The following is a 72,089-nucleotide window of genomic DNA, read 5'->3' on the forward strand; positions in this document are numbered from 1 at the left end:
AAAACAAAAAGAAAAAAAAGGGTAAAGGTTGGGGATTGCTTCTTCTACTTTTCACGTCCAAACGATACAAGTTTTCCGTCGCATCGACCACCTCGTCGAGCAGCAGTTGCTGCAGCTGCTTCATGTCGTAACCATCATCTTCCCCACCTCCAAAACCTCTCCGGAACCACCACCAAACAACCCCATAACTGGCCGGAAAAACCAGTAGCTCACCTCCCCGTCGTCCAGCAGCCATGGACAGCCCGTGAATCCACCATTGCTGCGGCTGCTGCCCAGTTCCTCCATATCCATAACCAGTCCAAATAACCACATAACTTCCACGACCAAAAAGACCCGTCAGCAGCCCCCTCTCGTCGGAACTGCTGCCCAGCTCGTCGCGCCACACCCTAGCCCGGCGAGCAGCGCTGCCGCTGCTACTCCTCGACCCCACGACACCCTCGTCCCTCTAAGCTAATCTGCCATAGTCCAAACGTCCAGCTGCTGCTTCGTCCTTTTTCAACATCCACAAAACAGTCCGTTCGACCTCCAATAGTTCAACTCCGAGCTCGACTTGGGTTCGTTCAAGTTTTAGGATTTTCTTTCAAGATTATTTAGTTCATTTTTATTTATTTTCTGTTATGGCTTTGGTTTTAAATGTTGTTCCTAATCTTGTTTTTTTATTATTCTATTTTTCGGATTATTGATTCTTTGTTTAAAGTGTTATTTTGTAATCTTGTTTTGTTCATTAGTTCTCCTTCTTCTTCAAGACCTTTTTATTTGGTCAAGATTTTTCTTCTGTTTGTTTGAGTGTGCGTTATAAGCTACATTCGATTTGAACAACTTCGTCGAATAGTTAGTTTATGACTGCTTTGTTTGGACGAATACAGCATGAATCACTTCGTTGGTATGTTTTGATGCTTGAATCATTTTGTGTGAATTTGACTTAAGGATTGGTTGTAGCTGTGTAGTGATTTGGTGTAGTTGTAAATCAGAGAGGTTTAAATACATATTGCTAAGAGTGAGGGCAATGCAATAATAATAGGGGATTTTCAGGGGTATTTTTGGTGTTAAAAGATTTAAAATGATTAGTGTTAGTAGTTTGCCAGTTAATATTCAGTGTATAATTAATGAATTATTTAATGAAAAGGGAATTAGTAGTGCAGAATACACCCTGTCTGGTATCTTTAAGGGTGGAAAATCAGAAAATAAGCATGAGATTAATGATAAAAGTGTATAGATGCACATGGGAGGGAATATACAGGCTGAAAGTGAAAAGCTTTGAATAAATAATGTTTAGTTCTAGCCTATAAATAAGGGGAGTTGATATAGAGAAGGGGACTGGAAAAAATTCAGAGAGGAAAAATTTTCAGAACTTAAAAGGGAGAAATAGGCTAATTTTTCAGAACTAAAAATCAGTCTTTGAGAGCTAAAAACTGAAAGTGAGGTCCTTTTCTTTACTACTGAAATCAGAACTTTGTTACTGCGTCTGTGGATTGCGTTTAGTGTTACTGATTTTCAGTTAGGCTTTCCGTTTTTTTTTCCAGTTTGGTTCTGACCATTGTTACACTGGTTATTGTTGGTTTTGTTGCTGTTATTTGCTGTGGGATTCTGTTGTTGTGTTATTGCTTCTGCTGACTCCTCCTTCTTTTGTTCTTGTACTGCCATTTCCAGGTACACAGTTGTACACTCTCGGCTTGAAGCGAAATGAAATATTAATCAGGATTTGTTCCTGTTGAATTCCTCCTGTTTAGATTTGTGTTTGAATATAATTTTTCTTTCTTTGTATAAAAATGTAGTTGACTGATTAATGAGTAATGAGTTTGCATAACTTCTTCATCTAATAATGTTAGTTTAAATTAATCAAAGAACAAGTAATCTGTTTTGATATTATTGTGCGTAAATATCATGTTCCAGTGTTATTAAATAATAGAATATAGAACAGAAGCAATCTCTCTTTGTACAAACTCGATTGCAATTTTCCATTTGTATTAGTCGTAAACTAATAACTAATAAGTTTGACTTTTTTAGCATGTAATTAATTGAGGGATTTCCTTTTATTTTTAGAGACGAACTTAATAGAAGAAATGTAGTCACTATAGGTTTATCCTTTTAAATAAAACGAGACGAGCCTCGCCAAATAAAACACACAGATTGCGGGGCCCTCACAAAAATATATGTGTTAATTACTTAGAGTTCGGGAGGGCCGTTTAGCGAATTTCACGGCCTTCCCAAAATAATAGCGCGATAGTCTCTTTAGGCGCGTGTTTAATAGTTTACTTTCGTAAGCTTGGGTGTGCATTTCATGCGACCCAAATCCAAATCCCAAAACATCAAATAAAATGTGTTCCGGATTGTGGGTGCATTTCATGTGACGCAGTCCAAAGACGTATTTTAAGCGATGTTCACATTCTTTTAAAAATAATAATAATAAAGTGGTAAAAAGTTAAAATTGGCACATCGGTTCATAATTGTATTAAAATCAGATAAATAAGCCGAATATGACAGTTGAGCGACCGTGCTAGAACCACGGAACTCGGGAATGCCTAACACCTTCTCCCGGGTTAACAGAATTCCTTATCCGGATTTCTGGTACGCAGACTGTAATATGGAGTCATTATTTTCCTCGATTCGGGATTAAAATTGGTGACTTGGGACACCCTAAATCTCCCAAGTGGCGACTCTGAAATAAATAAATAAATCCCGTTTCGATTGTCCTTTAATTGGAAAAACTCCTTGTACCCTCGCGGGGGCGGAAAAAGGAGGTGTGACAATATGTATCATGCATTTCATGTCAGTAGCCCTTAGAGGTACTCAGATGTTTCAGGTTGTATATTCTCTATCCCTGCTTACATTACTGTTCATATTTATGGTTCCCTGCCTTACATACTCAGTACTTTATTCGTACTGACGTCCTTTTGTTTGTGGACGCTGCATGTCGTGCTGCAGGTCCTGATAGACAGGCAGGTGCAGCTCCCCCACCACAGTAGGCTGTCCAGTTCAGCGGTGATTGGCGAGATCCCTTCTCCGGACTTGCCTTGGTCTTGGTATGCATTTTTGTTATAGACATTATGGGTATGTCGGGGCCCTGTTCCGGCTATGTTGCAGCACTTATGTTCATTTAGAGGCTCATAGACAAGTGTCGACTCATGTATAGTTTGGTATGCCTTGTCGGCTGGTTTTTGTTGTATAGTCTTTCATGGTAGCGTGGTAGCTCATACCTTATATGTAGTTTCTTGATTGTCTGGTCATCCCCTGCTATGTATGTTATTGTTGGTTGTCCATGATCCATGTCTACCATTTATATTGATCTCGTCAACCCTAAAAGATAATAAAAAAAGGTTAGATAAAATGTACGTTGGTGCTCGGCAAGTATGGTCGGGTGCTAGTCATGGCCCTCCAGTTTGGGTCATGACAACTTGTTTTTGCACTTTCATCCTTATTAGTGCAGCTTCCCTCCTTCTTCAAGTAAATATAGGTTTATTCGCATTTCTTCTTCATTTGAATCCTCAGTTGCTTGTGTATATCTCGTACTTGGTTCCCCTATCTCGACTGGGATCAAGGCTTCAGCTCCGTATACAAGTGAGAATGGTGTTTCACCCGTACTTGTTTTTGTTGTTGTGCGGTAAGACCACAAAACACCAGGTAACACCTCTGGCCAATTGCCTTTGGATTCCTCCAATATTTTCTTCAAATTGTTGATAATGACTTTATTCGTTGATTCAGTTTGTCCATTACCCACCGGATGGTAAGGCGTCGAAGTAATCCTTTTAATTTGCCAACTTTGAAAAAATTCTGTGATTTGTACGCCTATAAATTGCGGGCCGTTATCACATACGATTTCCTTTGGTACGCCGAATCGGCATATGATGTTTCGCCAAATGAAATCTTTGACCTCTTTTTCTCGTACTTGTTTAAAAGCACCTACTTCTACCCACTTAGTAAAGTAATCAGTGAGTACTAGCAAAAATATTACCTTGCCTTTGGCTAGCGGTAGTGGTCCCACGATGTCCATCCCCCACTTCATAAAAGGCCACGGTGCAATGACCTGATGTAATAATTCTGCAGGTCTATGCATATTGTTACCATATCTTTGGCACTTGTCACATTTAGCCACAAAATTTTCCGTTTCTTTTTCCATTTTGGGCCAATAATAGCCGACTCTAATCATGGTTTTTACTAAGGATATTTCTCCTGCGTGATTTCCACAATGCACCTCGTATATTTCTATCATCACATACTCTGTTTGAGAAGGTCCGAGGCATCTTGCTAGGGAACCACCGAACATTTTACGATAAAGATTGTCTTGCTTTAAACAGTACCGAGCAGCTTTTTTGCGAAGTGATTGATCCTTTTTCTTATCCTCAGGGACAATTCTATACTGCAAAAAAGTGACAATATCGTTCCTCCAATCCCAAGTTAAATTATTGAAATTTACCTCGTTTTTGTCTTGATCAAGTACTGAATGAAATAGATGAATTACAGAAGCATTTTCATCATTGGTCACTTCTGCTGCGGATGCAAGATTAGCTAGGGTGTCTGCCTCGACATTTTATTCTATTGGTATCTGCACAACTTTCCAGGTTTGGAATTGTCTAACTAGATCACGTGCCTTTTCCAGGTATTACTGCATTCTTGCCTCTCTAGCTGTATAAGTTCCCAGCATTTGGTTAACTATGAGCTGCGAATCGCTTTTGATTATGACCTGTTCTATGCCAAGCTTGCGTGCTAGTTCTAAACCTGCAATCACAGCTTCGTACTTTGCCTCATTGTTAGTAACAGGGTGACATTTTATGGCTTTGTCATATTGTTTCACCCGTAGGTGGTACCAAAACAATTTCTAGACCTGCCCCTTTTACATTCGATGAACCATTACTTAATAAAATCCAAGTTCCTGAATTAGACCCGTTGAATACTTGTAGTTCTTTTTCTGCTTCTAGTTGCATCCCTTGGCTAAAATCGGCCAAAAAATCTGCCAATACCTGTGACTTTATTGCAGTTCTAGGTTGATATGTAATGTCATATTCACTCAATTCTATGGCCCACTTGGCTAACCTACCTGATAACTCGTGTTTATGTAATATATTATGCAGGGGATAGGTAGTTACTACAGAGATGTAGTGGCACTGAAAATAAGGCCTTAATTTTCTGGATGTCATAATTAATGCAAATGCAAGTTTTTCTAGATGAGGATACCGAGTCTCAGCATCTAATAATGACTTGCTAACATAGTAAATTGAAGACTGTTTACCTTGATCTTCACGAACCAAAATCGCACTCACTGCTACTTCTGAAACAGCAAGGCAGATAAGTAACTTTTCCCCATCTTTTGGTTTCGCGAGCAACGGTGGATTTGACAAGTATACTTTCAAATTTTTGAGCGCTTGCTGACATTCCTCAGACTATTCGAACTTATCCTACTTTTTTAAGCTGAAAAGAACCTAAAGCATTTTTCTGATGATTTGGAAATAAATCTTCCCAAGGCTGCAATTCTTCCCGTCAGTCTTTGTACCTCTTTTTTACTTGTAAGTATATCAGGAATTTCCTTAATAGCTTTAATCTGTGCGGGATTTACTTCAATGTCATGGTTAGAAACAAGAAAACCCAAAAACTTACCTGATGAAATGCCAAATGCACATTTTTCGGGATTTAGCTTCATGTTAAATTTACGGAGAATATGAAATGTATCATACAGGTGCTGAATATGATCCCCTGCTTGTTGTGACTTGACCGGCATATCATCTATGTAGACTTCCATAGTTTTACCTAAATGTTCTTGGAACATTTTCGTCACAACCTTTGATACGTGGCTCCAGCGTTTTTGAGGCCAAATGGCATTACTTTGTAACAGTAAGTCCCCCTGTCTATTATAAATGAAGTTTTTTCCTCATCTAAGGGATCCATTTTAATTTGGTTATACCCTGAATGTGCATCTAAAAAACTTAACAATTCATGTCCTGCAGTAGAATCAATTAGTTGATCTATATGCGGTAATGGAAAAGAATCTTTAGAACAAGCTTTGCTTAGATCAGTATAATCTACACAAACTCGCCACTTACCATTCTTCTTTGGTACTACTATAGTATTAGCTAACCAATTTGGATATTTTACCTCGCGAATAGACCCAATTTTTAAAAGTTTTTGCACTTCATCTTGAATCACCTGATTTTTGAAAGATCCTTGCTTTCTTTTCTTTTGTTTGACAGGTGGATATGATGGATCTTCATTTAACTTGTGAGTCATTACTTTCGTATTCCTGTTATATCAAAATGGGACCAAGCAAAACAATCCACGTTAGTTTTCAAGAATTCAGTCAATTTACCTTTCACTTCGTGGCTTAGGTTGGCTTTAATATAGACTTTCCTTTCAGGCCAAGGTGTGAATAATTCTACAGCTTCCAACTCTTCAATCGTCATTTTGATGTTTTCATTTTCTTCCGGTTCTTGGATGGAATCGGGCCTCGAGTCTACATCTGTCTGCCCGTGTTCAGTTGAGGCTTGTGTTGCAGCATTCTCAACTAGATTCTGTAATTGCTATTTTCTTCATTTTTTGTGCTTGAATCTGCTACAGAGTTGATGTTCCTAGATGTTTGTTTATCACCACGGATTTGACGTATTCCCCATTGTGAAGGGAATTTAATAAGTTGATGTAGGGTAGATGGCACAACATCCATTTTGTGAATCCATGGTCTACCGAGAATCATATTATAAGCCATATCCATCTCTACCACCTGCAATTTCGTATTTTTGACGACTCATTCTACGAATGTCGTAAGTATTACCTCCCCTTTTGTTACAACGCTTGAATTGTCAAAACCAGATAAAGTATGCACCTTGGGTACCAGCTTATCTTCGGCTTGCATTTCGTTTAACACTCTTAGCAAAATGTTGTTCACGAAGCTACCTGGATCAATCAAAACTCGTTTCACATTAGTGTCATGTATAAGTATAGATATTACTAGTGCATCATTGTGTGGAGTTAGTACGCCATCTGCATCTGCATCTGCATCATCGAATGTAATACTTTCTTCTTCTAAAACATGTCGAACCCGCTCCCCGTGTGTAACTGTAACCTTTGAAACTTTCTTGGCTGCCGTATATGTCACGCCATTAATTTCTTTTCCTTCGCTTATAACATTAACGATCCTTTTTGGTGAAGGAGGTTTAGGAGGCTCCTGCCTGTTCTTCATATATGCTTGCTTACCTTTTTCACTAAACAATTCGGTTAGATATCCTTGCTTTAACAAATGATCAACTTTACCTTGCAACAATCTATAATCTGCCGTTTTGTGACCATGATCGTTGTGAAACTCGCACCAGAATCAGGATTTCGTTTATTCGAGTTTGATCTCATTTCCTTTGGCCACCGCACCTTATCACCCATGCTTCTTAATACTGCTACTAACACTGATGTGATAACATTGAAATTGTAATCGCCATATTTTGCCTTCGAGCCTCTATCATCATCTCGCGTCTCTCGTGTATTTCGCTCTTTTCCAAACCTTGATGATGAGCCTGACTCTCTATCTCTCGATCTATGATCGTACCTTGAGTTATCCTACTTTGAACGCGAGTCTCTTCCTGATGGTCCCATATAGGGCTCGTATTTGTTTTTACCGGACCTTTTTTCAGTTTCAGCACGTCTCGAACTTACCCTCTCCTCTTTTTGAGACTGAGAGATGGTATCTTCTTCTATCCTCAACTTTGTGTTGTATCTATTGTAAACATCATTCCAAGTTGTTGCTGGAAATTCACGTAGATTTTCCTTGAGTCATCTCGTGGCTTCTGAACTTTTCTCATTTAAATTACTGGCAAAAGCCATAACTGCCCAATTATCAGGTACACGCGCGCGACAACATTATCCTTTCACGCTGGAATCTGTCTACGAATTCTCTAAGCAGTTCCGAATCTCCTTGCTTTATTTTTAAAATATCCTCCATTCTTTTTTCGACTTTTGAGTTCCCGAGTGTGCTTTGATAAATGAATCTGCAAGCTCAGCAAAAGAATTTATAGAATTTTTAGGTAAAAGAGAATACCATGTTAATGCTCCCTTAGTGAGTGTTTCACAGAATGTTTTGACCAATACTGATTCGATTTCTTGTTTGGTGAAGTCGTTGCCCTTTACGCCAGTTGTGAATGCAGTCACGTGGTCTCGTGGATCAGTTGTTCCATCGTATTTTGGAATATCAGGCATCTTGAATTTCTTCAAAATCGGTAGAGGAGCAGCACTGGGCTTCCAATGTTGTTGCGAATATGTATCCATATCTATTCCCTTAATTACAGGCGGTACTCCAGGTATTTGCTCTATGCGGTCGCTTTGCTCCTTGAGCTGTTTCTGCAAAGTTAATACTAAATTTTGTAAATCAGAATTGACTATGTTACCTGGTTCTCCATCACGAGACTCTTTGGGAGTTCCACCACTGCCTGAATTAACGAGTCCAGAACGTGGGTTTTCCAAAGTATTATTTTTTGGAGTTGGTGTTGGCGGTGCAACTGGCAACTGACTGGTAAAAGCCTGGAGAGCGTTATTGACCTGTTGAGCAATTAATTTCTAAAGAGCTTCATCGAGGGCTTGTTCATTCGCAACTCTGTCATTTTGATTTGATTCAGATCCGTTTGGAGTCCCTCTCATGACTGTCACTGAGAATGTTGTGGCGAAGGAGGCGGGGTTCTGTCATCTGTGTCGTTCACTTGATGTTGTGGATCTTGAGGTGGTAAATTGTGTTGGTTATTGTCGTTGATATTTGACATGATCGTTTTTGATAAAAGAATCGATTTGGAAAGCAGACGATTATCAGATTCCCGGTAATGAAACCAATTTGTTTAACCAAAATAGGGATTTCGGTCAAAGCTAATTCTTAGAAGAACTCGGGTTACTGATAATCAAGTAAAAATAAAAATAATTGATGTAAACAATAACTGAATAAAAAGCAAAGTAAATCAATATATTCCAATAGAATTTCGTCCCCTTACAAATGTTTAGTCCTCGCCTTTTATAGCTATTTCTAAGTAATACGTTTTTCTCCTTTCATAATTGAGTCATTATGGACAATTAATGGCATTTAATGTAATGTTATAATTGGAAATCATAACTGATTCAATACAGATTCCATAACGTTTTCCGTAATTAATGCCTATTAATTACCAATAATACGTATCTATACCCCTTTTGCTATTTAGGTTCATTCCAAGAGGTCCGAGCACCTATACCTTCTTGTTTTCTTGTATCTCTGCCCGTGCCTGCTGGAGCTCGTGCCTCTTCAACTACCCTTCGCCAACTGTCATTCATTTACCAGTCCACGTGTCATGACATGTCACCTCATAATTAATTCTATACATGAACTTAATTTTTCCCAATACAGTAATCTCACCTAGAGGTGGATTCAGGATTTATATTTTATGAGTTCAGCAATTTAAATTTTTTAGCATTGAACTCATTATATTTTTAAAGTTATGGGTTTATATCTGCTATTTTTGCAATTTTGATAAATTTTTACATATAAATATTTTATACCGCATCAAAAGTTATGGGTTCAATTGAACCCATTACTAACATACTACATCCGCCTCTAATCTCACCCAAACATAGTTACATGAACTCAAATTATTTTCATCCAATAAATGAGTAGTGGGGTTGTCAGGAGAGAAATGTAAAACAAGAAAAAGGAAGGTCGCGTAATAATTCTTGAAAGCAACCGGAAGAAGAGACCATTGTTTGTCACTTTTTTATTCAAATGACAGGTTTAATAAAGGTTCTCTCATAGCAAACTTGCGTCTCTCATATTTAAGTCCATCTTGGTGAGTTCCATATTAGTGCTGCATTGGACTTATGTTTCACGATTTTTTGTATGTTTTATCAAGTTAATTTTTATTTTGTCTTTTATTCCACAAGTATCCTTCAGTCCCAAAATTATTTGACTTTGTGAGGCTTTTTTTGTTTACTACAAAACCTCATATTGTCAGATTAGCTATTTTTTTAGCTAATCTAAAATTGTTTGTCTTTAAATTGTAGAGTCTTGCTTTGGGATTTAAAGAAAACATGTTATGGTGCATTTGTAGAAATTGAATTGAAATTCCAAAAGATGTAAAGCTAAACTTTTATTTTGTCATTATCGTTTTTGTAAACTTGACCTTTTAGATTCTCAATATTTAGTTGAATTTTTTATTTATAAGTGCATTTGTATTAGAACTATTTGGTAGAGAGAAAAATAAAATAGGTGCAGTGAGACACAAAGTCAATAGAACATTCGGAATAGATTTATTATTTTTAGTATTTAAAGTCTTGTAATATTTGTAGTTAGATGTTTGTATTCTTCAAGTTTGTCCTCTATTGACTTTTATCAAGTAAACTTACCAAGAACGATGGACAAAATTGTCAGATTAAAGTAGGAGGCCCTGAGGATTGGCAAAAATTACAACTTCGATAAAAAGATATTCATTAAGTCTCGTATTAGTCTATCAACACAGGAAAAACTAACAAATATACAGATAGTAAATTTTTGCAAATTGTGACTCCTTTTGAAGAGGGTGTAAGGAATATCCCTTTATCTTTTTAGTGAACCCAATTTGGAACATTAGAAAAGGGTGGGCTCAACTATGGGTGATGGAGAAAGAAGAAGCTGAAATAGAAGCCCAGCACATTCCACCCAAACCACCAGACATCACTACTAAAAACACTAACACCACAACTACAAACCTGCAAACATCCTTTAAAGAAAAATTACTGGCCTCGAAATACATGATGCACATCGATATGCTGGAAAATGAACATGCAAAGGAAGAACAAAATAAAACAGAAGACCCCATGCTTTTAACATCAAATGAGTTGCATGAAGGCATAAGAACAATCCAACTATCAGAGGAGGATAAAAACAGAATGTACCTACCATGGAAACACTCCTTGATCATTAAGCTACTAGGTAAACGAATACAACATCAATATCTAAAGAAGAAAATACAGGAAATATGGAAGCCATCAGAGAATTTCCCACTGATAGATCTAGGCTCTGATTACTTTATTATCAAATTAGCAAGGAGGAAAATATGATCAGCGCCCTCCAAAATGGTCCATGGTTTATCAATGGCTTCTTCCTATCCATCAAGAAATGAGAACCAAACTTCATAGCAAACAACGCCACCCAGGAAAGGTCAGCCATTTGGATAAGACTTCCCTAGTTGCCCACTGAGTTCTACGATGCCATTATACTAAGGAAAATAGGCAACACCATAGGGAAACTTCTGAAGATTGATGCATGTACAAGTGCAGCACTGCGAGGAAGATATGCACGCCTCTGCATCGAGATGCAACTTGAAGAACCAGTTCAACCTTGCATACTGATAGGCAACTACAAGCAACAAATCATCTATGAAGGCGAGCACATCCTCTGCAAAGCCTGCAGAAGACTAGGACATACAACTCAACACTGTTCTCACACAAAACTTACACCTATATCTCCAGATATAGAGCACAACATGGTGACTTCCATCACCCCACAAACCATTGGCAAATGGTGGCATTCCATAAGAAGAGCAAAACATAGGCAAGTATACCACGACCAAGTGCAACAAGGAATAGTAAAGCACAACCAGTACCACACCATCAAGGCACCCAAAGCGAATACACAGGTATCAATGTCAAAATTTTTGAAGTAGCCACAGGTAAGTACCTCCACACCCAAAACCTCTCCTATAGATCTAAAGATACTGACAAATCTCAACCCCCTAATACAACCCCAATATACTCATCCAATAAACAAACTTTCATGAACTCAGTAGGGAAAATGGAATCAAATATATCTAACCAACCCCAGTTTCTCCGTAATAAATTTGAAACTCTTCAGGAAATTAAGGAATACGAAGGGATGGATATCCCCATAGACACTCCTCTGAAACTACAAAACTCTTCCTATTCCTCACAAAAAGACCCTTCGATACAAACAAGAAACAAGGCCACAACACAAATGCCACGTGTACAAAATGTAGCTACCACCAATGAGCATGCTCAACACTTGCATGGCAAGTTGCTGCCAATTCTAGAAGCTAATGACAGCTACATTTTAGATGCTAATCACTCCTTGCATGCACTCAACACTCAATCTCCAAATGACAAGTCAGACTCCATGCAATACACAAGCAAACACTTTTCAGGAGACATTGTCCAAATGGACACACCTATGGACACCTCAAACCAAACAAATACAATATACTCTCACATGCCAAATTCAACCAATCACACTCAATTTGAATCTTCCATAAAAAATACACAATCATTCTCCCTACCTTTACAGCATTCCCCCGAAAATTCAAAAATAAATACTTCACAACAACAAAATGCCAAACCTACTATTACCTCTAAACAAAATATCACGTCTGGCACTACTAACAGACAATGTGCCTAGGAACTCTTTTCAACCTCCCACGATGAACTTCAACAATCCAAACAACCCCATGCACATTCCAAACCTATTTTATGCAACCCAACCACAGCATCCGGACCACCAACCTACCTCATGGATCGAACAAGGTATCCAAGGCCAAGCTCTCTCCTTCTCAATGTTGATAGAGGGACAAAACGTCATGGTGATTATCCAAAATCCAAACTTCCTAGCACAAGTGGTGGCGGAGGGGATGAGAATGGCCACGGACAATTACATGAACCATATGTGGATGGCAAACATTCTAGATCCCCTAGCCCTAGTAATTGGCCCTGGCCTTTATCACACAATGCACAACCAATGGAATCTTCCACAAAACTTTAATCCCCTGCTCAACATGAACCAAATGTTCGAACTACCTTTTTTTCCATCGCAAGAGGTGACAAAAATGAACCCTCTTTTCTTCCCTTGGACACCTCAGCAAAGCCAGCCCCACCCTCATGTGGTCTCCGATGGAACAAGGTCCAAATCTGGACCAGGAAGTGCAAGAAGCAGAAGAGGTGGTGATCCCCCACCCTCCGGGAAGAAGCTCATTCACAAAAATCTCAACCATAAGAGATATAGCCCTTATGTTATTTCCGGAGAGGGAGGACAAGAAATACATTCTACGATGCCCAGTGGTACTTCAAAGGTGCTCAATAGAGATAACCCCATCGATCAACACTACAATAGCAAAATATGCAGTGCTAGTGAACCCCACTCTGAGGGACAGCCCCTTCACGAAGGGAATTAACCATGCAACTGCACTCCAAAACCACTCTCCTATCATGAATACACCCACCAATATAGTCATTTGGAATGTTAGAGGCACCAATAATGTTGACTTCAGATGTAACTTTAAGGAACTCATTAACAACCATCACCCATGCATGGTTGCTCTATTGGAAACAAAAATGGACAACCATGCAACCCTTAGGGCAGACTTCAATTTCTCCGATTATATAGAAATACCAGCGGTTGTAGAGCTGGTGGTATGGTCATCATGTGGGTTGACACAATGGTAGCAGTGGAGCGTGTTAAACAGACTGATCAGGAACTTCATGCTCTAGTCAAGGTACTTCCTAATCACAACCCTTGGCTCTTTAGCTCAATTTATGCTAGTAACTCGTTATCTAGTAGGATAGATTTATGGAATAGCCTAAAGAATACTTTTGACAATTACAAAGGCCCTTGGCTACTAGGTGGTGACTTTAATGATATCCTAAATCAAAATAAGAAATGGGGTGGCAGGAATATTAATAAAAATAGATCCTCCTAGATTTCTGTCTTGTATAAACTACTGCAACCTAATTGACCTAGGATTCAAAGGTTGCCATTACATGTGGTCCAACCATAGAAATAGAAGGCAAGGTCTCATACTAGAAAGACTTGATAGATGCCTTGCTAATGAAGCATGGTTGGAACAATACCCCTCAATATTAGTTACTCACCTCCCAAAGACTTACTCCGACCATAATCCTTTACTGCTCAGGCTTATTAATACTACAATAATTTCTAACAAACCTTTTAGACTCGAAAAATATTGGCTAAGACACCCTGAGTTTAGTAAAGTCGTTGAGAAAAGCTGGAATAATAGAAATCTCAATGAGGCCCAAATTTGTTTCTAGACAAATGTCAGTGAATGGAGTGCTCAAAATTTTGGTAATATCTTTGCCAATAAGAAAAGGATACTAGCTAGAATTAAGAGAATCCAAAACTCTCTTAACTATACTTATAGCACTTTCCTTAGAAATTTAGAGTACACTCTAATTAATGATTATAACAACATCCTTCGACTGGAGGAAGATCATTGGAAGGTTAGGTCACGCCTGAATTGGCTTAATGAGGGCGATGCAAACACTAAATTTTTCCATATATCTGTCCTAAATAGGCGAAGGCGTAACAATATCTCCTTCTTTAAAGATGACGTTGGCAATAGAATTACGGATCGTCAAAAAATCATTGAACACACATATCACTATTTCCATGATATATTCACTACCAATAATACACTATCAGAGTGGAATACTATTAAAAGTGTCTGCACAAATTTCTCCAATATTGATCTCTCCTCTTTAGATAGGCCACTAGCTACCTAAGAAATCTTTTCTGCACTATATTCCTTCAAGCCTTACAAAGCCCCAGGACCTGATGGTATGCATCCAATATTCTATCAACGTCACTGGAACATTGTGGGACCCTCTGTCATACGGCTATGCAAAGAAATTTTCTCCCTATCTAGAATCCCTGAGGAAATGAATCAAACCTTACTATGCCTCATTCCTAAATTCTAGCATGCAAACAACCTTAACAAATTCCGACCAATAGGTCTCTGCAACACCACATACAAAATAATCATTAAAATAATTGTTAACAGTATCAAACCTTTTCTTCCTGAATTAATCAGCCCATGCCAGGCCAACTTCTTAAAAGGCAGGCGAGCATGTGATAATGCTATCATTATTCAAGAAGTTATAAACCAGTTCAAAAAAAGAAAAGGGATGAATTGTCAACTGATAATTAAAATCGAACTCGAAAAAGCCTTTGACAGACTAGAATGGTCGTTTGTCTACAAGGCCCTAGCCTTCTTCAAATTCCCACCAAAAATCACCTCCCTGATCATGAACTGCATAACCACAAGCAAAATAGCAGTCTTAGTAAATGGTGCTCAAACAAAATTCTTTGAACCCTCGAGGCGGATTAGACAAGGGGACCCCCTATCCCCTTACATGTTCATCATAACCATGGAATTACTCTCTATATACATACATCACCAAGTGGACCTTACTCTGTGGAACCCCATTAGAATTGGGCCAAAAGGACCTCATGTATCACATATCTTTTATGCAGATGACCTGTCATTCATGGCCTAAGCAAATAAAAAATCCAGCAATACTATTCATCATTCTTTAACAACCTTTTGCTCCCTATCGGTTCACAAAATCAACAACACCAAGTCCAAAATTCTCTTCTCCAGTAACTGCTCAAGTGCCATAAAAGACTATGCAATAGATCTTTTTAACATTAACCCAACTAGCCAATTTGGCAAGTATTTGGGTTTCCCCATTACCAATAATAAGCCCAAATCATCTGACTTCCAATTTGTAATTGACGATATGAGGAACAAGCTTGCAAACTGGAAAACAAACTTTCTCACTCTTATGGGACGAGCAACCCTTGCAAAGGCTGCCCTCAATGCCATCCCTTACCGTAATATGCAATACATATCCCTCCCCAAAAAATCCTTCACCAAATTGATAAAATCCAGCGAGATTTTATTTGGGGGACAACCACTATTAAAAAAAATATACACTACATATCGTGAGATGTTGTAACCCTCCCAAAGGAATTAGGTGGCCTAGGGTTACCCAAGGCATGTCATAAAAACCAGGCCATTCTAGCGGGACTTGCATGGAGACTATTCACCAACCCATCAACCATGTGGGCAGATACTCTAATCCAAAGAAACAACAATAAGCCTAAGGCCAAGACCACCTCCTTCATTTGGAAAAAAGTACTTAAGGGTTGGGAAACCATCAACAAAGGCTTGGCTTGGAATATTGGCAATGGTAAATCCATTAACTTTTACTACGGTCGCTGGACCCCAAACAAAACAAACATCCGCTCAATCATTCAGTGTCCTCTCAACAAAAATGATTGCAACTTGACCCTTGACCAGGTTTGGCTAAACGATCAATGGAACTGGTCCAATATACCATTCGAGCTACCCAGAAATATTACTGCTGACATCTCCCCCATCTCCATCTCAAAAAATCCCCTTGCAGCAGACACACCTATTTTCATGCTCAACACAAATGGCACCTTCACAACCCACTCAGTTGACAAATTACTTCACCAACACATCCAAAAGACCACTGACTATGATTGAATTTGGAAACTGCATACCCTAAACAAAATCAAATTTTTCCTGTGGCAATGCTTTAAAATAGATTACCCACTAACTCCTACCTTCACCAAATTGGTGTTTCAAATAACAATACTTGCATGATTTGTAGGATGGCAGAAGAAACCATTACTCATATCTTCCTTGAATGCACTATAGCACGCTCATTTTGGGACAACACAGGCATTGACATCAACACCATTCCCCACAACAAACACTGGCTATTAGCTATTAGAGACCTCCAAGTACCGGTTACTCACAACTCCATAACTTGGTAGGATGTTTTTCCTTTTGCAATATGGCACCTTTGGCTAAATAGGAACAACCACTGCTTCCACAATTACTCAAACAACTTAAATTACCATATGGTTAACACACGTGCCATTGAGTTTAAATTACTAGCCTCCAACTATAAATGCACAATGCACAAAAATCCGGTACACATTAAATGGTACCCACCACCACCTTACAACTACAAACTAAACATAGATACTTCCTTGGGTAACCAAAACACGGGAGGAATTGGGGGCATGATAAGAAATAGTCAAGGAGACATGATTGTAGGATTTACTAACAAAATTAATGCCTCCAACTCTACTCACGCAGAGTTACAAGCACTTCATGCAGGTTTAAAATTGGCACATGAAAAAAGGACTAGCACCACTGGAGATTGACACTGAGTCGACGGACATAATCCAACTACTTCAACACAATACCTTCCCTACCTATACTAATACTATCTTGGAATGCAGGTACTTATTGAATGGCGCACTTTTTGTGTAAATTGGGTTCCAAGCAACAACATCTAAGCTCCACTACAACTATTTTGCACTTACCTCCGGATACAGTAAAAAGAGTGATCCAGGAGGACAAAAATGAAGCTTCTACTACTAGACTAGTTTCTAGCTCTATATGTAATACATTAGCAGTGCTTGGAAACCTTAATATTATCCCTACTATTAATAATAGTGATGTAATGCCCGTGTAACTGTTATTAATGGAATTACCCCTTTTCCATTTTTTTTTTGCAAATTTGAAGTATTAGTTTATCAATACTGTCGGTATTAGATACATGTGCAACGTATCTATAAACTACTATGTATATAAAACTAAATTTGGTTGCAGTAAGAAAAAATGATGAGAAATTTTCATAAAACACTATCTTTTAGTAGTAATTAGCCATCTATAGATACCATTTGCTATATTACAGATTATATATACCTTTTATGTGGTTATAAGATGTATTTGATATATTTAAGCTATTGTATTCATGAATACAGTAACAAAAATAAGTGTGAATCAGGGAAGTCCAGCTAATCAGTTGTTGTATTCGAGTGTATTCGACTGAATTCATAGAGTGAAACATGGGATTACAGCTGGACATATTATTGTATTCGACTGTATTCACAGTGTGAAATAGGGGATTGCACTGTTTATAAAATGAAAAGTGAATCAATTAACATAATAGACTTCTAATATAACTTAACAAACTCAATTATAACACACAAAATTTGTATTTTCAATTATAAAAAAGATTCTCAACCAAAAAATACCCCAAAAATATAGCAATCTTTAGAGAAATTATATAATACATCTGAATACATAAATTATATTAATTAAAACTTATGAATACATTCATGGCATATAGCGAGACAGTGAATACGATGAAATACATAGAATACAATAGGATACATTGAAATATAATGAAAAAAAGACAGAATACAATAAAATACATGGAATACAGTGAGATACATTGAATTACAATGAAAAAAAACAATGAATACAATGAAAACCATGAAAATACAGCGTAATACATTGAAATTACATTGAAATATATTAACAGAAATGTTCTTCTTCATCGCGAAAGAAAGAAATCGTCACTCAGTGGATCTCCGAAACCAAATCCTCTTTCCATGACCGCCGGTATTTCCTCGTTGGACTTGACGTCGAGTGGCGACCCAGTTTCCACCGCAACCAGCAATTCAAAGTTGCAACTCTCCAGCTCTGCGTCGAGCGTTGTTGCCTCATATTCCAACTCCTCTACTGTAGTTCAATTCCAGAAGAAGACAAAGCAAAAAGAAAGAAAAAAAGTTGGATGTCGCCGGAAGATGAGAAGAAGAGGAAGTTAAAGAAAGGGTAGTTGTAGAATCCTTTAAAGAGGGTCTTAAAGAGGTTTTTCGGCAATCGGAAAACCAACGACGACGGAAGGATCATCACGCTGGTGTAAAGAGAGGGGAAAGTGGGAAGGGATAGAAAGAAAATCGGTGGAAGGAGGAGGAGATAAAAATTTTTAATGGGATGGGGGAAGAGAATGAGATGTATCAAAGTAGAGAGAGAAAGAAAAAAATGTAACTGATTAACGTATTTAGTGGCTTAGGGCTAGGAGGTAACTAAAATTAAATATTTTGTAATAAACCTTAAAAGGTATCTATAGAATATAATTTTTTTTAATAATATTTATTTAAAATAAATAAGGTGCTTATAGGAAAATTCCAAAAATGATTAGTGCTATGGGCCAAACTAGGCCTGCTATATGGGCTAATCTTCATTTCTACCCAGAGCAATCAGGCCCAATTCTACTGCATCAACAAACCCTACCCTTATAAACCTAACCCCTTCTTCTCCATCTTCGCACTTAGTGCTCACAGTCTATCTGCAGCATCCTCTGTATTCACTAAAACCGTAGCCGTTGACAGCAAACAACCATGGCTGAGAGAGGAGGGGAGAGAGGAGGCTTTGGCCGTGGCTTCGGAGGACGCGGTGGAAGAGGCGGAGACCGCGGCGGACGCGGCCGTGGTGGCCGTCGTCCCCGCCGTGAGACAGAGGAGGAGAAATGGGTCCCAGTCACAAAGCTAGGAAGGCTCGTGAAAGACAACAAAATCCGTTCATTGGAGCAAATCTACCTCCACTCACTCCCCATTAAGGAGTTCCAAATCATCGACACACTCATCGGACCATCTCTAAAGGACGAGGTGATGAAAATCATGCCGGTTCAGAAACAGACCCGGGCCGGTCAGAGAACCCGATTCAAGGCCTTCGTCGTCGTCGGTGATGGGAACGGTCATGTCGGTTTGGGGGTGAAGTGCTCGAAGGAAGTGGCGACTGCTATACGTGGCGCAATTATATTGGCCAAGTTATCAGTGATTCCGGTGAGAAGAGGGTACTGGGGTAACAAGATTGGGAAGCCACACACAGTGCCATGTAAGGTAACTGGGAAATGTGGGTCAGTTACAGTGAGGATGGTGCCTGCTCCTCGTGGTGCTGGTATTGTGGCTGCTCGTGTTCCTAAGAAGGTGCTTCAGTTTGCTGGTATTGAGGATGTCTTCACCTCTTCTCGTGGATCCACCAAAACCCTCGGCAACTTCGTTAAGGTTCGGTCTATTTAAATAATCTCGCAACTATCTTTTCTTTCAATTGTATTAAGATTCTGTTACATGATTATATGTTTAGTACATGTAGTGATCTTATAAGATAAGAATTGCTGCAGTTGTATTTGTCTAACTTTATCGTTGAACCAAAAAAAAAAAGCTTTGGACTATACATATTGCTAAAATAATTTTGAAATAGACATTGTGGAGATGATTAAATGTGAAGTTTGTCTCTGACCAAGGAGTCTGCTCCAAATGCTTTGTAAATAGCCATCAGCTTCTGTTGTTTCATGTTTAAAAATGATTGATAGAGTAGGATATAAATTGTACCGATGTAAATAGTAGGTTGGTTTCCTATAAGAAAGGTACATTTATACTACAAACCATTATTTTAAATCAAAATTCCAAATTATAAAATATAATTGATAGAGTAGGATATAAATAGTACCGATGTTAAGTTTTACTAGTTCCAGATGGCTGCGATACATTAACAGCTGTTAATTTTTGACAGAGTATGATTGAATGTAGTGCAAGAGAAGTCAAATTAGGGAGTAACAAATATTGGTTCTTACTACCATTTTTCTGTCTTGTACTTGTGTTTATTCCTTCTAGCTGGGTTTAGTTTAAATCGTGATGTGGACATGCTGTAATGGCTCTTTGTTTTTAATTAATTGGCGAAAAAAAGGCGACTCTGATTAGATTTTGTTTAAGACCTTAAACTGTAAATTTGCTGTAACCATCTTTGTCCTATAACATAAATATATATTCTGATCTAGCATAAACTTTAAACTCTCTTCTCTTATTCTATATGTTGTTCATATACCATATATTTTATTGGTGGTTTAATGCCATTCTTTATATGTTGCAGGCTACATTTGATTGTTTGATGAAGACTTATGGGTTTCTGACTCCAGACTTCTGGAAGGAGACTCGCTTCACCAAATCTCCTTTCCAAGAGTATGCTGATATCTTGTCTAAACCTGCCAATAAGGTTATTGTCTACCCCGCTGAGGAGGCACCAGCACCTGAGAGGGTTGAGGCTTGAGATTGTTTAGATGTCATGCTCCCTTCTTTTGGTTCTACTTGGTAGTTTTCTATTATGAAATGTTAGTATTCTAAATTTTATTTTCTGTTTCGATGGATGTTTTCTGCAGACTTGCAAAAGATAATGCTTCCTTTTTTCACATCAATATATATGAAGTTTCTGCCTCCATTGATCTCATGTTTTACAGGAACATCTTTCTTGTTAGCTCTAGGATAGCGCATTTCTATACTTTTCAATTGTTCGATGATGGGAACAAAGATGTGATTCCTGGTTGATATGGTAGATCTTTTTCTAGGCGATAAGCTCACCATTCTTGTTCATTGATGGTCTGCTTTTGGCTTGAGCCAAACTGTGGTAAACAGTAAATCAGTGGTTTGCTCTTCGCACTCGCATGACCTATACATATAATTTGATCATTTACTTACATTGAAGTATTTTTTCTATCAGTATCTTGCATCCAAGATGTGAACAAGAACACTAGAGTTGCGAGATATTTTGTATATATAAATGATTTAAGTCATATGATTTAAGTCATCATTCAAGAACAACCCATATGATTTAAGTCATAGACCTTAGTGAGAGACGTTCAAATTAATCCTACGAGTCCTAGAAGAAACTAGACTAGTACAAGATCTGTAAGCAATCAACCTCAACATTCAATGTATAGCACAACCTTGATCCTTGCAATTATTAGAATGCTAACAGACCAAGTTCACAAGGAGTAAGAAGGTTTTATTGCCTATATCCTTGGAGTTCAATCATCCCAAGTCAAAGGGTTTATACAAATATAAAGAAGCACAAAATATCAAAATAAAACAAGTTTCTATAGATGTGGCTCCGGACAGGTCTCTTGCAATCGCAATGTAGAGATCCTACAATTGCGAGTGTCATAACTGATCACACTGTCTTGATGATCTTCTTCAGTTTTACGATCGCAACATTAAGGACTGCGATCACAACCAATCACAATACCAAAGCTGGTTGTGATCGCAAATAGTGGCGAAGTCCGGAATTTTGTGCAAGAGGATTCAAAAGAATACTGGAATGTCACACTTGGGATATGAACCTATTACCTAAAGAAGTTTTTGAACTCCTTTTCCACTACATTAAAATCTTCTCTCATGTCAAGGGAATTCAACAATTTATATAAAACTAACAATATATGAATTTCTACTCTTCAATTGAACCCCTTGGCTCTACATAGCTCACCCTTATTATCCATTAAAAAATAGGTTGGATAATGAACTTTTTAAAAACGGGTCGAATATGGATAAGAACCATATTATCCACTTAGAAAATGGTTAACCAATGGATAACTAATGTGTTTAACTTTTATATTTGTAAAACCTCAAATTGGGGGTTCCTCAAGTATGGGAGACTAGGAATTCTCCCAAAAGTAATTATATTCAAGAAGCCATGGATAATATGGATATTCATATTATCTACCGGATAACCCATTTTTTATACGTCCCAAATACGGTTCGGGTCGGATAATTTATCCGTTTCTTAAATTACTCTTTTTTTTTACCTGCTCATATCCGAGCCTGCGATTATATCACAACTGTGCTTCATCTCCCTTTTCAGCTCGATCTCAAACTTGTTAGAAATCTTTGTCATGATCTTCTAAGATGTTGAAAGATTCTTCGAGCTTATGTCCCACATACTTTTTGGTGAAGGCTTGTAGGTCTTGAAGCTTCAAGGCCCTTGATCTTGTGATATATTCTTTGGTGCCTCTAGAGTTGGTTCCGCGCCTTTTTGACAAGAGTGCATTATTCCTATCAACTAGTAGTCGTACCCGCGCGATGCGCGGTCAATATTAAAAAAATATTAATTAAATTAAATTATGATCAGGCTTGTTTGATCCTATTAGATCGTATTGCTTTAATAAAATTCAATTGTCATCTTATTTGTCAATACGATATACCCAATAATGAAATCTCTATTAAATCAAACGTACTTATATAGTCAGTGAATAACTTTTTTGTTCTATTTTTCTTTATTATATTAAACAATATTTAGTATTCGCTTTCTTTTTGTAATATATGAGAAGATATATAATTTATTACTATTGAATTTTTTTTAAATTTTATTATGTTGTTCTTAATAATATTATCTAAATTTTAGTGAATAAAATCTATGTTAAACTAACGGGACTTATACAGGCATCGCATCGAATAACGTTTTTGTTATGTATTTTTCTTTATTATATCTTTCAATATTTAATACTATTACTTTGTTAATAGAAAGTTTCATTAGCATATTACGTTATTTAATATTTTTCTCTGAAGTTTTTTTTATTACTTTATTTTTGTTTTTTTATTTTTAAATAATTTTAAAACTCCAACTTAAAACTACTCCCCAATTTGAATTGGTAATTTATTATTTTTTTAATTTTGTTTTTTATATTAAAATTATATTAAAATTCCAACTTGAACTACTCCCCAATTTGAATGGGTAGTTTTTTTTTCTCTTTTTTTCGTTTTTTATAGCTTTTTTATTTTAAAATAATTTAAAAACTCCAACTTGAAACTACTCCCACCCAATTTGAACGGGTAGTTACTTTTTTATATATTTATATTTTCATTTTCTAATTATAGTTAATTATAGGATATCTATTTTTATTTTAAAATTATTTTAAAACTCCAATTTGAAACTACTCCCCGATTTGAATGGGTAGTTTTTTTTTTTTTTGATTTTTATAGATTTTTTTTTGCTTTTTTATTTTAAAATAATTTAAAAACTCCAACTTGAAACTACTCCCACCCAATTTGAATGGATAGTTTTTCTTATATTTATATTTTCGTTTTTATATATAGTTAATTATAAGATATCTATATTTATTAATTCAAATAAAGTAATCAATTAATATATATATATATATATATATATATATATATATATATATATATATATTCATATATATATGGTAGTTTTATATTTTTTTATTATTTTCGTTTTTTATATATATTTAAATTCAAAAAGAATAACCAATAATGAATTATTAACTAAATAATAAATAATTATAGATAGATATAGATATTATAACTAATTATAAGATATCTATATTTATTCATTCAAATATATATAACATATATATATATATATATATATATATATATATATATATATATATATATATAGATGGTAGTTTTTATTTTTAATTATTTTAGTTTTTATAGATATTTAAATTCAAAAATAATAACTAATTATTAACTAAATAACTAATTATGCAATGTGGCTTTTTTTTAGGCTGTCACTTGGCTTAAGGAGATGGCTTTGTCCTCTCCTTTTAATAATATATAGAAGATATAGATATAGATTTTAAAACTCCAACTTGAAACTACTCCCCGATTTGAATGGGTAGTTTTTCTTCTCTTTTTTTTTTGTGTGTTTTTATAGATTTTTTTTTGCTTTTTTATTTTAAAATAATTTAAAAACTCCAACTTGAAACTACTCCCACCCAATTTGAATGGGTAGTTTTTTATTATATTTATATTTTCATTTTTTATATAGTTAATTATAAGATATCTATATTTATTAATTCAAATAAAGTAATCAATTAATATATATATATATATATATATATATGGTAGTTTTATATTTTTTTATTATTTTCGTTTTTTATATATATTTAAATTCAAAAAGAATAACCAATAATGAATTATTAACTAAATAATAAATAATTATAGATAGATATAGATATTATAACTAATTATAAGATATCTATATTTATTCATTCAAATAAAGTAACCTATATATATATATATATATATAGATGGTAGTTTTTATTTTTAGTTATTTTAGTTTTTATAGATATTTAAATTCAAAAATAATAACTAATTATGCAACGTGGCTTTTTTTTTAGGTTGCCACTTGGCTTAAGGAGATGGCTTTGTCCTCTCCTTTTAATAATATATAAAAGATATAGATATAGATTTTAAAACTCCAACTTGAAACTGCTCCCCGATTTGAATGGGTAGTTTTTTTTTTTTTTTTGCTTTTTTATTTTAAAATAATTTAAAAACTCCAACTTGAAACTACTCCCACCCAATTTGAATGGGTAGTTTTTTTTATATTTATATTTTCGTTTTTTATATAGTTAATTATAAGATATCTATATTTATTAATTCAAATAAAGTAATCAATTAATATATATATATATATATATATATATATATATATATGGTAGTTTTATATTTTTTTATTATTTTCGTTTTTTATATATATTTAAATTAAAAAAGAATAACCAATAATGAATTATTAACTAAATAATAAATAATTATAAATAGATATAGATATTATAACTAATTATAAGATATCTATATTTATTCATTCAAATAAAGTAACCTATATATATATATATATATATATAAATAGATGGTAGTTTTTATTAATTATAGATAGATATAGATATTATAACTAATTATAAGATATCTATATTTATTCATTCAAATAAAGTAACCTATATATATATATATATATATATAGATGGTAGTTTTTATTTTTAATTATTTTAGTTTTTATAGATATTTAAATTCAGAAATAATAACTAATTATTAACTAAATAACTAATTATGCAATGTGACTTTTTTTTAGGCTGCCACTTGACTTAAGGAGATGGCTTTGTCCTCTCCTTTTAATAATATATAGATTTCTCCATCTTGAAAAGTTTTTCCGCATATTGGAGTCACCTACATTCGGAAGAGATAAAGAATTATCATTAAAGTGGTGCTCACTAGATAACACCAAGAAGATCTAATTTGTAGGCATTGTGGTCAGTCCGTTCAAGCACTTGAAATAATCCATCCTCCAATATGGAGCTTGGATTTTTTTGTTTGTTAGGAAGTCTCTCTTTTCGCATATGGACCCAAACCAAATCTCTTTGGTGAAAGTTTACTATCAAAGGATTTTCTGCTATTATTTCTAGTATGGAACGAGTCAATAGATAGAAATTAAGGGTCTACCAAACTATATAGAGAATCAAGTTCTCTATTAGTTTCACATAACACACACATACTGCAGTAAGTAAATGACACAATGAAGTTTTACATGGAAAACTCTCAGTTCACAGGATTAAAAACCACGATCTACCCTTATACAATTTCAACTTCACTATTGAGCAAACTTCAGATTACAACCTATTGTAACCTAGGAATTAACCTCTTAATCCCTCACTAACTTGTAACAACTCTATTACAAGCCACTTTGTAATAACTCTATTACAAATGTTTACAACTCGACTAATTCTAGCCACGACACAAACACAAAGGTTTCCTACACAATGCTTCTAACTAAGCTAAGTAGAAATTATAAGTAAAGTACTTTAACAAAGGTGCAACACAACTAAGGACATGTAATGATTCAATACAGGGAACTGGTCCGTTGTTATGTTGTTCTTTGTTCTTGATGCCCTTGAGAATCACTTGCCAGATTGATTGATTACTTGAGAGAATGCTTGATAGAATCTTGAATGTGCAAGTGTTTTGTTTTACCTTTGCTTTATTTTAATAATTCATTTGTGACATCACTTGAATGATGAAAGCAAGTTAGGTAAAGGGAATTTCCCATAAAGTTGACAGTTGCACTATTTTTGTACTGTTACATTTGCAGGCAGCAACTTTACAGCTGTGGGGAGTTGAATTATACAGTCACCAAGGGAACTGGTGGCCATCTGTTCCCTCTATTGTTCATTTGACTTTGAAGAGTTGAACCACGTCCCCAACTGGAGATTTGTTGATCTTAAATACTTGAGGATATGTAACAGATTCCTGATCTGGTTCTTATAATAAGTTTATTAGATCATCAAAACATAACAGGGATACATATAACCTATCAAGTTTCCCTTTTTTGATTATGACAAACTTATAATTGAAGTTCCCCCTAAGAACTAGAATGATAGACACATTTCCTGTATTCCCCCTCAATTATTTTCCCCCTTTTTGGCATCATAAAAAATATCAGTAGCAAGCAATAAGCAAAAAGAAGTCTAGCTTTGTTAACTCATGCCACATGTGCACATACAATCATGACTAAAAACAGAGCAAAAATGCAAAATATACACAGCAAAAGGACAAAACTTTCATTAATTTTTGGAAATTAAACAAGGAGCAGTTCCATTGTTACCAAATTTTCACAAAATAAAAACAACAAAAAAGTACCAGTCATAAATATCATTAAGACTAAAACAGAGAACATACACTAGGAATCTTGACACCGGGAAGGGAACAGTTTTTAGGGAGAACTAGAAGGGGAAGGCCCAAATGAAGATGCAAGGGTTCTAAGAAGGATGTCCATTCGAGCATTAGCCGACACCTGCTCGTTGAGCAGTCTCTCCTTTAGGTCCTCAACCTATTTCTAGAGGTCAGCATTTTCTTTTGACAGACGGGCAACCTCTATACTTTGAGAGCTGCTGGAACCAGGTGCCTCCTGAACCTGACAGAGCTAACTTTCGAGAATGGCATTCATTGCCTTCAACTTCCTTATCTCTTCAGTGGCACTATTCTGAGCATTGATCAGCTGAGAGATAGTAGAAGTGTTTCCAACCCCTCTAATCATAAGAAGTCAGCATAGAAACTGCGCACCTATGCCTCATAAATTTAGGACTATTACTAGTGAACAAATGAGTCCACTATTGGTATTCAACGATGTCAGCCAGTTGGCGCATTCCTGATAGTCAAGAATATTAGGGGCAAATGTGAGGCCCCACAACACCTTTTGGTTTCTCAAATTTTCCCTTCCAACATCCTGGGTTGCACCAACCTTGGGTTTCTTTGAGGAACCAGGTTCCTCACTAGCACCAACTTTCCTTTTTCACTGATTTTCTTACATTCTTTCCTTTGTTTGCAACTTTCTTGGAAACCTTCTCAGCAGACTCCTCAGCCACTCCTTCATCAGACTCCTCAACCACTCTCTCACCAGATTTCTCAATTACTTCCTCACCAGATTTTTCACTCTCAACCTTGCTCAAATCCTTTTCACTCATAGATGACTCCCTTTTGGACTTTGAAACAGTAAGTTTCTTTGAGGATTTACGAACCAAGGAATAAGATTCCTCGTCTACCTCATCATCAACATCAACAACCAGTGTAGAAGGAACTACCTTATCATTTACAACCTTTCCATCTTTCACCAATCTCCTCTTCTTCGTTTCCTTTTTGTTTTTCCTTAAAACTGATTCAAGTTCTTCCTTCTTCTGCAACTTCGTGATAGGTCTCTTAGAAGTTTACCCCTGGGGTGCCTTTCTACTCCTAGCACTAATGAAGCTCGCTAGAGCCACGTTATCATAATCTTTTTCTTCACTATCCTCATTCTCCTCCTCAGAAAAAGATCGCATCTCAGGAACCATAACTGATAATTGTCACGACCCAAACTGATGGGCCGCGACGGATGCCCGAGTCCTACCTGGCAAACACCCCTAAGCATGCGTCTAGGATATAAACCTGAATAACATCTGCTAAATTACGAGAATAATGTACATGAAGAAAATCTGCCCAAAAAGGCATATATATATATACGTGCAACATACGTAGGGCGACCCGACAAGGCTGCTATAGACAACTATACACCTCAAAACTGGAAGCCGGCAAGGCCACATACTATCCAACTAGACATACTGTCTACAGACCTCTAATAGAAATATAACTGTACAAAGACGGGACTGAGCCACGTCATACATACAAACATATCATATCAAAATCAAAAGCAGCTCCGGATCAAGTAGAGCACGCCAACTCTCACTGATCAAGGATCCTAAGAAGGGGGGCCATCAACTTGCCTACCTGCACCTGCGGGCATGAAACGCAGGCCCCGTAGAATAGGGTGTCAGTACGAAAAATGTATTGAGTATGTAAGGCATGAAAATTAGTACGTAAAAGACATAGATGAAACATGGAATATAGAACTTTTTCAATATTCCTTCTGGATGAACTTTTTCAACTACGTATTATTCTGAGACCCATTAACAGAAGATAATAATAATTCTCACGGGGAATCAAGAATATAGACACCCCTAGTATCTCTATAAATAGAGTAATTTATGGAAACTGTGCGTTTGCTCGTTTTTTCAGTATAATTTGGACCATGCCAAAAAGAAAGAAGGGATAGCCTTAACATACACGGAGTAGAGAAAACTCCGTATAATATTCTTGGAGAAGATTACACGTACTCCTTTAGGACCGTAAAATATTATGTTGCTACGATTCTATCAAATTCTCGTTGGAATTGTGTTGTTGCATGTTGGATTGAACTTAGAATTGCAAGAACTAGATTGAAATAGCTATTGTTCTTGAGATCTTCGAACCAACAAATGAAAATGTTTCTTTTTTTAGGACTATACACATTCTTGGTTCATTTTTGTTTCTTTCTTTAGGACTATACACGTTCTTGGTTCATTTTTGTCCAAAATGAGTGGAACAAGACTTTTGCTTATTAAATTCTAAAAATTCTTAGATAGCCACCTAGAATTATATGACTACTTAGTCATTTTCTAGGTTTGTGGCTTCTTGCCACGTTTGGGGGGGTTAATTTTTTTTTTTATCCACTTATTAGTTAACTGGGTAATGTCATGTTATTCGGTAATTAATCAATTACCCGCATAATTTAAAAATTATCTCAAATTACTTAAAATTCTACTTTTTTTTTAATATACTTTATACATTATATTATAGTGTTCATATGGTACCTTGCATGGTACTAGTTCATAATTATCAGGTATTATCGCTCAACCCGTATTTTATCCCAAATTGGCCACTTTCAACGAAACTCATTTTCTTTAATTCGTGTACCCTTTTTCCTTCATGACACCCATTTATCGCTTGTTATAAATAGCGTAAATATGTTAACCTCAAGATAATCTCACCCCCCGTCTGCGTCAATTAACTGAAGACGAAACTTTTAGCTTACGAAAATGCAAGATGTAACAATAATGGCTCAACATAGAAATGAGGAGAGGGGGCGGGATCAGTACTGACCTAGAGTTGTAGTGAAGAACTAGGGGTCTTAACCCAATTAGAACCAAAGAGCTCTTCTTTGGCGGATGTTACGACCCCAAATACCCGGTCGTGATGGTGCCTATAACAATACTAGGCAAGTCAATCAAATCAAGTATCCACAGTCAATTTTTTTTGATAAAAACATTTCTTCTAACATTAATTACGTCTCAATTTTTCATAAGAAATATCTAAATCACTGAAATGTGCGGAAAACAGTAAAAACATTAAACCAGCACAGCCTAACAATCTGATGTCACAAGTCTAGAGCCTCTAAATACAACTAGTACGACTGTCTAATATATAACAAGTCTAAAAATGCATAAAACAAGGATAGGAAGGAGGAAATCAGGGTTGCAGATGCCATGCAACTACCTTGCAGTCTCCGGTAAACTCCGATAATGCTAAGGACCCTCACTCTGTCGCTCGGGCACTTGGATATGCACACAAGGTGCAGGGAGTAACGTGAGTACGCCAACTCAGTAAGTAACTAAAGTAAATAAGGTCTGAGTGCAGTGACAAGCATTTAAAAATCATATGTAAGAGTATACAATAGAGTATCAAATTAACTCAACAGTTCAAAAAGCCAAATTCTTCGTAAAGCTTCAGTTTCAGTTGAAATACTTTGAAATCATTTAATTAGTAGTTTTCAACATAGGCTTATTATAAAAAGAAGAGTAACATCAGCAAAAATGTCATAAATGGTCCTCTCAGGCAAGGTATCACTCATATATATAGTCTCTCGGGCAAGCCTCTCGGTCACTCGTGACTCTGCTCTCATCACACAGTACTCACGCTTAACACTCTGGCTCAATAATATTTCATAATAGTCATAATTATAATAATCATTGTGGCGTGCAACCCGATCCATAGTTTATAGTCGACTACGCTACTAGGGGTGTACACACTCCGGAGGGGCTCCTACAACCCAAGCGTCATATCGTTGCGGCGCACAGCTCGATCCAATATACATATTCTTCGGCATGCAGCCCGATCCATAATATATATATATATATATACCTCACCATTAGGTCCTCAACCCCTCTCAGTCATTAACCTCACAGTCACTCGGGCATAACAGTGAAAATCAGGAAAACTCAGCCCAAACAGTTTTCACATATTAAGAGGTAGAGTGATAAAACCAGATTTAATAAATAAACAGGTAATACATGACTGAGAATATGCTTTCAATCAAATAGAGTGAGGAAAATAGTAGAAATGCCCCTATGGGTCTAAACAGGTCGGCACAAGGCCCCAAACATGGCATACAACCCAAAATATAGTATTAATCTCTAAAATACGGATCAAGAATCCTAAGAATGAGGACAGTCAGCTTGCCTACCTGCACTTGAGGGCATGAAACGCAGGCCCCATGAAATAGGGCATTAGTACGAAAAATGTACTGAGTATGTAAGGCATGAGAATTAGTACGTAAAAGACATAGATGAAACATGGAATATAGAAACACATCTTTAAATCTGAATAACTTTGTAAGTTCTAAAATATTTATAATGTCATGCATGTGCGTACAAATATCGTGCCATGGATAGGTATGGGTGTACATTATATCATCAAGCCACTGAGGGCATCCATCATATCGTCTTAACCACTGTGGGCAACATCATCAACATATACCAGCTGATCAGGTGGTGGTGCGTATATAATGCCATAACCTTTTCCCATATCCCATATACATATATTTACATATATACGCGTATACACCACATGTATAAATGGGTGAAATGCATGAAAAATACGTAAAAATCTCAATATTCCTTCCGGATGAACTTTTTCAACTGCGTATTATTCTGAGACTCACTAACAGAAGATAATAATAATTCTCACGGGGAATCAAGAATATAGACGCCCCTAGTATCTCTATGAATAGAGTAATTTATGGAAACTATATGTTTGCTCTTTTTTTAGTATAATTTGGATCATGCCAAAAAGAAAGAAGGGGTAGCCTTAACGTACCTGGAGTAGAGAAAACTCCGTATAATATTCGTGGAGAAGATTACACGTACTCCTTTAGGACCGTAAAATTTTACGTTGCTACAATTTCTAACAAATTCTCGTTAGAATTGTGTTGCTGCATGTTGGATTGAACGTAGAATCGCAAGAACTAGATTGAAATAACTAATGTTCTTGAGATCTTCGAACCAGGAAATGAAAATGTTTCATTCTTTAGGACTATACACGTTCTTGGTTCATTTTTGTTTCTTTATTTAGGACTAAACACGTTCTTGGTTCATTTTTGTCCAAAATGAGTGGAACAAGACATTTGCTTATTAAATTCTAAAAATTCTTAGATTGCCACCTAGAATTATATGAATACTTAGTCATTTACTAGGTTTGTGGCTTCTTGCCACGTTTGGTGGGGGTGGGGGTTTTGGGTGGGGGAGGGTTAATTTATTAATTTTTTTATCCACTTATTAGTTAACTAGGTAATGTCCTGTTATCCGATAATTGATCAATTAACAGCATAATTTAAAAATTATCTCAAATTACTTAAAATTCTACTTATTTTTAATATACTTTATACATTATATTACCGTGGTCATATGGTACCTTGTATGATACTAGTTCATAATTATCGGGTAATATCGCTCAACCCGTATTTTATCCAGAATTGGCCACTTTCAACGAAACTCATTTTCTTTAATTCGTGTACCCTTTATCCTTTATGACACTCATTTATAGCTTATTATAAATAGCGTAAATATGTTAACCTCAAGATAATCTCACCCCCCTCCCCCCGCGTCTGCGTCAATTAACTGAAGACGAAACTTTTAGCGTACGAAAATGCTAGATGTAACAATAATGGCTCAGTAGAGAAATGAGGAGAGGGGGCGGGATCAGTACTGACCTAGAGTTCTAGTGAAGAACTAGGGGTCTTAACCCAATTAGAACTAGAGGGCTCTTCTTGGGCGGATGTTAAGACCCCAAATACTCGGTCGTGATGGCGCCTATAACAATACTAGCCAAGCCAACCAAATCAAGTATCCACAGTCAATTTTTTTTGATAAAAACATTTTTCTAACATTAATTACGTCTCAATTTTTCATAAGAAATATCTAAATCATTGAAATGTACGGAAAACAGTAAAAACATCAAACCAACGTAGCCCAATATGATGTCACAAGTCTAGAGCCTCTAAATACAACTAGCCTGACTGTCTAATACATAACAAGTCTAAAAATGCAGAAAATAAGGATAGGAAGGAGGAAAGCAGGGTTGCGGACGCCATGCAGCTACCTCGCAGTCTCCGGTAAACTCCGATAATGCTGAGGACTATCACTCTGCCGCTCGGGCACCTGGATTTGCACACAAGGTGTAGCGAGTAACGTGAGTACGCCAACTCAGTAAGTAACTAAAGTAAATAAAGTCTGAGTGCAGTGACGAGCAGTTAAAAATCATATGTAAGAGTATACAATAGAGTATCAAATCAACTCAACAGTTCAAAAAGCCAAATTCTTCGTAAAACTTCAGTTTCAGTTGAAATACTTTGAAATCATTTACTTAGCAGTTTTCAACAGAGGCTTATTATAAAAAGAAGAGTGAAATCAGCAAAAATGTCATAAATGGGCCCCTCGGACAAGGTATCACTCATATATATAGCCTCTCGAGCAAGCCTCTCGGTCACTCGTGACTCAGCTCTCATCACACAGTACTCACACTCAACACTCTGGCTCAATAATATCTCATAATAGTCATAATTGTAATAATCGCTGCGACGTGTGATAAGTTAGGATTTAACATGTTTTATGCCCCTAGTTGCCTATGCTTTGATCATATATTGTTACAAAATAGACCTAAAAGGCTCACAAATTGTGCTTGATTGTAGGTTTGATTGACAAAGTGACGAAATGTCAAAGATCGGCTCAGAAAGGAGTGAAACCTGCTCAAGTATCAAAGACCAAGAAATCTAAGGAAAGAAGGCCTAGTGCGGACCGCGCAAAGTTGAATGCGGCCGCACTAGGTGGTTCAGAGAGTTGGTAAACCAGGCTAAAGGCAACGCGGCCACGGTACCCATCTCGCGGTCCGCGGTGTAGGCTCCGCGGCCGTACTACTCTTTTGTGCGGTCCGCGGTCATGAGATTTAGAGAGATGAAAGTTTGAAAATCCAATGTCATGCGGTCCGTGGTCGTGATTGCGCGGACCATGCCAGCTCCCTCCGCAGCCGCGGTCCATTCAACGTGGTCCGCGGAGTCCAAGTTCAGAGAAGCAGAAGTCAAAGTCAAAGAGCTCAGTGCGACCGCGGTCCATTTTGTGCGGCCCGCACTGCCCCGCAGGGGTATTTTTGTCAAGTTTTTCCAGCCTTGTATAAATAGAACATTTTACCATTTTTAGGTCATCTTGGTATTCAGACATGAGCTGCGCTCCTGAGAACGATATTTGTAGCCATTTTTGGCACTTTTGCTTTACATTTACGATAGGTTCTTGTAGTTTAATTTAGCAATTAATTAATATGTTTAATTCTTTATCTATTTCTTTAATTTCTTTATCTAGCATGAGTAGCTAAATCCATTAGCTAGGGTTGTGGCTCAACCCTAGTGTGGGTAATTGATGGGTGTTTCCATCTAGTGGTAGATTGACTATGGGTGTTTGCTATTTGGGTTGATTTTATGTTTAAATCTAGAATTGGTGGCTGTAAACACTGATTCAAGCTTTGTGGGTTTAACTCTTCTTGATAAAGAGAGTCTATGACCCCAAAATTGACCCAACAAGGAATTGGGATGAACTCATGAGAAATGATAGTCCCAATTAACGGGTTAAACCTCAAGAGAGTAATTATCCTACTTGAACCTTAGTTGTTTGGTCTAATTTGCCTACCCATTTGGTCTCGAGAGAGTCAATTGGGAAAAATCACTCTCTCTACTGAGAGGTGTGAGAGTGGATAAAATTGTGCAACGGTTATAGTATAAGCCCCAATTATGTCAATCGAACCTTAGTAATATCTACCCGTCAATTAGCCACCTAGGTAGTGTCACGACCCTAGTGCCCTTCTTCCCATTAGATACAACTTAACAATATTCTCGTAGCATAATTTAGTGTTAATCAATATTTTTTATAAAAATAGTTATAATTCGAAAATCCAAAAATGTTTGAAGTAACATTAGGAGTACAAACACATCTCTAGGCTAGACAGACAATCCAACTCCACTACTAGCTCCCTCAGGAAATCTATCCCAACCCTCATATCGGGTAAAAGCTATTGCGACCCGCTCTTCCTACCTTAGTGTAGCCTCGAGTTGGCAGTGATCACTTTTTGGCGCCGTTGCCGGGGAGCTTACGGTGTTGACTATATGTTTATTTAGTTTTGTGTTTTGCTTCTCTTTCCTTCTTGTTTACTAATTTTGTTTGTGTCGATCAATCAGGTACAAATGGCCCTTAATGCAAATGACCCTCTCAGCAATGTGATAGCAGGGGAGGAGGTAGAGGATCTAGAACAAGATGAGGTCTTACCTCAAGTTCCACAGAGAGGCCGAAATGCCAATGTAAATGCAAATGAGAACAATAATATTCCAGACCCCCCTCTGCCACCGCCAAGAGTGGCTCCCAGAGTTTTACCAAATCAAGGATACACCAGTGCTATTGTTCCTCCCCGAATCCAGGCGGGGAACTTTCAAATCACAAATGTTATGTTGACCTTGCTCGAGAGGGTATTTAACGGGTGCCTCCGATCAAAATGCCTACATGCACTTGAAGGGGTTCATGGATACATGCTGGGGTAGCAAGCAGACAAACGTGTCTGAGGATGCGTTGAGATTGAGGCTTTTCCCGTTCTCTCTTCAGGGTAAAGCATTTGATTGGTTAGAAAGGCTCCCCAATCATTCTATTACAATATGGGATGAATTGGCGGACAAATTTATTGCCAAGTTCTTTTCTCCAAGTCATATGGCGGCTCTTCGGGATGAAACTCTAGCCTTCAAGCAAGAGCCAACGGAACCTTTGCACGAGATATGGGAAAGATATAGAACAATGGTGAAAGGGTGCCCTAATAATGACATGACCGAGGCTATGATTCAACAAACCTTTTATCGGGGCATCAACACCACGAATCAATGCATTGTGAACCAATTGGCCGGAGGGAACTTTATGAAACTTTCTTACTAAGATGCATGTGATGTACTTGATGAAATGGCTGACACCTCTTCGGCATGGAAAAACCGAGCAAATGTGCCCCGAGGTGACCCCACGGTCATCCATTTGCACAAGGAATTGCACGATCATGGCCAAGCTATTGCTGAGCTTACAACAACTATGAATCAATTGGCAAAGGCGCAATTGCAACAAGTCCAAAACCCACGCCAAGTCAATGCAATGGAAGGTGTTTCCATGTTGAAAAGGAGGCAAAGAGGACAACAACCTCAAGGTAATTGTGAACAATATGACAACAACAATGATGGTGGTTGTTATTCAAATGAGTGCTATGATGATCAAAGAGAAGAGGTCCAATATGTCAATAACTACCAAGGGGATAGAGGCAACTCTCCGAATTAACAATGGCATCCCCAAGGAAATTGGTGCAATCAACAACAAGGAGGCGGTAATTGGAATAATAACAACCAACAACAAGGTGGTGGAAATTGGAACAACAATAATCAAAGCAACAATTGGGGTAATCAAGGTAGCAATCAAGGCAATTGGAATGGGAACAACAATAATTGGAGCAACAACAACAATCAAGGAGAGTGGAACAATAGCGGAAACCAAGGCAACCGGGGGCAAGGCTTTCAAAGGCCCCCATGTACAATCAACCGAACAATCCACCCCCTTTCCTTCTCAAGGTCCGAGTTCTTTCGGGAGTGATATGGGGAGAATTGAGAACATGTTCGAGCAAATGATGAAAAAGAACCAAGATCCCGATGCACAATTGGCTTCTCATAATACATCTATCCGGAACTTGGAGGTGCAACTAGGGCAAATTTCTCAAGCTTTAAATAGTCATCCCAAGGATACTCTACCAAGTGATACGGCAGTGAACCCGAAGGGTGGGAATAACAACCCTGTGATGGCGGTTACAACTAGGAGTTAAAGAGGCGGTGATATGCATGCCTCGAGAGAACGAATTATGGAGGATGATATTGAGCTACGTGATGATGATGTGCCTTTGATTGTTGATGATGTGGTTAATCAAAATGTGAACAATGATGTGCGGATTGATATTGATGATGAAGCCGAGGTAGAGACTTAAGATGCTGTGAACCCGTCTAGGGAACACGTGATTGACATGCCCGAGATGGTTGTACCAAAGACTAAGGCACCTTTGCCTAGGACACCTCCACCTTATCCTCAATGGTTAGCAAAGCAGAAGAATGATAATCAGTTTTAAAAGTTCATTGATATGATAAAGAACTTATCTATTAATGTGCCATTGGTGGAGGCACTTGAACAAATGTCGGGCTATGCAAAATTCATGAAAGACTTGGTCACAAAGAAGCGTTCTATGGATTGTGAAACTATAAAGATGACTCACCAAGTTAGTACTATAGTGCATTCAATGGCCCCGAAGCATGAAGATCCCGGTGCTTTCACCATTCCTTGCACCATTGGGAGTGCGGATTTTGCTAAAGCTCTTTGCGACTTAGGAGCTAGTATCAATTTGATGCCCTACTCGATTTTCAAAACTCTGGGTATTGGGAAACCTAGACCAACTTCAATGAGACTTCAAATGGAGGATCGATCGATGAAGCGACCTTTGGGCATTATTGATGATGTGCTTGTCCGGGTGGACAAATTCATATTGCCGACCGATTTTGTGATTTTGGATTGTAAGGTGGACTATGAGGTTCCGATTATCTTGGGCAGACCTTTCCTTGCAACAGGGAAGGCGTTGGTTGATGTTGAAGCGGGTGAGCTCACTTTTCGAGTGGGAGATGAAAAGGTCGTTTTCCACATTTGCAAATCTATAAAGCAACCCAATAGCACCGAGGTGTGCTCATTTGTAGACCTTGTCACAACAGTGATTGTGGATGATACCAGTGCTATGATCAACGTGGAAGATCCTCTTGAAGCAGTGCTCTTGAACATGGATGTTAATGATGATGCTAGTAGAGTGGAATGTGTCAATGCCCTACATGGGATGGCTCTTATTCATATGAGCCTAGGAAGCTATCTTTAGATCTTGAAAACCGCAAAACTCTACCAACAAAGCCATCGATTGAGGAGCCACCGGTGTTGGAGTTGAAGCCACTTCCTCCACACCTCAGGTATGAATTCTTGGGTTCAAATTCTACTTTACCTGTTATTCTTTTATCTTGCTTAACTAACATGCAGGTTGACGCCACTTTGGCGGCACTTCAAAAGCGGAAAAAGGCGATTGGATGGACATTGGCCGACATTCGGGGTATAAGCCCCGTATTTTGCATGCATAAGATAATTTTGGAGGAGGATGCAAGGCCTTCATTGGAGCATCAAAGAAGACTAAATGAGGCGATGCAAGAGGTGGTGAGGAAAGAGGTTATCAAGTGGCTAGATGTTGGGGTGGTTTATCCTATTTCTTACAGCTCGTGGACTTCTCCGGTGCAATGTGTGCCAAAGAAGGGTGGTATGACCGTGGTGACCAATGAAAACAATAAGCTCATTCCCACTAGAATGGTCACCGGGTGGAGAGTTTGTATGGATTACCGGAAGCTGAACAAGGTGACTAGAAAAGATCATTTCTCATTGTTATTCCTTGACCAAATGCTTGATCGTCTTGCGGGCCGGGCTTTTTATTGCTTTCTGGATGGTTACTCGGGGTACAATCAAATTCTAATTGCCCCGGAGGACCAAGAGAATACCACCTTTACATGTCCTTATGGCACATTCGCTTTCTCTAGAATGCCATTTGGATTGTGTAATGCTCCGACGACCTTCCAACGTTGCATGATGGCTATTTTCACCGACATGGTGGAGGATATCTTGGAGGTCTTCATGGATGATTTCAGCGTGGTTGGGGATTCTTTTGAGGAGTGCTTGGTAAACTTGGATAGAGTGTTGGCCCGATGTGAAGACACCAACCTTGTTCTCAATTGGGAAAAGTGCCATTTTATGGTAGAAGAAGGTATAGTGTTGGGTCACAAGATCTCAAAGCGAGGAATTAAAGTTGATAAGGCCAAGATTGAGGTTATTTTGAGGCTCCTTACCCCTACTTCTGTCAAAGGGGTGAGGAGTTTCCTTGGGCACGCGGGTTTCTACCGGAGGTTCATAAAGGATTTTTCTAAAGTGGTACATCCATTGTGCAAGTTGCTAGAGAAAGATGCAAAGTTCTTGTTCGATGAGAGTTGTATGCAAGCATTCGAGCTTCTTTAGCTCAAGTTGACTTCTACCCCCATCATTACCGCACCAAATTAGAGCTTGCCTTTTAAGCTCATGTGCGATGCTAGTGACGTTGCGGTTGGGGTTGTTTTGGGCCAAATGATCAACAAAATATTTCATTCGGTGTACTACGCAAGCAAGACCATGAATGAGGCTCAAAGGAACTACACAGTCACTGAGAAGGAGTTATTGGCTATTGTTTTTGCTATAGAAAAGTTCCGACCTTACCTTATGGGGGCCAAAGTGATAGTGCATACCGACCATGTCGCCCTTAGGTATTTGATGACCAAGAAGGACTCAAAGGCAAGATTGATGAGAGGGGTATTGCTTCTCCAAGAGTTTATTTGGAAATTGTTGACCGAAAAGGGAGTGAGAATCAAGGAGGAGGAGGGGAGGACTTGTGACGGCCTTGAGATAAATGATGCATTTCCTAACGAGCAACCCCTTGCGGTGTCAAGGAATGGAATGCCGTGGTTTGTTGATGTCACAAATTATCTTGTTACCGGAATCATCCCGTGTGAGCCCTCTTCCAACCAAAGGAAGAAGCTCAAGCGGGATAGACTAGATTTTTATTAGGATTCGACGATGTGTCCTGGAGGAGGAACAATTGGGTATTTTGGAGGCTTGCCATTCCTCTCCCTATGGTGGCCATCATGGCGGGGCGAGAACGGCTTCTAAAGTGCTTAGTTACAGATTTTATTGGCCTACCTTGTTTAAAGATGCAGGTGATGTGGTCAAGAGATGTGATAAATGCCAAAGAGCCGGCGAAATTTCTAAAAGGGATGAGATGTCCCTCAATACAAGTTTCGAAGTGGATATTTTTAATGTTTGGGGCATCGATTTCATGGGTCCTTTTGTGAGCTCTTGTAGGAACACTTACATTCTCGTGGCAGTGGACTATGTCTCAAAGTGGGTTGAAGCTGTGGCTTTGCCAGACAATGAAGCCCGGAGTGTTGTGGTATTTTTGAAAAAGAGTATCTTCACAAGGTTTGTCACTCCTCGTGCTATCATTAGTGATGAGGGGTCTCACTTTTGCAACAAGGCTTTCGACATGTTGCTTTCTAAGTACGATGTCAATCATAAGGTTTTGATCCCCTATCATCCTCAAGCTAGTGGCCAAGTGGAAGTCTCCAACAGAGAAATTAAGAGTATCTTGTCTAAAACTGTCAATGCTAATAGGACCGATTGGTCGAAAATGTTGGATGACGCTCTTTGGGCTTATCGGACGGCTTACAAAACTTCGATTGGTATGTCTCTGTATCGGTTGGTGTTTGGGAAATCTTGCCATATTCTGGTGGAATTAGAGCACAAGGACATGTGGGCTTTGAGGAAGTTGAACTTAGAATGGGATGTTGCGACAAATCTTCGGGTTGAACAACTTAATGAGCTCGATGAGTTTAGATTCCATGCCTACTCCAGCTCGTCCTTGTACAAGGAAAAAATGAAGTACCTTCACGACAAATATGTTCGGGTAAGGAGTTCAAGGTTGGAGATATGGTTCTCTTGTTCAATTCCCGGTTACGTCTATTTCCGGGTAAGCTCAAGTCAAAGTGGAGTGGGTCTTTTGAAGTTGTGTTCGTGACCCCATTTGGTGCTCTTGATCTAAGGAACAAGAATGGTGAAGTATTCAGAGTCAATGGACATCAGGTCAAGCATTATCTTGGAAAATTTAATGATAGCCACGTGGTGGCACTTCTCCATCTAAAGTGATGTGCTGGTAACATACATCGTGCCGCGACGTTAAATTAGGTGCTGCTTGGGAGGAAACCCATGTCTTTTTCTATTTGTTATTTTCTGTGTTTTTCTTGTTAGTGTAGGTTTGATTTTTGAGCTAACTGATTGTGAGATGTTGCAGGGATTGAGTTGATGCAGTGCAAAATAGTTTGAAAAAAGTTGAAACGTCTCTGAAGTTTGCCAGTGCGGCCGCATTGCACTTTGTGCAGTCCGCACTGGTGATGGTCAAAAGTGGTGCTCTCTGAAGTTTGCCACCGCGGCCGCATTCCATTTAGTACAGTCCACGGTGGACCTCTGCGGCCGCGATCTGCTTTTGTGCGGTCCGCGGAGGTTGCCTTCTCAAGCTTCAAGTGAGAAGCGTTCCGCAGTTAATTTTGTGCGGCCGCGCTGGTAGGTGAGGATGGGTCCCATTGCTTCTCTATAAATAGACCCCAAGGGTCACCCTTTACCCTTTTCAAACTCTTAACACTCAGAAGCCTAAAAGTTGTTCACACTCTCATTTGATTGTAATTCTTGTTTGCATTGATTAGTTGCATTCCATCTCCACAATCTGGTAACATTTCATCCATATTTCATTGATTAATTTTATACTTGCCTTTTATTTTCATGCCCAGTAGTCTTAGCTTCTTTTTCTTCTCGTAGTCTTTATTTAACTGTTAGTGTAAGGTAGTTTTAAATGCTTGGTTTGTGTGCTGAATATGCTTAGTGATTGGGCAATTGAGTAGGGACAAGTTAGGTGTAAAAATTGACGAAAATAGCAAAAACTTAAACCCTAATTTAATGCATGTGCAAAATACTCTCCGCGGCCCGCGGTCGCCTTTGTGCGGTCCGCGGTGCCCTGACGTGGTCCGCATTGCCATTTTGCGTGGACCGCGGTGCCCAAGTGACTGAAATTGAACCTATGCCCAGCGCGGCCGTATTGCACTTTATACAGTCTGCACTGGCCCACTGTGGCCGCGGTACCACTTTGTGCGGACCGCGGTGGAGAGATTCAGAGGAGTGGTTTTCTATACCTTACCCCAATGCAGACCGCGATGGCTTTTGTGCGGTCCGCGGTGCACCCAATGCGTCCACACTCCTTTTTGTGCGGGCCGCGGTATAGTGTTTCTGCAATATGTTCTGCAACTTTTGATCTTCTGTTCTGCAATTCATTTTCCACAAATCTTTCACTGTCTGTGTTGATACTAACAAAGCTAGATGTTTATGCTTGCAGGCAATGGTTAAACAAAGAGGCAAAGGCTTGAAACAACCCAGCCGAGGTAATTCCTCCCAGGGAGGGAAGCAAAGGATGGTAAAACTCACTCCCCATGCTAGAAAAAATATAAAGGATATGAGGAAATCAATCAAAGCAGCCGACAGAGCCATTGACTACTCGGGGAGTGAGTACGAGCCCTCCTGGGAGATCTTTTCAGATTCAGTCCCACTATACATCCCGTATCCGGAGAACGTCATACATAGAGACACTCCTCCCTCTTCCCTCGATGCTCGAGCTTCAATCAACATTTCTTCTAGGTCATCTGAGGGTTCAGCGGTAGGTAGTGGGGATGAATACTCTACCTCTCCCACATCGTCAATATCCGAAGAGGGTGCTAGAGGTAATGAGGGATATGTGGAGTTACCTGGGGGTGGTGTGCCTCAAGTTGGGGGTGTTGACCGGACTAGAAATCCCGCAGTTTGGGAAGATAGATTCGTCAGCCATGTGGCGTTCCACAAGTTCAGGGAATGGTGGCCGGCATGAAAGTTGATTCTTGAGAGGAGCTTCATTGACAGAGACCTTCTACCCCTACACCCCAATATACATAGACAGTTTCAAGCTCGAATGGGTTGGGAGTACTTCAAAGATAATTGTGTGAAGGCGAATGAGCACATGGTCAAGGAATTTTATTGCAATGCCTACATCTTGAAGGGAACTAAAGTGACCAAAGTGCGAAACAAAAATGTGGTATTTACCGGGAAGGGACTAAATGAATACCTGGGGTTCAACGAAGAAGATGAGTCCCTTTACAATGAAAAGTTAGCAATGGGCGAGGAGGTTCGTCTGTGGTTAGCCTCATACCTGGCAGTCCCCCGTACGGTTCCAGAGTGGTTTCAAGCAGGGGTCAAAATACTTCAGAGGACTTTTAACTTTGAGGCTAGGGGATGGTTGACTTTTGTGTGCAGTCAGCTCGATCCCACTACCCATGATCAGACTATTCCGCTTGCCCGGGCTATTCTTGTTGCATCTATTATTGCAGGATACCCTATCAACGTGGGCAATGTGATGTCCCACGTCATTTCTGCAGTGGGGGTTGAGCATGACCGGAACTACCCTTTTCCCAGCACCCTCACTATGTATTTCAGGGACCTGGAAGTGGAGAAGAGACCTTTTGACATCAAGGTCAAACTTGTAGCTCTGTTTTCATGGTACAGTCTGAAGGGGTCAGACAACCCCAAGGACAAAAATTACAAGCCACCTGCTTCTGCTCCAATCGGCCAGTCTGAAGAGCCGGTTGCAGTAGAGCCCTCCATTGAGCCTGCTTCCACAATCGTTGACATGCCTCCTGGACCTTCCACTACTGTTGGTCCCTCCACTTCAGCTGGCCCGGGGATTCCATCTTCCCAGGCCCATCCTATCACTGCCCACCAGCTGAGCCAGACACTTCATAGTTTGAACAACTGGATGTCAGTTGCGTCATCCAAGTTGTCCATCTTGACTTCTACCATTGCGGCTCAGTCAGCACCGCAACCAGCACAGTTTCTACAGGCCATTGAGGATACATTGAAGAAGATCCTGGAGAACCAGTAAAAGATCATCAGTACTCAGGGTGCCTTGGCTAAGGCAGTAGATTCACATGGCAAGGCCCTGAAGGAGCTTGCCAGGGAGTACAAGAAGCTGCGCAAAACACGGGCTTCCAAGGAGTCGGTGAAAGAGCTGAGAGCAGATGTGGACAAGCTGATGGCAGACCAGATGCCTCTTGACTTATTATTTGGGGATCCAGCCCTAGCAGCAGCACCAGTAGCAGAGCCACAGCAGGAGCAAACTTAGAGGCTTCCTATGAAGAAGAGAAAGCTCCCTAGTGCAGACGAGGCGGTCATCCGGTTGGCAGACCCACAAGAGGTCTCCTCTAGTCAGCCACAGGTTGCTCCAGATATTCAGCCCGTACAGGTCCAAGTCCCAGTCCCAGCAACTGACCAGCAGGAGACCGGGAACTAGTCTGAGGTTCCCGTACATATAGAGGACCCAGGGACCACTCATGTTCCCATGCATACAGACAAGGCTTAGGGAGCTCTTATATCCTTTCATCTTGATTTTTGATGCTTATTTGTTTAGTTGGCATTGAGGACAATGCCAACTTTCATTTGTGGGGGTGTGCCCTACTTTTTATCCGGATGATTGTACATATTAATTGACTTAGTTTATGTTTCTGTTGATTTTCTATTTGGTCTGTATATAACTTTACATTTAGTTACTTTTATCGCACTTTTTATCTTCTCTTTGGCCTGCATATAAAGTTACATTTTTGTATATATTCATCCCCCATTGTAAATATTCATTCTATTTTCTATTTTCGTACAAATTTTTAATTTTTAGCTTAGTAGATAGGCTCGCACCCTTTTTGTTTCGTTTTTGGCATTTTCAATAAGCCCTTGGTTTTCTTAATGCCACGGTTCTTTCCAAGGGTGGAGTGTTGTGCGAACCGGGTGGCTCTTCCCGATGATGGATGGCGTGACAACCTTTTTAAGGGTTTGAGTCCGTTTTTGATTTTTCTTTTGTTTTTAGTAGTTTATAGTTAAGGGTACCTCAAGCAAAGCTTCACTTGTGCCTAAAATATTTGCCTTTGATCCCATGGTCAAAGACAAATGGTTGTGTTTAGGATGGTGAAAGTAGTGACCTTGAAACTCTTGTTTTGACCAAACAAACATCATGTGGTCTTTCGGGACTATTGTGTGCTCAATCGTGTCTAAGGTTGTTGTGGGCCCCCGACTCTATGTCTTTAGCAATCCTTGAGTGTCTGTGGTGAGAAATCAAATTGTGAGTCCAAGTCCCGAGCCAATGGTCTAGAACTTGCCCTGAATGTTTGTTGAGGCAAAATTTTGAGTGAAATTCGACTTGAGAAGTGATTATAGGCTCTCCTTGATCCAAATAATAGTCGAACAATTCCATAGCCTACCAATGATATAATCCCCAGCTAACCCTTTTGAGCCTTAAACCTTTTTCTTTCAAGAACCAATGCTACAAGCCTATACCCGTTCTAAATTATATCTCTTGGCACCCAAATCGTCCCTTGAGTAATGACAAAAGTCTAAGTTTGGGGGGAGAGACAAGAAAGGAAACAAAATGGTAAAAGTTACAAAAGCAAAAGGAAAGGAAGATGATGAAAAAGAAAGAAAAGAAAAAAGACAAAAAGAAAGCCCAATGTGCAAAGAATAAAACAAGATTCAAGAAAAACAAAAGTGAAAAAGGTGTGGAAAAAGTAAAAAAGGAAGAAATGCTTTGAATTGCATAAGAAAGAGTGACAATGTGTCTCTCTAACCCCTTGAAAAGAAGTGAAATACTCAAAGAGTCAAAGAGAATTATGCCAAAATGAATCAAAAGAAGTGCTTAAGTGAAGATGGAACCCATATAGACCAACAACTTTTCCTACCCTGAACCAAAAGCCTTCATATTGACTCCACAAAAGCCCTATATGATCTTGAGTTGGATGACGCTCGCATTAGTGGATACTTACATGAGGGTCAAGCATATGGTACTTAGAGCCGGACTTGTGACCTTTCCTTGAGAGAGACGAGTGAATTCCCATTAACCTTGGTTTGTGTGCTTATACTCTAAAAGGTGAGGTTTGCTTAGGGAGAGTTGAGGATGTGTGAGTTTGGGTTCCACAACGACCAAAGTAATTGAGAGAGTTCTTTGATGTAATGAGTCAATTCTTGATGCTCTTGTGTCACACTTGATCCATAGTTTTTCAAAGTTTAAATTTTGTTAATGATCCATTCGTATTGAGGGCAATTGTTAGTCCCAATTGATGCTTGTTGAGGTTACCTTAGGACAGCTAGAATTACTTGGGTTTTCCTTTAAGGGTGGGTCTTATTTTGTTTGCTTGAGGACAAGCAAAGGTTTAAGTTTGGGGGAGTTGATAAGTTAGGATTTTAACATGTTTTATGCCCCTACTTGCCTATGCTTTGATCATATATTATTACAAAATAGTCCTAAAAGGCTCACAAGTTGTGCTTGATTGCAGGTTTAATTGACAAAGTGACGAAATGTCAAAGATCGGCTAAAAAAGGAGTGAAACCTTCTCAAGTATCAAAGACCAAGAAATCTAAGGAAAGAAGGCCTAGTGTGGACCGTGCAAAGTTGAATGTGGACGCACTAGGCGGTTCAGAGAGTTGGTAAACCAGGCTAAAGGCAACGCGGCCGCGGTACAGATCTCGCGGTCCGCGGTGAAGGCTCCACGGCCGCACTACTCTTTGTGCGGTCCGCGGTCATGAGATTCAGAGAGATGAAAGTTTGAAAAGCGAATGCTATGCGGTCCGCGGTCATGATTACGCAGACCGCACCAGCTCCCTCTGAAGCCGCGGTCCATTCTACGCGGTTCGCGGAGTCCAAGTTCAGAGAAGCAAAAGTCAAAGTCAAAGAGCCCAGTGCAGCCGCGGTCCATTTAGTGCGGCCCGCACTGACCCTACTGGGGTATTTTTGTATTTTTTTTCCAGCCTAGTATAAATAGAACATTTTACCATTTTTAGGTCATCTTGGTATTCAGACGTGAGCTGCGCTCCTAAGAACGATATTTGTAGCCATTTTTGGCACTTTTGCTTTATATTTACGATAGATTCTTGTAGTTTAATTTTAGCAATTAATTAATATGTTTTGTTCTTCATCTATTTCTTTAATTTCTTTATCTAGTATGAGTAGCTAAACCCATTAGCTAGGGTTGTGGCTCAACCCTAGTGTGGGTAATTGATTGGTGTTGCCATCTAGTGTTAGATTGACTATGGGTGTTTGCTATTTGGGTTGATTTTATGTTTTAATCTAGAATTGGTGGTTGCAAACACTGATTCAAGCTTTGTGGGTTTAACTCTTCTTGAGAAAGAGAGTCTATGACCCCAAAATTGACCCAACAAGGAATTGGGATGGACTCATGAGAAATGATAGTCCCAATTAACGGGTTGAACCTCGAGAGAGTAATTACCCTACTTGAACCCTAGTTGCTTGGTCTAATTTGCCTACCCATTTGGTCTCGAGAGAGTCAATTGGGCAAAATCACTCTCTCTACTGAGAGGTGTGAGAGTAGGTAAAATTGTGCAACGGGTATATCATAAGCCCCAATTATGTCAATCGAACCTTAGTAACATCTACCTATCAATTAGCCACCTAGGTAGTGTCACGACCCTAGTGCCCTTCTTCCCATTAGATACAACTTAGCAATATTCTCGAAGCATAATTTAGTGTTAATCAATATATTTTATAAAACTAGTTATAATTCGAAAACCCAAAAATGTTTGAAGTGACATTAGGAGTACAAACATATCTCTAGGCTAGACAGACAATCCAACTCCACTACTAGCTCCCTGAGGAAATCGATCCTGACCCTCATATCGGGTAAAAGCTATTGCGACCCGCTCATCCTACCTTAGTGTAGCGTCGAGTTGGTAGCGATCAGCGTGCAGCCCGATCCATAGTTTATAGTTGACTACACTCGTTGGGGGTGTACACATTCCGGAGGGGCTCCTACAACCGAAGTGTCGTATTGCTGCGGCGCGCAGCCCGATCCAATACACATATCGCTGCGGCGTGCATCCTGATCCATATAAGTATCAATGCAGCGTGCAGCCCGATCCATATAAGTATCGATGCTGCGTGCAACCCGGTCCATATAAGATCGCTGTAGCGTGTAGCTTGATCCATAATATATATATAATCCTCACTATTAGGTCCTCAACCTCTCTCAGTCATTAACCTCACAGCCACTCGGGCATAAAAGTGGAAATCAGGGAAACTCAGCCCAAACAGTTTTAACATATTAAGAGGTGGAGTGATAAAACCATATTTAATAAATAAACAGGTAAAACATGACTGAGAATATGCTTTCAATCAAATAGAGTGAGGAAAATAGTAGAAATGCCCCTAAGGGTCTAAACAGGTCGGCACAAGGCCCCAAACATGACATATAACCCAAAATATAGTATCAATCTCTAAAATACGGATCAAGAATCCTAAGAAGGGGGACTGTTAGCTTGCCTACCTGCACCTGCAGGCATGAAATGCAGGCCCCGTGAAATAGGGCATCAGTACGAAAAATGTACTGAGTATGTAAGTCATGAAAACTAGAACGTAAAAGACATAGATGAAACATAGAATATAGAAACACATCTTTAAATTTGAATAACTTTGTAAGTTCTAAAATATTTATAATGTCATGCACGTACGTATAAATATCATGCCATGTACAGGTATGGGTGTATATTTGTTGTTTTATACGTCAATGGTACACAAGGGGGGGTGATTTGTGTGGTACCCAATTTTCACTTAACTGGATTATAGAAGGACCTGATTCTTCTATGTGTTCCAACTACTACTGTTTGCGGAATAATAAGTAAAGAAAATAAAGAACACAGAAATTTTTACGTGGAAAACACCGGGCTAAAAAGGTGAAAAAACCACGACCTACTACTCAGTAGGAATTTCCCAAACTTCTACTAAAATCACTGAGCCAAAAACAGCATTTACAAAAACTCTTTTGTAAACCTAGGATTGACTCTAATCCCGTTGTGGCACACAGCCTCAACTGTTGCGACAACTTCAAGTTAACTCTAACTTGAAAACTCTAGGTACCTAATACAATTGCTTCTATAAAAGCTGAAAGGTACAATGTAAAATTACCTACTAAAATTGAACTAGAATAAAAGATAAACACTTGGAACTAGTTTTTCTTTCTTGTTCAAGTAGCTTCAGGATTGCACGCATGAATCACACATAGATTGCTTGCAAAATCGCCTTGCTCTTTTGCTCTCAATTTAAGTTTAACTTCTGCTTATGTGCATTACTTGTAAAAAAGAACAACACTGATATTTAATAGGTTAGTATTTAGAGATTGACTGGGATACAGATGCTACTCTTCTATCGTAGAAGAGTTCTAGTTGATCTCATACTCTAACACTATCCTCTTCCTAAACTGTGTTCTCTTCGTGTAAGGAGTCTTTCTCTCCTTATCCAATATGCAACCTTTTTGATCAGATCATGAGATACTACTTCTGATAAGTTATATTTATCTCCTTCACGTGCATCTCACATGTTTTGGTCTGATCATGACTGTGCTTCATAAGATGGACCTGGTCCTTGTCTGAGTTCTTTTGTCAGTCTTCAAAACTTCACTTTTACTTGGCCAACAAATTCCCCCCTTTTGATGATGACAAACTCTGTGTATTTTACTTACTTGGATTCTGTAAGAACTCAGCTTAACCATCAATACAAAGTTTAAAAAATTCATTTATCATCAAGGACCAGGTTAATTAAGTTATAAATATTACATATTCAGAATGTGTAAAGCACAATATCTCTTCCCCCTTTTGGCATCACCGAAAAGTTGCATACAAAGTGTGAGTCCCAGATTTTAATAAGTACTCATGGCCACTGGGGCAACTGCAAGTGCAATCATGGATTAATCATCAGTAATCGAGAAAATATATTTAAACTATCAAGGAAATATTAACATTTAACAAGAGCAAAAACAGTAGATATCATTGATGGTAGATACATTGCTACTACAATCCACAACCAGAAAGGAAAAATATTCAAAACATGGGCAAAAAGAAAGAAAAACTCCTAATTCGGGTCACTGAAGGTATTAGACAGGTTCAGGAGATAAAGTCTAGAATTCCTAAGGCTTGGAAGAGCTAAAGGGTTGGTTTTGTGCTTGGAGAAGATTCAGCATATTGTGAAGAATTCCATCATTCTTCTCCTTTTCCTTGGTGAGCTCAATTCTGAGAGCATCCCTCTCAGATTCCACCTCTGCCACACGAGCCTTTAGCCCAGCTATCTCAGCATCATTGGCTTTACTTTCTTGAACAAGAGCCTTGACTTTACTGTTGATAGGATGAACCAGGTTCATTTGGGATGGCATTGACTAAGTAGTCACAAGCAAGTAGAGTATTAATACCAAAGTAATCCTTGCTTGTAGCTATTTCCCATTTCTTCAGAGGCACATTGCACCTATCCAGAACTGTAGTCAGAATAAAGCCATAGGGGGTAGCATGAGCCTTGGAGCCATTGATAACCCTGTCCAGTAGCTTGATGATGAATGCAGGCCAATTAATTTGCCTTCCACTTTCAAGGCACTCCATCAGAACTAAGTCCATATAATTTGCAGTATGCCTTCTCTCCTTCCTGGGCAGTAGGCACTTGTTGACAAACTCAAAAATGACTTTATGATGTGGCTTCATTTCACTCTTGTGCACAAACTTGGCCTTATTCACCTTTTCATCACAAAATATCCTAGTGATTGTAAGGGCAGATGGAAAGGAATCCAGACTTGGCCATCTCTATCTGGTGTAATCATCATATCCTTCAGCAGGGATGTCTAGAATCTCTCCTAGTTTCTCTGCATCAAATGTCACTTGAACTCCTTTGACTTTGCTTGTAACTTTGCCATCTTTGACTTCAGCATTTGCCATGAATTCAATGATTTCATTTCTGGACAATATCCCATCCATCTGAAGGACCATGGCCTTCCAGCCCTGAGCAGCTAGTGTGTCAACCAAACAAACCATCCCTGGTTCCACCAAATCTTTCAGCAGTCTTCCTTTCAAAAAATTTCTTTTTCCAAACATGGCCAGCTTGTCTTGTTTACCATAAGACTCACTTTCTTCATCACCACTCCATTCCTCTTCTTCAGAAACTCTACCTTGTTTGCCTTTTACTGCAGACCTGGTCCTCTTGGCAAAAGAAGGTTCAGGAGCCTCAGACACAGAGGAAGACTTCTTGGAAGAAGTCCTGATCTTTTTAGGTTTGGGGGTCTGAACCTCCATTGTTGTAACTTTCTCCTGATGGATCTGTTCCATCTCCTTAACATCAACAGCTTTTGAGGGCTCTGTAACCTTACCCTTTCCTTTATCAATCCTTTTCTTCTTACTTTCAGCCAGAGCCTTTTGTAGATCACTCTCACTTTGTTTCACCATGCTTCTTGTGGCTCTTCCCTTTGGCAAGGAAGGTGCTGTAGTTGCTTGGGAGGAGGCCTTTCTTTTCTTGGAAGGTTTAAGAGCACTAGGGGATTTTGGTGTGGGAGTCTTTTTCTTTGGATCGTAACTTGCCCTTACCTTTTTCAAATGGTCTGCTAGGGTCTCTTCAGTTGATGAACCAGGTTCATCTTTCTGGTGAACTTAGATTAACTAACCCTTCAGTAGCTTCACCAGAACCACTTCCTCTTGACTTCTTGCTACTTTCTTCAACAGTTTCCTATGCAACCCCACAAATAGAAGGTGCAGGCAATACAACGGTGGGTGAGTAATCAGCCACTCCTTTCCCTTTTCCCCTCACATCACCACATTCACCCTCTCTCTCATTTTCTTTCTCAACTTTCTTTTTACCTTCACTCCTTCGTAACTCTGGTAATTCCACATCCCTGATAGGCCCAACTAAAACAAACCTATTTTCTAAATTCTCAATCAAAGAAGAACTTACCTTAGAAGGGGATTCTTGAGCCTTCGCAGAGTTAGAAGACCCAGGTCTTTCCCCTTCACTAGCAAATTTGTACGACTCAGAATCAGAGTTAGAATTAGAATCTTGAGCCTGACTTGCCTTTAATTGCTCATTCAATTTCTTTGAGAGAGCACCAGATGCCACCGTTTTGCGAGCAAGCATTTTTACTCTTCTTAGCCTGGGTTTGGGAGTCATGCTAGGTGGATGAGGGGTAGATAAATCAGAGGGAGTGGGCTGTGGAGGAGTTCCAGGGTTGTCTTGTGGGTTTGTCATTATAGCTGATGTCTTGAGAGAATTGGTGAGTTAGAACTTTGGATAAGAAAGCAATTTAGAGTGAAGAAGGTTTTTGACGGTTTTGAATTATGAGGGTGGCAGGAAGTAATGATGAGTATTTAAAGGAAAGACTCATTTAATGGATAATGGTAGCTTTAGCGGTCAACTAGAGATCTAATCAACCTGAAATTGTAGGTTGAACGAACGGTTAGGCTTCCCTAGATTTTAGGCAATTTTTGTGGTTAGAATTCTAATAAGGACGGAACTGGTTCAAAATCAAACGGATAGGATTTTCTAGGGAGTTGAACAATTGTAGGACTCTGCTCATGATTTAAATATTTATATTTCTAATTGTGCAGAGTATGTAAAATACACCTTAGCATTCAGATGAAACAATACTGATGAACCAGGTTCTTCATTTAAAATTCTCTTGACCATGCCTCAATTTACCACAATAGAGAAAATTTTGTAAGAGATCAGTGAGTCATATTAACACATGTCACAAGAGTATACTATTTACAGTATGAAGCTGAGTAAAAATTAATCTAGATATTTACACAAGTTCAGATTTCCTAGCTAATTTTTTTTTTTCAATTTTTCAATGTGCATTCTAAGCTGGTCCTATTAGGTGATCTTAATCATCCCTAATTCCAACCTGTTCCTTTCAAAGTTTTCTCTACTCAGTGCTTTAGTAAAGATGTCAACAATTTATTTATCAGTAGCACAGAATTCTATGATAATTAATCCTTTCTCATAGTTATCTCTTAAGAAGTGATGTATGACACCTATGTGCTTAGTCCTCTTATGATGAACAAGGTTCTTTATCATACTTATAGCACTAGTGTTATCACAGAAGATAGGAATGCAACCAACTTCAATGCTAAAATCTATCAGCTGTTGTTTGATCCAAAGCAATTGAGCACAACAAGAGGCATCATCAACATATTCAACCTCAGTAGTGGATAAGGCCACTGAATTCTACTTTTTAGTGGCCTATGATACAAGACATGAACCAAGAAAATGAGCCATACCTGAGGTGATCTTCCTATCCACAAGGATACCTGCATAGTCGGCATCAACATACCCTACTAGATTGAAATTACTACCTTTAGGGTACCAAAGACACAGATCAGTAGTGCCTTTCAAATACCTCAGTATCCTCTTAACAGCAGTCAGGTGAAATTTTTTAGGATTTGCCTGAAAACGAGCATAAAGTCCTACACTGAAAACTATGTCAGGTCTGCTAGCAGTAAGATACAAAAATGAACCAATCATACCCCTATACAACTTCTGATCAACAGATGAACCAGGTTCATCTATGTCTAATTTAGTAGATGTTGCAATGAGTGTGTCTATTTCCTTTGATTCATCCATTTTAAACTTTTTAATCAACTTTTTTGCATATTTCTACTGATGGATCATGGTTCCATTTGGGTTTTGTTTGATCTGTAAGCCTAAAAAAAAGTTAAGCTCACCCATCATACTCATTTCAAACTCACTCCCCATTAATTTGGCAAACTCCTTACTTAGTTTGTCAGTGGTTGCCCCAAAAATTATGTCATCAACATATATTTGTACTACAAGAAGATCCTTACCTTTTTCCCTCATGAATAGAGTACTGTCAATTTTACCTCTTTTGTAGCCATATTCAAGCAGGAATTTCAGTTGTTCATACAATGCTCTAGGAGCCTGCTTGAGTCCATAGAGAGCCTTGTCTAATTTGTACACATGTTCCGGACACTCCTTGCTCTCAAACCCTGGAGGTTGTTTAACAAACGCTTCTTCTTTTAGGTAGTCATTCAAGAAGGCACTTTTGACATCCATCTAATAAAGAGTGAATTCTATGTGTGCTGCAAAGGCTATGAGGAGTCTTATTGCCTCCAGTCTTGCAACTGGAGCAAATGTCTCATCATAATCTATACCCTCCTTCTGGATATAACCTTGGACCACCAGTCTTGCCTTGTTCCTTGTAGTTGTTCCATCTTCATCAAGCTTTTTTCTAAAGACCCATTTAGTGCCAATTACTGATCTGTCCTTGGGTCTTGGAACTAGATGTCAAACTTGACTTCTCTCAAACTGATTGAGTTCATCTTGCATTGCATTTACCCAATCTACATCCTGCAAAGCCTCAACAACATTTTTAGGTTCAATAAGAGATAGGAAAGCATCAAAAGCACACAGATTCTTTAATTGTGATCTAGTTTTAACTCCAGAGGTTGGCTCAATGATTATGTTCTCAATAGGATGAGAACTTTGATACTTGTGAGGTTTCACAACCAACTGATTTGTGCTTGATGTTTCTCCCATGTTCTGTTGTTGAGGAATAGGGTCATGAACATGTTTCTTTAGGGGATTAGTTTCAGTTCCTCTTTGTTCAATTCCCCCTGTCAGGTTGCCCTGGATGGAAGAACTTGTTCCATCACCTGTTCCTTCTTTTGGTGCAACTTTAGCTTGAGCTGAAACTTCATTCAAATCTTTTATTAGCCCAATAACTTCATCTTCATGTTCCTGTCTCTCAGAAAGAATGTTAGTTTCATCAAAAACTACATGTACACTTTCTTCTACACACAAAGTTCTTTTATTGAACACTTTATAAGCTTTGTTATGTGAAAAATATGCCAAGAATACTCTCTCATCACTTCTGGGATCAAACTTACCTAGGGAGTCCTTTCCATTATTATGCACAAAGAACTTGCATCCAAATGCCTTAAGATGGGATATATTTGGTTTTCTCCCTTTAAGTAACTCATAGGGAGTCTTCTCTATATGAGGTCTAGTCATACATCTATTAATAATGTAACATGCAGTATTTACAGCCTCTGCCCAGAAGCTATGAGGCAGTTTACTAAAAAGAAGCATAGTCCTAGCCATATCTTCAAGAGTCCTATTCTTTCTTTCAACTACTCCATTTTGTTGAGGAGTCCCAGGGGCAGAAAATTTATGATCTATACCATGCTCATCACAAAATTCAGCAAACTTAGCATTTTCAAATTCAGTTCCATGATCAGACCTGATTGATGCAAGTTGATTACCTAGTTGTTTCTGAGTTTTTCTAACAAAGGCAGTAAACATGTCAAATGTTTCATCCTTAGAGGTTAAAAATAGTACCCAGGTAAACCTAGAATAATCATCAATAAGTACCATCATATATTTCTTACCACCTCTGCTCAATGTTCTCATTGGACCACAGAGATCCATATGAACCAGTTCCATCGTCCTGGTTGTGCTTACCATTTTCTTGCTTTTAAAGGATGATCTTACCTATTTCCCCTTGCACATGCCTCATAAACTTTGTCTTCCTTGAATTTGATGTTATGTAACCCTATCACCAGGTCCTTAGAGACTAATTTGTTGAGTTGATTTGGACTTGCATGATCAAGTTTTTTGTGCCACATGAGGGGATCATTGTCCAACACACTCAAGTAAGTGAGTTCATTTTCTGAAAGAGTGGGCAAATCTACAATGTAAATATTGTTAACTCTTTTTCCTTGCAAAATAATCTTGTCAGTGGTAAGATTAATCTCAAAGCATTTGGTAAAGATAAATGCTACAAGGTTACCTCTGTCACACAATTGTGATACACTGATTAGGCTATATTTCAAACCATCTATCAAGTAGACATTCTCAATGGAATGTGAGTCTGTCTTACCTACCTTTGCAACCCCAATAATCTCACATTTTTTCCCATTTCTAAAAGAGACATTACCTCATTTTAAGTCCTCAAGTGAAAGGAACTAGTTCTTGCTTCCAGTCATATGTTTTGAGCAGCCACTATCCATGTACCATATTTGGATATTTCCCTTCACTTGGACCTGCAAAAAGAAATCAGGGGTTAGTCTTAGGAACCCAAACTAGTTTGGGTCCCTTTCTATAGGCAAAGGGGTAAATCAAATTCCTTTTGGCCCACCCAGGCAGCCTATTTTTCTCTTGAACAAAGGTTTTGTTCTTTTGACTGGCCTTTTCTTTTGCATTACATTCATTTTTGTAATGACTAGTCTTGCCACAGTGTGTGCAGATTTTGTTTTCAGAAAGAGTGATGTACTTGCTTTTGGGGTCCCACTTAGGTGCTTGGGTCCCATAGCCAAGTCATCTCTTGTTTCTACTGTGGTGTTCTTGTAGCCAAGATAGTGCATCAGAAGCCTTATTTCATTTGCAAGTTCTGTCTATTTCATGCTTTACCTTCCCTAGGTCTTCTTTTAAGACTCTTATCTGCTCATCTTTCTTGTACAACTCATCCTTCATCTTTACTAGATTTTCTTCTAAGGTGAGATGTGTGCGATTAGCTTTCTTCTTACCTGTTCCTAATTTCAATTTTAAATTTTCAGACCTAATTTCTAAGACACTGGTGTCCAGTTCAAGAACCTGGTTCTTCAACTCAGCATTTTTACTGTCACCCTCATTAGCCCTAGATTCTAGATTTTTACACTTGGCTTTTAAGATCACACACTCCCTATACAGTTGTTCATTCTTATTGTTAATTACCTCAGACTCATCGATGAAGTCTAGCAATAGGTCAGATAACATTTCTTTAGACAGAAATTTAATCTTGTCTTTGAGATGAATGACACTTACCTCTTGTTCATCATCTGATTCTCCAATGGCCATAAGTGCTTGTTCATCTCTTGCTTCATCTTATGGATCATCTGATCCTTTATTCTTTGTGGGTTGAACTTGTTCCTTCTTCTTGTTCCTTCGTTCATCCATTTCCTTCTTCCATTCAATTTCCTACCGAGGACAGTTCTTGATCATGTGATCAATCTTGCCACATTTGTAGCACCCCTCGTTGGTATGTTTCTTAGGAGCCCTTGGTTTGTTGAAGGTTGTACCTCTTGAAGAACCCTTTCCTCTCATTAGGTACTTTTTGAAATCCCTTGTGATAATGGCCATTTCATCATCCTCTAGATCTACACCTTCAGTTATTCTGAGAGCCAGACTCATTTCCTTCTTGGGTGCATCCATTTTCATGATTTGCCTTCTTATTTCATAGGCAGTGAGATTTCCAATCAGTTCGTCCAACTTGAGAGTAACAATGTTCTTTGATTCCTGAATAGCAATGATTTTGCTTTCCTAAGTTACTGGTAAGACCCTTGTCAAGATTTTCTCAACCTTTTCTTCTTTGAGGATAATTCTCCCAAGAGATTTAAGTTCATCTATTAGTGTTATGAACCTTGTGTACATCTCCTGGATAGTTTCTCCTTCCTTTATAGTGAAATTCTCATTTTGAGAATATAGCAGTGTTCCTCTTGATCTCTTTACTTGAGGAGTTTCTTCATGATCCACTTGTAAAGTGTCCCATATCTTCTTAGCAGTGGTACAACTTTGAATCCTGTTGTACTCGTCTGGACCCAGTCCACACACAAGCCATTTCTTAGCCTTGGCATTCTTTTCTCATTTCTTCAAGTCTTCAGCAGTGCAGTCAGCTCTTGTCTTTGGCACGTACACTCCTTCAGCATTCTTCTTTGTAGTAGCTAGGGGATCATCAGTGACTATGTTCCAGAGTTCATAGTCTTCTCCTATGATGTGATCTCTCATCTTGTTCTTCCACCAAGAATAGTACTGACCATTAAAGAATGGGAGTCTAGTAGTGGATTGCCCTTCCTAGTTTTCAGGTGATGTACTCATCTTGATCTTTTCCTAAGGTATTAACCTCTTAAAAGATAACCCACTTTGATACCAATTGTTGTTTTATACTTCAATACCACACAAGAAGGGGGTTGATTTATTTGATAACCAATTTACTCTTAACTGGATTATAGAAGGACCTGATTCTTCTATGTATTCCAACTACTATTGTTTGCAGAATAATAAGTAAAGAAAATAAAGAACATACAGATTTTTATGTGAAAAACATCTGGCTTAAAAGGTGAAAAAATCACGATCTACTACTCAGTAGGATTTTCCCAAACTTCCACTAAAATCACTGAGCCAAAAATTGCATTTACAAAAACTCTTTTGTAATCCTAAGATTAACTCTAATCTTGTTGTGGTACACAGCCTCAACTATTGCGACAACTTCAAGTTAACACTAACTTGAACACTATTGGTACCTAATACAATTGCTTCTATAAAAGCTGAAAGATACAATGTAAAATCACCTACTACAATTAAACTAGAATAAAAGATAGACACTTGGAACTGGTTCTTCTATCTTGTTCAAGTAGCTTCAGGATTGCACGCTTGAATCACACATAAATTGCTTGCAAAATCGCCTTGCTCTTTTACTCTCAATTTAAGTTTAACTTTTGCCTATGTGCATTACCTATAAAAGAGAACAACACTGATATTAAATGGGTTAGTAATTAGAGATTGATTGGGATACAGATGCTACTCTTCTATCGTAGAAGAGTTCTAGTTGATCTAATACTCTAACAATATCCTCTTCCTAAACTGTGTTCTCTTCGTGTAAGGAGTCTTTCTCTCCTTATCCAATATGCAACCTTTTCGATCAGATCAGGAGATATTACTTCTGATAAGTTAGATTTATCTCCTTCACATGCATCTCACATGTTTTGGGTTGATCATGACTGTGCTTCACAAGATGGACCTGGTCCATATCTGAGTTCTTTTGTCAGTCTTCAAAACTTCACCTTTACTTGGCCAACAACATTATATCATCAAGCCACTGAGGGCATCCATCATATTGTCTCGGCTAGTGTGGGCAACATCATCAACATATACCAGCTGATCAGGTGGTGTGTATATAACACCGTAACTTTTTCCCATATCCCATATACATATATTTACATATATACGCATATACAACGCCATCTGGTCATGGGTCAATGCACATGTATAAATGGGTAAAATGCATGAAAAATACGTAAAAATCTCAATATTCCTTCCGGATGAACTTTTTCAACTGCGTATTATTCTGATACCTTTTAATAGAAGATAATAATAATTCTCATGGGGAATCAAGAATATAGACACCCCTAGTACCTCTATGAATAGAGTAATTTATGGAAACTGTGCATTTGCTCGTTTTTTCAGTATAATTTGGACCATGCCAAAAAGAAAGAAGGGTATCCTTAACATACCTGGAGTAGAGAAAACTCTGTATAATATTCTTAGAGAAGATTACACGTACTCCTTTAGGACCGTAAAATTTTACGTTGCTACGATTCTAATAAATTCTCGTTGGAATTGTGTTGCTGCACGTTGGATTGAACTTAGAATCGCAAGAACTAGATTGAAATAGCTACTGTTCTTGAGATCTTCAAACCAGGAAATGAAAATGTTTCTTTCTTTAGGACTATACACGTTCTTGGTTCATTTTTGTTTCTTTCTTTAGGACTATACACGTTCTTGGTTCATTTTTGTCCAAAATGAGTGCAACAAGACTTTTGCTTATTAAATTCTAAAAATTCTTAGATAGATACATAGAATTATATGACTACTTAGTCATTTTCTAGGTTTGTGGCTTCTTGCCACGTTTGGGGGGTTAATTTATTAATTTTTTTATCCACTTATTAATTAACTAGGTAATGTCCTGTTACCCGGTAATTAATCAATTACCCGCATAATTTAAAAATTATCTTAAATTACTTAAAATTCTACATATTTTTAATATACTTTATACATTATATTACCGTGGTCATATGGTACCTTGCATGGTACTAGTTCATAATTATCGGGTATTATCGCTCAACCCGTATTTTATCCCAAATTAGTCACTTTCAACGAAATTCATTTTCTTTAATTTGTGTGTCATTTATCCTTCATAACACTCATTTATCGCTTGTTATAAATAGTATAAATATGTTAACCTCAAGATAATCTCACCCCCCAGTCTACGTCAATTAGCTGAAGACGAAACTTTTAGTGTACGAAAACGCGGGATGTAACAATAATAGCTCAGCATAGAAATGAGGAGAGGGGGCGGGATCAGTACTGACCTAGAGTTCTAGTGAAGAACTAGGGGTCTTAACCCAATTAGAACTAGAGGGCTCTTCTTGGGTGGATGTCACGACCCCAAATACCCGATCGTGATGGCGCCTATCACAATACTAGGCAAGCCAACCCAATCAAGTATTCACAGTCAATTTCTTTTTTTAAAAAACATTTTTCTAACATTAATTACGTCTCAATTTTTCATAAGAAATATCTAAATCACTAAAATGTGTGGAAAACAGTAAAAACATCAAACCAACATAGCCCAACAATTTGATGTCGATTTTCCCCTCGATGAATCAATCAACAATGTGAGGGAAGTAGTTCACAATGATGAATGGGATGAAGGTCAATTGCGGATGCTGCTTCCAAATGACATTGTCGATCACATTATCAAAAATATACCTCCTCCAGTAAATCATGGTGTGATGGACAAGCATTTGTGGATGTTGGACACAATAGGGGACTTTACTGTGAGCTCTGCATGGGATTATGTGTGAAGAAGAAATGATCCTGGTAATGCATACAAGAACATGTGGGTAAACGGGCTACCTTTCAAGATATCCTTTTTCATGTGGAAGGTTTGAAAAAGGAAAATACCACTGGATGAAACATTAAAGGGGATGGGTTACTGTGCGATATCAAGATGTTGGTGTTGTACGAATCCTCAAGAAGAAACCATTGCTCATGTATTTTTCCGATCACCTACTGCTAAAAGAATATGAAGCTATTTTTTCTCACATGCTGGCTTATCTCTGGAGGAATTAAATCTGTCTCAAGCAGTGGTTCGAAGTTGGACAGCACAGGTTATTCCTAGACTTAAACCAATCTTTCAAGCATTGCCTTCTATTATATTGTGGGAGTTATGGAAGAGAAGGAATTGTTATAAGTATGGAGATGTGGTAACAGTAAGTAGAGTTATTTATCAAATTAATACCACAATACAATCACTTGTTAAGGTAAGGAAGCCAGGGATTAGAAATGTTCCTCATAAGTGGCCGGATATATTGAATATGATGGAACAGTATACACCAAATCTGAAAATCACTAAGGTTCTTTGGAAAATGCCTAATGAAAGGTGTATAAAAGTGAATACAGATGGGGCTGTAAGAGGGAACCCAGGCAGGAGCCTCGATAGGTTATTGCCTTAGAGATGAAGTAGGAGATGTTATTAATGCATGTGGACAGGAGATTCATGAAGCCACAAATACAGAAGCTGAGGCAGTAGCTATTTTGCATGCATTAAGGTTTTTTAGAGATCATAATCTGCCACAGATTTGGGTGCAAATTGATTCTATGTTGATGATGAATGTAGTGGAAGGAAGGTGGAGTATACCATGGGAATTGCGGATTATGTGGAGGAAATTAGAGCTTTGATTCTGGCTTGCAATGCTACAATATCTCACATATTCCAAGAAGGCAATAAACTTGCGGATCATTTAGCTAAATATGCTCTTGATGTGGGTGATATTGAGTGTCATTCTTTTGCTGATTTGGACAGTGTAGGAAGAAGGATTGTGAACGATGACAAATTACAATGTCCATATTTAAGAATAAGAGCTACAAGGAGTTGAAAATGGAGAGATTGAACACAATAAAAGAGATTATAAGAGTACATCGCTATCATGTTCAAGTCCATATGGAGGAGTTCGCATGAGCAATCATAGCTGAACATCATGTTCAAATCCATGAGGAGGAGAACATGATGAACCTGTTTTTTACTAATAATTTTTTCCTTTTTGCAGGTGGTGGATATATTTCTATGTATTATTATTTGATGGAATTTCAAATGGTGGTATTAGTGCTTTGCACACAACCCATTGAAAGGAAATCAAACATAAGCATAGAGATAGAAGAAAAGCAGGGTTCTCTGATGCCCAGTTATCTCTGCAACAGCAGATTGTGTTGTCAAGGCACAACAACAATTGATAAGGTGTTTGGATATGCTTCACAAGTGGAAGATAACACCTTATACACAAAAGAAAGAATTCAAATAACTTCAGGCATAAAGAAGCAGAAACAACAACACCCATGGGAATATAAATAAGACAGCTACATATATTACCACATCTCGGATAAATATGCAGGCCACAACGTTTGGTGGTGTAGTTTAATGTGAAACTTGATAATATCAACTCAAACAAGGAGCCATGCAAAAGGAAAGCAAATGAGGCAGAATGGGTCACAACAGAAAGACATTTACATCACATAGCTCAATGGACTCTTGGACTTGATCGTCTGGAATACAATTGCAGGTTCGTTCACTATGCTACTGCGTGCAATGGTTAGGAATGCAAAGAGGTGGAAAGAAACAGTAACAACAATGCCCAGAAGAAATGGGCACAAACAGTTAAACAATGCAACAAGGTCGGGTCGCCACAACAGCAAAATTTTCCTTGCAGAAAAAATGGACAGTTTCACAGTCGCACACATCTGGTGCAGTGGTGAAACTAGAATACATAAGTGTGAAACATCAGATAATTGGAGCATCGTAGTGTATTCAACAACTCATACATGTAACCAAGCAACTACAATTCCAATCATGGAAACAAATGGACGAGGCAGCACCACCTATAACAGAGATACATCCAGCAAATTTGAAGGCAAAATAGAGGTAAGAGGACAGATTTGGGCAGCAACATTACAGCAAGTGAATCACATGTTCATTGGCAGAGGGTGTACAACAGCCATTAGGAATTTTATGGATGGAGTGGCACAAACAATGGCATTAAAACATCAAGGAAAGGAAATGCATATCACGAGCACAATGAGAGTGACATATTTGCAGGATCACAATGTTTATCATTCCAATCAACGGCTAGTTTCTACGCATCATTGGTTTAAACTTTTTAGTTCACACTTTGTGATACCAAGGTTGAGCTCTATGCTTAACATTGGTAATAGGATGGATGTAATTATCAAATTTTATTGGTTTCATATCGTTAGACCTCCTGACAATGTATTTTGTTTGATTTTCTTAATTTAAATAAAAACTAACCCCTAGGCGTATCGCCTAGTGGATTGCAAAAAAAACAATCTGGTGTCACAAGTCTAAAGCCTCTAAATACAACTAGTCCAACTGTCTAATACATAACAAGTCTAAAAATGCAGAAAACAAGGATAGGAAGGAGGAAAGTAGGGCTGCGGACGCCATGCAGCTACCTTACAGTCTCCGGTCAACTCCGATAATGCTGAGGACCCTCACTCTGCCACTCGGGCACCTGGATCTGCACACAAGGTGCAGGGAGTAATATGAGTACGTCAACTCAGTAAGTAACTAAAGTAAATAAGGTCTGAGTGCAGTGACGAGCAGTTAAAATCATATGTAAGAGTATACAACAGAGTATCAAATCAACTCAACAGTTCAAAAAGCCAAATTGTTCGTAAAACTTCAGTTTCAGTTGAAATACTTTGAAATCATTTACTTAGCAATTTTCAACAGATGCTTATTTTAAAAAGAAGAGTGAAATCAGCAAAAATGTCATAAATGGGCCCCTCGGACAAGGTATCACTCATATATATAGCCTCTCGGGCAAGTGTCTCAGTCACTCGTAACTCAGCTCTCATCACACAGTACTGACGCTCAACACTCTGGCTCAATAATATCTCATAATAGTCATAATTATAATAATCGTTGCGGCGTGCAGCCCGATCCATAGTTTATAGTCGACCTCGCTCACTAGGGATGTACACACTCCGGAGGGGCTCCCACAACCCAAGCGACATATCGCTGCGGTGCGTAGCCCGATCCAATATACATATCGTTGCGGCTTGCAGTTCGATCCATATAATTATCGTTGCGGCATACAGACCGATCCATAATATATATATATATATATATATATATATATAATCCTCACAATTAGGTCCTCAACCTCTATCAGTCATTAACCTCACAGCCACTCGTACATAACAGTGGAAATCAGGGAAACTCAGCCCAAACTATTTTCACATATTAAGAGGTAGAGTGATAAAACCAAATTTAATAAATAAACAGGTAAAACATGACTGAGAATATACTTTCAATCAAATAAAGTGAAGAAAATAGTAAAAATGCCCCTAAAGGTCTAAACATGTTGGCACAAGGCCCCAAACATGGCATACAACCCAAAATATAGTATCAATCTCTAAAATACAGATCAAGAATCCTAAGAAGGGGGACCGTCAGCTTGCCTACCTGCACCTGCCGGCATGAAATGCAGGCCCCATGAAATAGAGCGTCAGTATAAAAAATGTGTTGAGTATGTAAGGCATGAAAATTAGTACGTAAAAGACATAGATGAAACATGGAATATAGAAACACATCTTTAAATTTGAATAACTTTGTAAGTTCTAAAATATTTATAATGCCATGCACGTTCGTATAAATATCGTGCCATGCATAGATATGGGTGTACATTATATCATCAAGCCACTGAAGGCATCCATCATATAGTCTCGGCCACTGTGGGCAACATTATCAACATATACTAGCTAATCAGGTGGTGGTGCATATATAACGTCGTAACCTTTTCCTATATCCCATATATATATATATATATATATATATATATATATATATATATACATAAATACGCGTATACAACGTCATCTGGTCATGGGTCAATGCACATGTATAAATGGGTGAAATGCATGAAAAATACGTAAAAATCTCAATATTCCTTCCGGATGAACTATTTCAACTACGTATTATTTTGAGACCCATTAACAGAAGATAATAATAATTCTCACGGGGAATCAAGAATATAGACACCCCTAGTATCTCTATGAATAGAGTAATTTATGAAAACTGTGCGTTTTCTCATTTTTCAGTATAATTTGGACCATACAAAAATGAAAGAAGGGGTAGCCTTAACGTACCTGGAGTAGAGAAAACTCCGTATAATATTCTTGGAGAAGATTACACGTACTCCTTTAGGACCGTAAAATTTTACGTTGCTACGATTCTAACAAATTCTCGTTGGAATTGTGTTGTTGCATTGAACTTAGAATCGCAAGAACTAGATTGAAATAGCTACTGTTCTTGAGATATTCGAACCAGGAAATGAAAATGTTTCTTTCTTTAGGACTATACACGTTCTTGGTTCATTTTTGTTTCTTTCTTTAGGACTCTACACGTTCTTAGTTCAGTTTTGTCCAAAATGAGTGGAACATGACTTTTGCTTATTAAATTCTAAAAATTATTAGATAGCCACCTAGAATTATATGACTACTTTGTCATTTTCTAGGTTTGTGTCTTCTTGCCACGTTTGGGGGGGTTAATTTATTAATTTTTTATCCACTTATTAGTTAACTGGGTAATGTCCTGTTACCCGGTAATTAATCAATTACTCGCATAATTTAAAAATTATCTCAAATTACTTAAAATTCTACTTATTTTTAATATACTTTATACATTATATTATCGTGGTCATATGGTACCTTGCATGCTACTAGTTCATAATTATCGGGTATTATTCCTCAACCCGTATTTTATCCTAAATTGGCTACTTTCAACGAAACTCATTTTCTTTAATTCGTGTACCCTTTATCCTTCATGACACTCATTTATCGTTTGTTATAAATAGTATAAATATGTTAACCTCAATATAATTTCACCCCTAGTCTGCGTCAATTAACTGAAGACGAAACTTTTAGCGTATGAAAATGCGAGATGTAACAATAATGGCTCAGCATAGAAATGAGGAGAGGCGGCGGGATCAGTACTGACCTAGAGTTCTAGTGAAGAACTAGGGGTCTTAACCCAATTAGAACCAGAGGGCTCTTCTTGGGCGGATGTCACGACCCCAAATACCCGGTCATGATGGCGCCTTTCACAATACTAGGCAAGCCAACCCAATCAAGTATCCACAGTCAATTTCTTTTGATAAAAACATTTTTCTAACATTAATTACGTCTCAATTTTCATAAGAAATATCTAGATCACTGAAATGTGCGGAAAATAGTAAAAACATCAAACCAACACAGCCCAACAATCTGGTGTCACAAGTCTAGAGCCTCTAAATACAACTAGTCCGACTGTCTAATACATAACAAGTCTAAAAATGCAGAAAAAGGATAAGAAGGAGGAAAGTAGGACTGCGGACGCCATGCAGCTACCTTGCAGTCTCCGGTAAACTCCAATAATGCTGATGACCCTCACTCTGCTGCTCGGGAACCTGGATCTGCTCACAAGGTGTAGGGAGTAACGTGAGTATGCCAACTCAGTAAGTAACTAAAGTAAATAAGGCCTGAGTGCAGTGACGAGCAGTTAAAAATCATATGTAAGAGTATACAACAGAGTATCAAATCAACTCAACAGTTCAAAAAGCCAAATTCTTCGTAAAACTTCAGTTTCAGTTGAAATACTTTGAAATCATTTACTTAGCAGTTTTCAACAGAGGTTTATTATAAAAAGAAGAGTAAATCAGCAAAAATATCATAAATGGGCACCTCGGGCAAGGTATCACTCATATATATAGTCTCTTGGGCAAGCCTCTCGGTTACTCGTGACTCAGCTCTCATCACACAGTACTCACGCTCAACACTCTGGCTCAATAATATCTCATAATAGTCATAATTATAATAATCGCTGCGGTGTGCAGCCTGATCCATAGTTAGTCGACTACGCTTACTAAGGGTGCACACACTCTAGAGGGGCTCCTAGAGCCCAAGCGTTATATCACTGCGGCACGCAGCCCAATCCAATATACATATCACTGTGGCGTGCAGCCCGATCCATATAAGTATCGTTGCAGCGTGCAACCCGATCCATAATATATATATAATCCTCACCATTAGGTCCTCAACCTCTCTCAGTCATTAACCTCACAGTCACTCAGGCATAATAGTGAAAATCAGGGAAACTCGGCCAAACAGTTTTCACATATTAAGAGGTAGAGTGATAAAACCAGATTTAATAAATAAACAGGTAAAACATGACTGAGAATATGCTTTCAATCAAATAGAGTGAGGAAAATAGTAGAAATGCTCCTAAGGGTCTAAACATGTCGGCACAAGGCCCCATACATGGTATGCCACCCAAAATATAGTATCAATCTCTAAAATACGGGATATCATAAGATTTCAAATCAAGTACGTGGCTTAGTAGTCGCTACGGGACGGACCAAGTCACAATCCCTACTGGTGCACGCCCACACGCTCGTCACCTAACATGTACGTCACCTCATTTATCAAAACAATACGAAATACCGAGGTTTTGTACCCTCAGTTCCAGATTTACAATGGTTACTTGCCTCAAACCGGATGAATTACTATTCCGCGATCCCTTTGCCTCTCGCCTCGGCCTCAACTCGCGCCGAATCTACCCAAAATCAGAATCATAACATTAGAATATACTAAGGGAACGAAGCCCATACAAAAATAATCAAGTTATAACAAAAATTCCGAAATTGGTCCAACCCGATCCCTGAGCCCACGTCTCTAAATTCGATAAAAATCACATCAACGAAATCCTTATCCTCCCACGAGTTCATACATACCAAGAATACCAAAATCCGACCACAAATGGCCCCTCAAATCCCTAGATTAAGGTCTCAAGTTTCCAAGCTCTAACTCCCTAATTTAGGCTTCAAATCCCCCAATTTCATGTTTAATTAGGTAGAAATCACAATAGGATCGAGTATTAAGTCCATAATTCTTGCCTCTAAGAAGTTCTCCTTGATTCCCTCCTCAATCTCTCTCAAAAAGCTCCAAAACTTAGTCAAAAATGGTGAACTTAGGCCAAAAGTCGCGAAAATGGCCTTTTAAACATTCTGCCCAGCGATTTGAAATACTTCTTTGCTAACGCGGTCAAAGCCTCGCGTTTGCGAAGCACAAAAATACCGTTGACCAAAAATCTTCTTACGCGAATGCGACCACCCCTCGCGAACGCGATGCTTCAGCCACTCAAACCTTCGCGAACGCGATATCCCCATTGTGAACGCGATGAACAATGACCCAGCCCTTCGCGAATGCGGGACCCTCATCGCGAACGCGAAGGCCAATGCTCCTGCCTCACATCCTAACCCTTCGCGAACGCGAGGGTCCACTCGCGAATGCGAAGCACAATTGTCTACAACACTAACAACAGATTTCCTGCAATCTTTTTCAACTTGAAATGATCCGTTCAACCACCCGAAACTCACTCGAGGCCCTCAGGACCTCAACCAAACCTGCCAACATATCCCATAACTTCATTCAAACTTGTTCCAACTTTCGGGACGCTCAAAACAACATCAAAACACCAAAATCACATCGGATTCAAGCCAAAAATTCCAAATTCCGCTTTCGATCAAAAAGTCTATCAAACCACGTCCGAATGATCTGAAATTTTGCACACCCATCCCAAATGACACAACAAACCTATTGCAACTCTCGAAAATCCATTCCGACCCCTATATCAAAATCTCACCTATTAACTGGAAAACGCCAAAATTCCAACTTCGCCAATTCAAGACTAAATCTACTCCGGACCTCCAAAACACATTCCGATCACACTTCTAAGTCCCAAATCATCTCCCGAAGCTATCTGAACCATCAAAATTCACATCCGAGCCCTTTCTCACATAAGTGAACATCCGATTGACTTTTACCAACTCAAGCCTACTCAAAAGAGACTAAGTGTCTCAAACCTTACCAAAACCTCTCTGAACCCGAATCAATCAACTCGATAACATGTAATATAGCTGAAGAAAATAATAAGAAGCAGAAATAGGGAAAACAGTGTGGTAACTCATGAAATGACCGGCCGGGTCGTTACTGCGGAGGGATCAAGTCCCTCAATTGGTTCCCCAGTAGTACTGTCAGGTGCCAAAGTTTCGACAGGCACCAATTCCCTACCCTCGTCCTCTGTACCATTATCTTCCCCTGAGACTTAGACACACCCTCATAACCTCCATCCAGATTTCTCTCAGCAGCTATTGACAACATATTTTCTATAGCTTCATGTTCTTGTAACTCAAAGTAACTTCAGAAGCTATAAGAGGAGCATTACCTGTAGAAAAAGGCTTGGGGTTGTCATTGTTGATTCATCACTAGTATGACCCACAGTCTGTTCTTTCTCAGATCTTTCCTCCACTGGTAGGCTAGAAACTTCTTGATTTTCTGTTTCCTCCACTGTAACTTCTTCGACATCTTTTCCGGCAAGGCAGTAGGAGAGGTCGCAACCACATATTTCTTGGGAGTCGACGTTTTGGACTCCGATGAGAACCAGTACTTGACTGGGTTAGAGAGGAAGCAGAGGGTGATTGTGACTCTAGGTTAGGGTTTGGACTAGTCGGAGTGGGAGTGTGGGCTCGATTGCTGGAGCTTCAATGGATGAAGATCCTATTAAACACGACTTAAATAGTAATTTGTCAATAGTAGGCTGAATAATGTAATTATATACAAATTCAATCAATGATAAATACTCCTCCCAAGAAGCAGCCCTCAAAATATTATTGAAGATCCTATTAAACACTTCCATTATTTCCATGACTTGAGAATGATAGAAAACAACAATTTTGTTCCCAACCTTCCTCACAAGATTTTCTAAAATTGACTCAAGAATTTAGAGTCCATATAAATAATACTAATAATAGTCATCGAATTCCGTACGGCTTCCCAAAAAATTGACACAAACTAATTGACAATATGAGACGCAGCATCACTTTGCTTGCTTACATTCTGTGCATGAACAAGTTAGCTCGATCATTACGTTATTAAATAAAAAGGGGAAAAAGAAGAAGAGAAAAGTAGGGTGCAGCCTGCAGCGACTTGTCTATTGAGTAGACAAATCATCTAAGTTAGTGAGAAGTGATGTTAATTAATTTTTGGCCACAATCAAAACCAAATCTAGCGCTGTCAATGAGATGGTGTTATATTTTTGAGTCCCGAAACTGACAGTAAGAATTGAGTCATCCATGCGACTTGCATGGGCATAAACGCAGCCTCCGTTCTGAACCATCTCATCAATGGCGAACCCACCACCTCCAAAGCGCCAAGGTCTCAAGAAGCAAAAGCCTTAACTACCACAATCCTCAACCACCTTCGTTTAGGCCGACTTGGAAAGGCCGTCTCTGTTTTATTCTCAGCTCCAGTACCTTTCCCTTTTGATCTCTATGCTCATCTCTTCAGAATCTCTGCCTCTAAGAAGACCATTGTCGAAGTCCGTAAAGTGGAGTCCCATTTGGTCAGTTTCGCCCCAACCCCACCTGTGTTCTTGCTCAATCGAGCTATCGAGGCATACGGTAAGTGTGGGTGTTTGGCTGACGCTCGAGAGCTGTTTGATGAAATGCCTCAAAGAGATGGTGGGTCTTGGAATGCTATGATTACTGCTTATTCACAAAATGGGTATTCTGGGAAGGCATTGGGCGTGTTCTCTGATATGCATAAGTCTGGGATTTTTGCTGCTGAGGTCACTTTTGCAAGTGTTCTTGCTTCGTGTGCCTCTACCTTGTCATTTTGGCTTTCTACACAGGTGCATGCCCTCATTTTGAAATATGGTTTTGGCGGTAACGTGATTTTAGGGAGTTCACTTGTGGATGTGTATGGCAAGTGTAGGAGAATGGGTGATGCGCGGAGAATGTTTGATGAAATTGAGAGTCCAAATGTTGTTTCTTGGAATGTGATTGTTAGGAGGTATCTTGAGGTGGGTAATGGAAAAGAGGCTGTCTTTCTGTTTTTCAAAATGATTAGTCTTAATGCGAGGCCGCTGACATTTACAGTCTCAAATGCTCTAGTTGCTTGTTCTAGTTTTGGAGGATTTCGTGAAGGAATTCAAAGTCATGGATTTACAATCAAGATTAATTATGAAGAGGATGAGGTGGTTTCATCCTCTCTGATTGATGTGTATGTCAAATGTGGGGATTTGGTGAGTGCTCGGACGATGTTTGACCTGCTATCCCCTAAAAATTTGATTCATTGGACTTCTATAGTGTCAGGATATGCCATGAGCGGGAAAACCAGGAAAGCAAGGGAGCTTTTTGATAGGATGCCCGAACGCAATATAGTTTCATGGAATGCAATGCTAGCAGGATATGCGCGTAGTTCACAATGGGATGAAGCAATGGAGTTAATTGTTTTAATGTGCAAAGATACGAGGGACATTGATCATGTGACTCTCAGTTTGATCCTAAATGTTTCTGCAGGGCTTTCTGATGTTGAGTTGGGAAAGCAGGTTCATGGATATATATATAGGCATCGTTTCTACTCCGACTTGTCCGTTGCCAATGCACTTCTTGATATGTATGGAAAATGTGGGAACTTGAGAAGGGCTAGAGCTTGGTTTTACGAAATGAGTCATTTCCGAGATATGGTTTCTTGGAATGCTTTGTTGAGTAGCTATGCTCGACATAGGATGAGTGAAGAAGCTTTAGTAATTTTCTGGGAAATGCTAGGAGAGGCAACACCAAGTAAATTCACTTTTGCTACTCTCTTGGCGGGTTGTGCAAATATCTTTGCTCTTGAACATGGTAAACAAATCCATGGATTTATGATTAGAAATGGTTATGATTTGGATATCGTGATTAAAGGAGCTTTGGTTGACATGTATTCCAAATGTCGTTGTCTTGACTATTCACTGAATGTTTTCATTGAGACTCCTGTGAAAGATGTTGTTCTCTGGAATTCTCTGATGCTGGGATGTTATTATAATAAACGAAGTGAAATATTATTTCAGTTGTTTGAGGCAATGAAGGAGGATGGTGTGAAGCCTGATGGTACTACTTTCCAAGCTGTATTGCTTGCATGTATTTCTCAGGGTTGTGTGAAATTGGGTAGGCTGCTTTTCAATTCAATGAGTGATGATTACTTTATTATACCACGTTTGGAGCATTATGAATCTATGATTAAGCTATATGGTCTGTATGGATTCTTTGACGAGCTTGAAGATTTTGTTAAGAAGATGCCATTTCAACCAACAGCCCCTATGTTAACAAGAGTTTTTGACTCTTCCAAAGAGCACGGGAATACAAGGTTAGGAGAATGGGCTGCCAGACAACTTAATCTTCTGAAGGACTGAAATTTTCTATTCCATTCTGCTTCAAAGTTATGGATGAGAACTAACTTGTAACAAGGTTGGCAAAGGCTATTGTCACTAAAACATGTAGACACAGCCTGCTTGCTGATTTGGAACTTTTGCAACAATATTTTGATTGCTGTCAGACCAATACTTTACTGGAGCCAAATATTGCAGACTCAGATCTCGGGAAAGTACTTGAACCTATGAGTATTTGCATAATTCAAACACAACAATATTTTGAACTGCAACACATATAAGTTGCATTTTAGGTGGCCGCTGCATAACTCTTGGTAATATAAATGCTGATCATCTGTGGTGGCTTTGGTATTTCCGACAAGGAAATGGCTGCATGATGGCTGTTTCTAACAGATAAATAGGGAACAGATCTTGCTTTTCCTGGTATGTATGTTACACCACTCATTTTTTCTTACCTTTGTATGAAACATGTTTGAAAATTTAATGAAGAAAATTTCTTAGGACTTCCTTTGAAGTATGGAACTGCGATTAGATCATTGTTTACCGTACTAACAGAAGGGACAGGTA

At 38.5% G+C, this 72,089-nt stretch overlaps 5 protein-coding genes across 6 annotated transcripts in view; 2 read left to right on the plus strand and 3 right to left on the minus strand.

Moving 5' to 3' along the window:
* Positions 1–18,854: 18,854 nt before the first annotated feature.
* On the plus strand, positions 18,855–20,871 carry LOC104233485 (small ribosomal subunit protein uS5x-like). Its single transcript, XM_009786886.2, has 2 exons — positions 18,855–19,663; positions 20,529–20,871. The coding sequence occupies exons 1-2, from the start codon at positions 18,998–19,000 to the stop codon at positions 20,703–20,705; spliced, it is 843 nt and encodes a 280-aa protein (XP_009785188.1). The 5' UTR covers positions 18,855–18,997; the 3' UTR covers positions 20,706–20,871.
* A 6,624-nt stretch (positions 20,872–27,495) lies between these two features.
* LOC104212480 (protein PXR1-like) lies at positions 27,496–28,050 on the minus strand. Its single transcript, XM_070173204.1, has 2 exons — positions 27,943–28,050; positions 27,496–27,897 (listed from the first exon to the last, which is right to left on the minus strand). Exons 1-2 carry the CDS (start codon positions 28,048–28,050, stop codon positions 27,496–27,498), a joined length of 510 nt encoding a protein of 169 aa, XP_070029305.1.
* Positions 28,051–50,247: 22,197 nt separating this feature from the next.
* Positions 50,248–51,676, minus strand: LOC138889865 (uncharacterized). Its single transcript, XM_070173205.1, has 2 exons — positions 51,170–51,676; positions 50,248–51,075 (listed from the first exon to the last, which is right to left on the minus strand). The coding sequence occupies exons 1-2, from the start codon at positions 51,674–51,676 to the stop codon at positions 50,248–50,250; spliced, it is 1,335 nt and encodes a 444-aa protein (XP_070029306.1).
* Positions 51,677–52,669: 993 nt separating this feature from the next.
* Positions 52,670–53,050, minus strand: LOC138889866 (secreted RxLR effector protein 161-like). The gene has a single exon (XM_070173206.1). It carries the CDS (start codon positions 53,048–53,050, stop codon positions 52,670–52,672), a length of 381 nt encoding a protein of 126 aa, XP_070029307.1.
* Positions 53,051–69,078: 16,028 nt separating this feature from the next.
* Positions 69,079–72,089, plus strand: part of LOC104243567 (pentatricopeptide repeat-containing protein At3g26540) — a 6,509-nt gene continuing 3,498 nt past the window's right edge. For both annotated transcript variants that reach the window (XM_070172112.1, XM_009798779.2), the window contains exon 1: positions 69,079–71,945. In XM_070172112.1, the coding sequence (XP_070028213.1) occupies positions 69,459–71,546 (2,088 nt within the window). In that variant the 5' untranslated portion in view covers positions 69,079–69,458 and the 3' untranslated portion in view covers positions 71,547–71,945. The remainder of the gene's footprint in view (positions 71,946–72,089) is intronic.

This window comes from Nicotiana sylvestris, chromosome 4 (genome assembly GCF_000393655.2).
Source record: "Nicotiana sylvestris chromosome 4, ASM39365v2, whole genome shotgun sequence".
Classification (NCBI taxonomy): domain Eukaryota; kingdom Viridiplantae; phylum Streptophyta; class Magnoliopsida; order Solanales; family Solanaceae; genus Nicotiana; species Nicotiana sylvestris.

What these genes read in the sequence shown, in the direction of transcription:
- LOC104233485 (XM_009786886.2), top strand. Translation starts at nt 18,998, where the DNA reads ATGGCTGAGAGAGGAGGGGAGAGAGGAGGCTTTGGCCGTGGCTTCGGA. An exon ending in CCCTCGGCAACTTCGTTAAG is followed by an intron (nt 19,664 to 20,528) that starts GTTCGGTCTATT and finishes TATATGTTGCAG; the next exon opens with GCTACATTTGATTGTTTGAT.
- LOC104212480 (XM_070173204.1), bottom strand. Translation starts at nt 28,050, where the DNA reads ATGGTTCCTGAGATGCGATCTTTTTCTGAGGAGGAGAATGAGGATAGT. An exon ending in TTAGTGCTAGGAGTAGAAAG is followed by an intron (nt 27,898 to 27,942) that starts GCACCCCAGGGG and finishes ACGAAGTTGCAG; the next exon opens with AAGAAGGAAGAACTTGAATC.
- LOC138889865 (XM_070173205.1), bottom strand. Translation starts at nt 51,676, where the DNA reads ATGACAAACCCACAAGACAACCCTGGAACTCCTCCACAGCCCACTCCC. An exon ending in CTGCACCTTCTATTTGTGGG is followed by an intron (nt 51,076 to 51,169) that starts GTTGCATAGGAA and finishes TAAGTTCACCAG; the next exon opens with AAAGATGAACCTGGTTCATC.
- LOC138889866 (XM_070173206.1), bottom strand. Translation starts at nt 53,050, where the DNA reads ATGGATGAATCAAAGGAAATAGACACACTCATTGCAACATCTACTAAA.